Source organism: Diadema antillarum, unplaced genomic scaffold (genome assembly GCF_040938485.1).
Source record: "Diadema antillarum isolate AM-2024a unplaced genomic scaffold, OU_Dant_1.0 scf00000107, whole genome shotgun sequence".
NCBI lineage: Eukaryota > Metazoa > Echinodermata > Echinoidea > Diadematoida > Diadematidae > Diadema > Diadema antillarum.
This window is the reverse complement of record NW_027270996.1, coordinates 3,264,078-3,336,166: the sequence shown is the minus strand read 5'-3', so window position 1 is coordinate 3,336,166 and position 72,089 is coordinate 3,264,078. Positions and strand designations below refer to the sequence as shown.

The following is a 72,089-nucleotide window of genomic DNA, read 5'->3' as shown; positions in this document are numbered from 1 at the left end:
AGAGGTTAGCGTCTCGTACGCAATCCCACGTCCCACCAACGCACGTGCTGGAGAGTATAACAATACATCAACGGGGATGAAGTCCATCCAGCTCACAAATCACGAGTTAACTAGTGATACTGGTAATAAAATGAGTCATGAGTCATCCAGCCAAGCATACCATCCTCCTTATTTTAACACATGACAATATACCAGTCTGCTGAAGACAGGTTTTCTATGTTGTTACTCAAGTGATATTTTATTGTAAACTATAGCTGTTTGAAATATTGGATTCGCTGTGGGACATATTTTGTTTCATTGCGAATGATTATCGTTCGGTTTTTTTATGGGGCTTTTCGTCTTTTTTCATAGTGTGTTTGGTTTCAAAGCGATAGGCCTTACTTCGTACAGAATTGACGAGACCTCCGATTCGGAACAGTATACGGACGCACCCAACAATTATGACCAGCAAAGCAAAGCACAGCAAAGCAAAGCAAAGCAAAGCAAAGCAAAGCTTCCAATGTCCAGCCGGTGCATGAGTGAGACCTGTATTTTGTCTATCGTTTTATAAATCCAACGAAATGGAAGACATGAACAAAAAATTTCCATGCGATTGTCGTGTTGCAGGACGATATATCGAAGTTTTCATATTGATGAAATGAAGACTGTTTGTTTGTGTTCACGCGCCTTCAGAATATTTACAACCCATCTGACAGGCTCGTGTAGTTAGGACTTGCTGTTATGTTCTTCAGAACAATATCATTATGGACGTTTATGGGCCCTTATATCATTTGTTAGAAAATAAAAACAAAAAGGGCTAGTAATTATAATAATATGATAAGTTTTTTTTTTCTTTTTTTTTCTGAAAATAAGTATGTACCCACCACCTACTGCAGTCCATGATGGTTTCTGCTCCCTTGGCGTACTGAACTCCTTGATGAACGCAGAAGCAACTTTCCCGCGGGACACAGGAGGCATTTTGAGAATTCCAGAATGTTTCTAGAGAGAGAGAGAGAGAGAGAGAGAGAGAGAGAGAGAGGGAGAGAGGAAGAGGGTAAAAAGAGCGGGGGGGGGGGGGGGGTAACCACAAAATTTTCACGTATTACCATGATTGTGTGAGTTTGTTTTCCAAAATAAGACGTAAGAAAAGAAACCAACACTGTATCTAGAAAGACAGTTGTCAGACCATGTAGTGACTAAACGGAATTCCATGCCTTAACTATATGGATATCGAGCATTCAAGATTGCTGTACACATGCTGTCACCAATGCGGGTGCATTTTCAGGAAACGAAATCCTTCAAATAGTACAACATCTTACATCTCACATCAAGTGAAAGTGCGACCTTTAATTAAAAAAAAAATGTCTTCTTTTTTGCATGCCTGAAATTCATGAAACTTCCCTATTCTAGTTTTTCTTGTCCATTTTATTAAGGTCAAGTTAACATGGGGTGGATTTTTTCATCAAGTTTTTCCTGCAGCGAATACCATGTTGGCAGTGACATCCATCGATGACCTCTTCCGTTTGACACGATTCACCAAGGAAACTCTGCTCACACGTCTTGGGACAGAGAGTACCGTTCTCATAGTACACTTTGTTACTCGGACAGGAAACATCTAAGAAATAGAGTAGACAGAGAGCATGTTTTACTCAAGGTCCAATCATATATTCAGTGTATGTGTGATAACTAAAACATGTTGGACGGCAAGAGATAGGATCACGTTTGAGATATGATGAGAGATACGTACATAAATCCCCCATAACTCGACAAGGGATGACTGCTTTTTTCTCCAAACTTTGGAGTTGCAGACTAGCCCCTATATTCATAGTGGAGAGAAAAAGAACGATTAGATTTGGGACTCGTGAGGTCAAACGTCAAGGGTCATAGGGGTCAATAAGGATGTACATAAGCTTGATATCCCATTAACTCAAGAACGGATGATCAGATTTTCACAAAACTTAGAAGGTGTCTGCCATATGGATGTAAGGACAATGGTCTCAAAGCTCGTCAGAAAGTATGATAGAGGAGGTCTGAAAGTCGTGTTTTACTCTACTTTGTTTTGTTATTAAGGTCAGCCAACCATGATTAGAAATGTCTCTCCAACATTATTTTGCTGTAAAAAAAATGATCAGTTTATTTCATAATTTTTGTGAGATAAAATAGGACGGAAAACATATATAGAGTCAACTAATAGACGAATCCCCTTAATCTGAATGATGATTCATCACACAGTGTACAGGTAGTATCAAAATGTATTTTCACTTTTCATTTCTCTTTCGCTTGGCGGCGCACGTTTTTAGAGCACATTATTCTATTGATTCGATGCAATGATAGCATCTATTGCTTTATAAAATCTATGGTATGTTATACAATGGAATACAAACACTACGTAACCGTGGTTACGAACTCACCACACCCATAACGTGCCCTCCAGCTGATGATAGTAGGTGGATTCAGCAAAGCGCACATTCGGAAGTTTTCTGCCATGGCGAGGCATATGTTCTCTTCTACGTAGTTTGCCAACCCTTCACTCCTAGAAAGAGCGACTTCATACATACACAGTTTCATGAAGCTGGAAGTGTTCAGGCCGCAGCCGGGGAAACCGGCATCATGGAAACGGTCCCGGCACTCTTGGCTCTCCGGGATGGCGGGCAACACTTCGCTCACTGCCGGGCAGTTCTCGGTCATGAGTCGTAAACTGTTGCCTCTTGTAATAAAGGAAACGTCATTTCCGCCGGTAAACTGTGTGTCAGTGGCACAAAGTCCTTGGACCTAGAGACAATAAAAGCAGACGTTTGTATAAGATACAATCTTTGCATGGGGTTTATCTAATTTGTTCATTAACCAACTGATATATGAGTTTCCATTAAAAACATGGAAGCAGACATATGTCAAAATAATCATAGTAGTCAACGTACATCCGCCGCAGTTACTTTCCTTTGTGTTACGAAATTTAGTTTCCTGTTGATTATCAATTCTTTTCAGGTAGCACTGGCTAGTAGCTGGTAAGGGAAAACGGAGAAAAACTCTGACGCCGAATGTATACTGTGGATGCTTACCTGGTCAACAAACTGCTCCGGTACGTGCAGGTATATTCTTTCTCCGGATGCATACTCAATCTTCAGGTCTAAGAATTATTGGAAGAAAGTAAGTTTGGTAATGGGCGAATGAGACAACTCACGCGAAATCACCCCACCCTCACTATCATGTACATGTACGTTTGTAAGTTGCACATACTCCGTATTAATTTTACGCATATTGTGGCGTGTACATTACACAAACCTGCTGTCGGGTGTGCTATAACTAGTGTTAAAGGCATGAGTTTCTTGTGGTTTTTTTTAAGAGGATTACTTATCTATTTTTTTCCTTTGCATTAGCCATTTTGATAAAAGCAAATTTTGATATTGTGGATGTAGCTTCTCATATTCTTTCTTGTTAATTATCGGGTAATTTGTCAAACTCTTTTAAAGTGTATGGTGCATCATCTACATGATCTAAGTACAAGCAACTAAAATGTAAGATTCTTACATCGTTTGTGCATTATACGCTTGGAATAAAGTAAAGGAAATTAAAAGAATTGAGGTCCTGTGATATGTATGCTAACTTTAACACTTTCTGCTCACATAGCCTTTGCAAAATTAAAATGAGATCTGATTTTTTTTCCTCCAAAATCTCACTCCTTAATTAATAAAGAGCGCATGTCATCTTTACATTGTCCCCCTTCCCTGCTTCGTGTTTTATTTTCAGTTTAGTTGAAGATAAACCCATAGTTACCGTGGATGTCTCGTAAAATGTAATAAGACCCTCTCTCGACAACGCTGAACTGGGTGTTCCTCAAAGGGAGTGTCGCGCTTTGGTTGCCATGAAAAACTCCGTTGGGGGTCAAAGTGACGTGGACACTGATCTCAGAAGACTCTATCAAACTTAAAACAAAGGACATAATAGTTACGTAATAATCAGAGTCATTAGAGGCTTAGAAAAAGTCATGAAATGAAAATCTATGAGTACTGTCAGTTTGTTTAGCTACCAAAATTACAAATGTTTTTTTCTGTTAAGTTCTTTCGTTTAACATTTTAATGTTTTCATGAGGGCAGATTACGACTTCATATGAAAAACAATTAATCTCTGTTGCCACCATCTCTGAGATGCACATTGGAGCAGACGCACTCCCTAATCATTGAGCTTACTTACTTGTACGTGACAGCTATGTCATCATTATTTTCCCCAGAAACAGTGTTGATGATGAACTGCACTGCCTCCGCGCTGGAGCTAGTGAGCTCGATCGTTGCTAGGTAATAAGAACACTGACCAGGGAAATAATCGTAGTAATCAGCTCCCAGACGCTTGTAGTGATGACCCTTGACAATGGAACAGATGTTGTCTGGTAACTGGATTCCTGTTGGTTACAGTTTAGAGATGGCAATATCATTCAGGGCAAGACAAAAAGTGGAAGCACTGTGGTAAACTGCATAAATTTCTCGAATCCCGTTCTGTACTTTACAATTTGAGCAAACGTTTTACCCCAAAACTGGGTGGCTGAGCTAGCAACAAGTAGCATAGGCCTCTGGAGGCGAAGTGCTAACCAGGAACCCTGGTCAAACTAGATAATTGTTTCAATGACTGTTGCAATGGCAGAGAAGTTCATTTTATGTTGGATGCAGGCGTGAGTAATATCTCGGATTAAGTCTCAGCGCAAAGATCATATTCAGGAAATTCTTGCGTCGGTTGTTTTTTTAGTGGAACTGATTGACAATAATTGTGCTTTACTCAAATTCATGAAGTTCTTCCGTCGAGATGTTTTCATTGCAACTGATTGACAAATTGCCCTACATCGAAGTAATTTGTCAATCAGTTGCAATGAAAACATCTCGACGGAAGAACTTCATGAATTTGAATAACAAAGCAGAACCCGCTGCATGCTATAAGGACTAGAACCAACACTTGCTGTCGGGCGAAAGCTCGGTGGTCTAGTGGAGATGACGCCTGTCCGGTGATCAGGAGGTCGTAGGTTCGAATCCTGCTCGAGTATGTACGCCCATGGTTTTTTATCATGGCTACTACTAAGACACCGATCAATTCAGTGCTTATTTACGTCGATGTAGGGCAATTTGTCAATCAGTTGCAAAAAATTGTGCTTTACATCGACGTAATTTGTCAATCAGTTGCAACAAAGCTCGTAATAGCTGAGCTGTAGCAGTGATATATAGACTGTCGATTCGCAAACATATTGCCTTTTGTCATCGGCCCTCTTTTGAATTAGGCAAAGATTCAAGTTTTTATATATATATATATATATATATATATATTTCAGAGATGAAACTGTGAGCCATAGTTACTGTCATTTGCGTGTTGGGGGCGGGGAATGGTGAGCACGGTGAGAGTGAAGGATGCCAGGAAGATGGGTCAGTTCACAAAGTGGACAAAGAGATCACCGATTAGCAGGGGTAGGTGACATGAAGTCATCAAAGCGGACTTACTCTCACAGGTGGGCATGTTAAGAGTGAAATCACTCTGTGAGGAGCAGATGACGGTAGTGGAACCGACCGTCAGGTAGCCTTCCTCGCAGGTGAAGACACACTGTTCGTTATAACCCACGGTGTGGCCCGCAGTGCAGCTTACTGAGCGCAGGCCTTCGGAGAGGGTCGGGACGGTACACCGGATGGCTGGAAGACAAAATGGTATTCTCTCAGCCTGAGTGATTTTCTTCTTTTTGCGAATTTATATCCAAGATGTGGTCTTTGGTGAGCAATTGTTTCAAAATCTTCATGAAAAGAAATGTATGTCACATGAATTAATTGCATCATCACAATGATGCAAGGTACCGTGGGCGATGGTTTGTGAAAACAGGTTGGCTATGATGAACAAGACTACTCTAGTATTGCGTATTGGTGTGTATTTCTGGGTGTTTTAACTTCTTCAAAACGGTTTTATTAAAGTTTGGTGCTAGTATAAGGAGAAAGCGAAGCAGTGCTTTTCAGACAGAACTACTGACAAAAAAACTAGAACTATCACTCATTGTGATTAATATACCCCCACCCACAACTGAGGAAATTAGCTCAACCCAGGATTTTTTTTAACTTTTTAATGAAAAAAAAAATACCAAGGCAATGCACTGTTCAACAGTAAATAAATGTATAGCTCACTGTTAGTCAAATGTCCCACATCTCAAGTCAAGTGCTCAAAAACTGAGCGAGCAAGATGAATAAACTGACGATTTCTATGGTTTTTATCAAAAATTGTATAACCATGGCGCAACACAATGTTGGATATCAAGAAAAAAATGAAGTTTTGCACAACTATAAATCTTGGCCATCACATGTGCCAAATTTCAAGCCAAATGCTAACAGGATGAGGGGCTATAGTTGAATTCACAATATTGGTATACTGTTACCATGGCAACACATTTTCAACACTGACAAAAGAGTTTTTGCACAGCTAGGTAATGTAGAGGTAACATGTGCCAAATATGAAGCCAAAACGCTCTAAACATAGAGAGTTAGGATCTAATCGAAATGTTTGTATGATTTTCATTCAAAATGCACTGTTACCACGGCAACACATTGTTGGAAAATGATGAAATACAAAGTTTGCATATCTCAGTACTACAATGGTTGCATGTGCCAAATTTCAAGCCAAATGCTCAAAGACTGAGGGAGTTACCTGAATCCACAATATTTTTATATTGATTTTCATTCAAACTATGCTGTTACCATGGCAACACAATGATCAACAATGACGAAAGGTTAATTTTGCACATCTACATACCATAGTGGTCAGGTGTGCCAAATTTCAAGCTAAATGCTCAAAGACTGAGGGAGTTGGCGGAATCCACATGCTTTTTGGTGAAAAAATGTTGTTACCATGGCAACGCATTGTTCAACAATAATGATAGATTAAGTTTGAACATCTATATGCTATAGTGGTCACCTGTGCCAAATTTCAAGCCAAATGCTCAAAGACTGAGGGAGTTAACTGAATCCAAAATATTTTTGCATGATTTTCATTCAAAATATACTGTTACCATGGCAACACATTGATCAACAATGACCAAAGACTATGTATGCTCATCTACGTACTATAGTGGTCACATGTGCCAAATTTCAAGTTCAATGCTCGAAGACTGAGGTAGTTACCTGAATTCACAATATTTTTGTATGCATTTTAGTGAAAAGCTGCTGTTACCATGGCAACCCATTGTTCACCACTGACGAAAGATTAAGTTTGCAAATCTATTATGCTATAGTGGTTGCATGTGCCAAATTTCAAGCCAAATGCTCAAAGAGTGAGGGATTTAACTGAATCCACGATATTTTTGTATGATTTTCATTCAAAATATGCCGTTACCATGGCAACGCATCGATCACCAGTGACGAAAGATTACCTTTGCACATCTACGTACCACAGTGGTAATGTGTGCCAAATTTCTAGCTAAACGCTTGAAGACTAAAGAAAGTAAGCTGAATCCACAATATTTTTGTATGTTTTTTGGTTAAAAAAGTTGTTACCATGGCAACGCATTGTTCATCGCTGACGAAAGATTAAGTTTGCACATCTATATACTATAGTGGTCATGTGTGCAAAATTTCACGTCAAATGCTCTAAGACTGAGGGAGTTAACTTCATCCACAATATTTTTGTATTACTTTCCTTCAAACTATGCTGTTACCATGGCAACACATCGATAAACAATGACGAAGTAGGAAGTATGCACATCTACATACAATAGTGGTCACATGTGCCAATTTTTAAGCCAAATACTTGAAAACTGAAGGAGTTAGGCTAATCCACACATTTTTGTAGGATTGGTAAAAAAAAATTCTGTTGCCATGGCAACAGATTCATCACCACACACATCAAATGTGTTTTGCACAAATATACATTACATTGATCGCATATCCCAAATTCAAACTGAATTGCTATAAAACTAAGAGATTAGAGCAATCCACAACATTTTGTAAGATTTATATGAAAATCTTCCGTTGCCATGGCAACGCATTACGAAATAATCACGAAAAAGGTCTCTTGCACATCTGCCTGTGATAGCGGTCACAAATGCCAAATTTGAAGTTGATTGCTCAAAAAATGAGAAAGTTGTTCAATCCACAAGTTTCTATTAAAATATGCCGTTGCCATGGCAACGCATTATGCGATACTAACAAAAAAGGTGTCTTGCACATCTACCTTTGATAGCAGTCACACAAGCCAAATTTGGGGTCAATTGCTCAAAAAATGAGAGAGGAGTTCGATCCACAACATTTTGCTAGATTTTTTTTTAAATTTGCCGTTGCCATGGCAACTCACTATGCAACACTAACGAAAAAGGTGTCTTGCACATCTCCCTTTGATAGCAGTCACACATGCTAAATTTGGGGATAATTGCTCAAAAAATGAGAGAGTAGTTCGATCCACAAGTTTTTACGAAAATATGCTGTTTCCATGGCAACGCATTATGCGATACTAACGAAAAAGGTGTCTTGCACATCTACCTTTGATAGCGGTCACACATGCCAAATTTGGGGTCAATTGCTCAAAAAATGAGAGAGGAGTTCGACCCACAAGATTTTGCAACGGACCGACCGCCCGACCGCCCGCCCGCCCGACCGACCGACCGACCGACCGACCGACCGACCGACCGACCGGCCACCCGACCTCAGGATGATTCCTATATACCCCCCCCCCCCTACACACTATGTGTGGGTGGGGGTATAAAAAACCCACCGATTTGAACTATAATCAGACTATCAAGAAACAACTTTAGCGGAAGTTCTTCATGATACTTTGGTCAGTAATTCGTTACAAAAGAAATAGATGTATGGCAACTGGACTCATTGATAATTCATCTTTGTGCATGCCTTGCTCCCTCTCTTATCTTTCCTTTGATATATGACACTCTTTTTTCTTGTTGCAGACATGGAAGTGAACTAAATCGAGTTAGTTTCTCCAGCAGAGAACAACGTACTGGAGCAAGGTGGCATGGGAGGCTCAAGGTGATTGGGCAGAATGCATGATGACGTCACAGCACCGACAGGTGTGAATCCTTCTTCGCAGTTGAAGTTGCATTGACCGTTGAACCTAAGCACTTGTTCTGGACGACAATCAGAAGACTGCAAACCTTCGGGGAACGCCTGAATAGTGCATGTTATTCCTTTCAAAGACAACAGGAGAAGGTTAAGAGAATATTATCCCGTGAGCATGTAAAACTAAACATCATTATATTTATGTGGGTTTTTTTTCGATCCCCGAAGCAAAGCATCAAGAGTTTTTGTTTTCTTCTCTCCTCTTTCCATGATGATGATTTCCAATGCAAAATCCCACACACCCTTTCCCACCTCATCAAAAACTGTAAATATACACGATCCTTGTTTTTACTGAGCACGACGAAAGTGTGTCAACAAAGTCGTCTACAGAATGTAAAAAGTCCAAGTAATTGTTCAACTTTCCATGGAAAACTGTCCCAGTATCATGGTTCACGTTGCCATCAAATACCAAGTGAGTTCAGGTGAAATCAAGTTGACTTTGTAAGAGTTGTATTTGCCTATCGATGGTTATGGGTAATCGTTCGTCGCACTTTGTTGTCATCCGGTAAAGGCAGAGAGACAGAGATAAAAATAAAGAAGATAAAAAGAGAAGGGAGTAAGAGACAATGGCTTACAGTGTATCCTCATGCACGTTTATGTCAGTTATGTCATGGTTGTTCTGTCCTGAAAGGGGAAATCCAGTCCAAATATAAGTTAGTCTGATAAAAAAGTAAAATTTTGATAAGTTCAACGGTAAAAATTTGACTGACATCGGATGAAAAATAAGGATGTTATGACATTTTGAAGTTTTGCTAATTTCAGCAAAAAAGTTCTTGTACAGTGGATATGAATATGCAAATGAGTGAGCTAACCATGTAATAACCTCACAATTTTCCATTGATCGTGTAAAAAAAAAATGATGAAAATTCATTATTTCTGTCATTGAGGTCTGAAACCTGATGTTATTCCTGGTTGAATAACTTCAAAGAGGTGATCAGTAAGATATACCAGGATTTGAGCCTCCGGCAAAATTGCGTTTGAATGAAAAACTGAAAATCTCAAAACAAACTACAGTATATGGTAAGTTGTGAGGGGATGACATGCTCACTGTGCCATTTGCATATTCATACTTACCGTTCAAGAACTGTTTCTTGAAAAATTAGTGAAACTTCAAAATTTCATAACTTCCTGGTTTTTCACACGATTTCGATCAAAATTTTTTCAGTTAAACTCGTAATATTTTACTCTTTCTTAAAAGACTAACTTATGTTAGGACCGGATTTCCCCTTTAACTTGTATGTCTGGACATTTAACAGACAACTCACGTTCACAGTCAGGCGGGGCGGGCTCGAATTCCCCGCTGGAACTGCATACAGACGTTACCCTGGTGACGGGCGCAAATCCTCGTTTGCAGAAGAACTCGCACGTGTCATTGTATCGATACGTCCTGCGAACCAAATCCAGGCAGGTGGAACCTCGTCCCAGCCGGAATCTGGGCAACTGACATGTTGCTTCTATTTAAATTAGTACGAGGGATACATTGACCGATTTTCATCACTTGGAGCATCAACAGATATGTAAATCAGTTTACAAATATATATACACAATGATACTAATTGATGTTATTTTTCAAAAACTGTAGGCCTACACTAAAAAACGACAATAAAAAAAAAACAAAGTGTAAGAGTAAATACCACTTTCAGTTCATGTACCACTTAATCAATACAGATCATTAATGAAAACATTCACATCAAATGTCTTACCAAACTACTCGCTCAATTACAACAGCAAGTCTAGACATTTATACGCATTCGTGACATTTCTTTAGTCAACATTGGAAGTGCACAACTAGAATGACAACACTTCTTTTATTGTGTGTTGTTGTTTTCACAATGTGTACAGAGACAAAATTATCATGAGTCAATTAGAGATCGACACGCACAAAAAATATGACGACAACACTTCTTAATTTTCCACTATTATAGCCGACACTTTTACACACACAATACCGCAAGAAGTGCGAACGCACCCAAAGTGACACGCAGATACTTTTTCACAAACACGGAGACTTTCTATTTGGTAAGTTAATGCTGTTATAGTTACTCCAATAAACATGATATTGAAAAGGATACCTTTCATCTCACCCTTTGTTTCGCAGGTTGATCGTGTCCGGCCAACGGCGTAGCCAGGATTTCATCTTAGGGGGGGCGGTTAGTCTGCGAGGGAGCGAAGCGACCGAGCCCGAGCGAGCGGAGCGAGCGAGCGGAGCGAGCGAGGGGGGGAGGGTGTGGGAGGGGGGTGTCCCCCCTCCCACGGTGAGAACTTTTTGCATTTTGATGTTGTAAATGGTGCAATTTGATGCATGTTTTTGCGCGTTATATCGACGTGAAACAGTCCCACTTGTTTAAGGTAGCAGTTTATTTTGATGTAGATTATTATTGAACAATTTGCCTATAAAATGCTATAAGTTAAATACACTTCTTGTATTAACTCTTTTCACTGAATATCATGAACGCGACTGAACCCGAGAGAGCGGAGCGAGTGAAGGGGGAGGGGAGGGTGTGGGAGGGGGGTGGGGTGTCCCCCTCCCACGGTGAGAACTTTTTGCATTTTGATGTTGCAAATGGTGCAATTTGATGCATGTTTTTGCGTGTTTTAACGAGTTGAAACAGTCCCACTTGTTTAAGGTTGCAGTATATTTTGATGTAGATTATCATTGAACAATTTGCCTATAATATGGTATAATTTAAATACACTTCTTGTGTTACTTCTTTTCACTGAATATCATGAACGCGACTGAACCCGAGCGAGCGGAGCGAGCGAGGGGGAGGGGAGGGTGTGGGAGGGGGTGTCCCCCTCCCACGGTAAGAACTTTTTGCATTTTGATGTTGCAAATGGTGTAATTAGATGCATGTTTTTGCGCGTTTTATCGACGTGAAACAGTCCCACTTGTTTAAGGTAGCAGTAATTTTTAGTGTAGATTATTATTGAACACTTTGCCTATAAAATGGTATACGTTAAATACACTTCTTGTATTAATTCTTTTCACTGAATAATGAACGCGACTGAACCCGAGAGAGCGGAGCGAGTGAAGGGGGAGGGGAGGGTGTGGGAGGGGGGTGTCCCCCTCCCACGGTGAGAACTTTTTGCATTTTGATGTTGCAAATGGTGCAATTTGATGCATGTTTTTGCGTGTTTTAACGAGTTGAAACAGTCCCACTTGTTTAAGGTTGCAGTATATTTTGATGTAGATTATCATTGAACAATTTTCCTATAATATGGTATAATTCAAATACACTTCTTGTATTACTTCTTTTCACTGAATATCATGAACGCGACTGAACCCGAGCGAGCGGAGCGAGCGAGGGGGAGGGGAGGGTGTGGGAGGGGGTGTCCCCCTCCCACGGTAAGAACTTTTTGCATTTTGATGTTGCAAATGGTGCAATTAGATGCATGTTTTTGCGCCTTTTATCGACGTGAAACAGTCCCACTTGTTTAAGGTAGCAGTATATTTTAGTGTAGATTATTATTGAACAATTTGCCTATAAAATGGTATACGTTAAATACACTTCTTGTATTAATTCTTTTCACTGAATATCATGAACGCGACTGAACCCGAGAGAGCGGAGCGAGTGAAGGGGGAGGGGAGGGTGTGGGAGGGTGTCCCCCTCCCACGGTGAGAACTGTTTGCATTTTGATGTTGCAAATGGTGCAATTTGATGCATGTTTTTGCGCGTTATATCGACGTGAAACAGTCCCACTTGTTTAAGGTAACAGTTTATTTTGATGTAGATTATTATTGAACAATTTGCCTATAAAATGCTATAAGTTAAATACACTTCTTGTATTAACTCTTTTCACTGAATATCATGAACGCGACTGAACCCGAGAGAGCGGAGCGAGTGAAGGGGGAGGGGAGGGTGTGGGAGGGGGTGTCCCCCTCCCACGGTGAGAACTTTTTGCATTTGGATGTTGCAAATGGTGCAATTTGATGCATGTTTTTGCGTGTTTTAACGTGATGAAACAGTCCCACTTGTTTAAAGTTGCAGTATAATTTAGTGTATATTATTATTGAACAATTTGCCTATAGAATGGTATCATTTAAATAATCTTCTTGTATTAATTCTTACACTGAACATCATGAACACCGTCTGTTCAGCAGTCAAACAGAAAAAGCATGCACACGAGGGTGTAGATAGGGGCATATCCCCTCCCACACGAAGGTGATTTTGCGTTTTCAGACCTGAAATTCAGCGATCTGTTGCAAATTTTTGGTGCAATACTTTTTCATCGAAGTGATAAAATCACGGAATTTAGCTCTTATTCCGAATGTGCACCATCTGTGTGTATGCATAAAGTCTAGTGATGTATATAGAGGAAGGGGGATTCCTCCTCCCGCTCACGGAGCTTTTGCGTTTTTAGAATTGAAATAAAGCGATCTGGGTATAGCCACAGTCTATACTTCTATGCATGGTGGAAGGGGGGGGGGAGGGGCGGGGGAGCAGGGAGAAGGCGTGGGCGAGTGTTATCCCCACCCTTCCCTTCCGATCGAGCTTTTGCCTTTTTAAGGTTGAAATTGAGATATCTCATCTACGCATTTTTGATGGAATCAACATTTGGGAAATACACACACACACACACACGCACAAACTGATGGGGGGGGGGGGGGCTGAGGGAGGAAAGGGTCGATTAAAAGGGGAAATTCCCCTTATATACATGAGGGAACCTTGAGTTTTCGGAATATAAGTGATAAGTCTTGTGCACTCAGAATTATTCATAATTTTTTGTAAATCTAAAAAGTGTACTAGGCTAGGGAAAGAGGCACAGAGGGGGAGGGTTTGGGAGGGGGTATCCCCCTCCCAAGCACGAGAGATTTTGCATATTTTGAATTGAAATTCAACGATCTGGTGCACACTTTGAGTGAAATATTCAAAAAATATCTTATTTGATGAAAGGTTGCAAAGGAGACCCGCTTCATGTGCATGCATATACAGTATACACGCATTTTTTTTTCCGCCTTCCAAATCCCCGGTCCAAATCTTAGGGGGGGCGATCGCCCCCATCGCCCCCCCCCCCCCCCCCCTGGCTACGCCAGTGCCGTTATACTTCACTCACTGGGCTGAGGAAGTATGATCACATCACCCGCGTCCTGGCTGATCTGCATTGGCTTCCCATCAAGAACAGAATTAATTTCAAGATCCTATACTGCTCATTTTTAGGGCCATTCATCGTCAGGCCCCAGGATATAACTGCTTTTCCTAATCGAGCGGCGGCAGCCTCGCCCTAGCCTTCGTTCATCCGGCCTTACTCCCATCAGATGCCCAATACACATCGCAAGGGATACGGAGACTAAGCATTTTCCTCTATCGCTCCCCGCCTATGGAACTCCCTCTCATCTTTTCTCCCTCAAATCGACAAACTGGAGCACTTCAAAGCCTCACTCAAAACTCAAATTTTTCACCAGTAGGCATTCCATTGCTAACTCTCTTGGAGGAGTCTGCGACTTTGAATGTTTCTACAGCAGATATATGACGCCATACAAATACTGAGGGATCATCACTAACATCATCATTATCACTTCAAAATTTAATGTTCAGAACCAACCTAACAATTTACGTCACAAAAAGTTTTCAAACTTCGCTTTTATACATAGTATGTAGAGTGTTGTAAATTGTATATCCTTTAGGATTAAAACGAGGACTTGAGTTGTCAGATTACAATTTTCAAAGTGTGAATATCAAGTCACTCATGTTCACAACTTGCTCGCTTCATCATAAGAAAAAGTAAAAAAAAAACAGAAAAAGAGTATCACGCGTTTTGTGTGGACTCATCGTGTGTACAACAAGCTCCCGGTTTTCGTAAAGTTTGAGAAAAAAAATCTCGCAACGCCATAGGACAACTATAAGCTTGTGAAACATTCAGCAAAGCAAGTCCGATAGTAACATTGTGAAGTCGATGAACCAAAGAGCCCTCTATAATATTTATTGAACAATTTTTTGTAAAAGAAGGAAAATCTCGAACCCAATGTCGTGACCACCGAACCATTTATAAATGAGAAGAAGAAAAAGAAGAAAAAATGTTAAGAAGATGCAAAGAAGACAAGAAATCAGAAAATGAAGGAGAAAAGGAAACATGAACAAGGAAATAGATGAGAAAAAAGATCATAAAGAAGGATAACAATGTGATGATGGAGAACAAGAAAAGAAAAACAAGAGGAGAAGCAAAAGAAGGTTCTGTTTATATCATTATTCATTATTGCGAGTTACTTCGAGTTTCTTCAACTCTCTTCATTACTGAACACACTAGAGAATTTTTGCTCACTACTGACTGTAAAATTCACACAAAGTAACGAAGTTGTATATGTGCATGAAATCACACACAGAAAGATACGGACGTGGACACACTGACATACATACACTCCACTCACAAAACGTTTTTTTTTCGATACAAACATCCTTTTTTCTCCTTCTTTATCATCGTTTCTCTTCGTCATCTTCTTTCCTTTTCTTCTCTGTTTCATCTTAGCTATCTTGTGTAATTTCACATGTTATTGTCATTGTTGTTATCATTACTATTATCCTTATAATGGTCAATAACAAAACGGGGGGGGGGGTCATATGAATGATGGTGTTCCAGTCAGAGCAACGCGATACGATGCATACTTTCGTTACAATATAAGCCTTTAAAGGAATTAATAGTTTAGCGTGGACACAAGAAGTGACGTAATGAGAAAAGCTGTACACAAAAGATCTTCATAGTGCGGATTACCATCAGCTGGAAGTTTTCATAGCTTGTTTCCCCCCTTAATTTGCTCAAGATAATATGATGATTTGTTTTAGGCACCTTTGTGTTGATATCAAACTTTAGAGTGAAAACTTCGAGTTGCAAAGTAATTTACCAAGAGCCGATTCTCGCAATTACGTGGCGCTTTTGCGTGTTAAAGATTGGCGTCATATTCTTTTTGACATATTTTGATATTCATTAAGTCTCGGAGTAGTGCTGAGAATCCAAGTAATGCATTTGAATCCCCCCAAAACAACAACAGCAACAACAAAAACAAAAACAACAACAACAGCAACAACACACACACACACACACACATACAATTCGACAGTGCTTCTTACTGCATTCCGACCATCTGCACGAATTATCAGTCTAGAAGGCCATTTTGTCTGTTTTTATGACCACAGACTAAAGATCAATTTCTGCAAGCTTGCAAATTGTATTGGTGGAAGAGATGGTTATGAAAGCGGTAACTCATTCAGCTTGAAATGAATGCTAGGCTTAATTTCAAGACAGATGGTTGTTATAAACTACGAAACGACAATCAGCTTCAGATTGTATGTTGTACGTACGTCCTAGTTTGAAAATGAAATGCTTAAAATGCTTAGATTATGCTTCAAGAAATGGTATTATATAGTTTAAACACAGGAAATAATGTATTTTAAAATTTCACCAATTTCGTTTTTACTCAACAATAACTAACACGCAACTCATAATAACGCAAATTTTACGAATCATATTTCATCAAACTGTTACAGATTAGACTTGCAAATGAAAATCTAAATAAGGATAACATGATGAGTCTTACCCGTTTTCTCCAGCGGCAAAGACTAAAACGTTAGCTTAAAACTACGAAGCCACCCTTGCCATAGCCATGGCGCCACAGTCAGTGGAACCGATACGGAACTCCTGTTTTAACCCGAACGGCGGGCTACAAGAGCGACGTCTGGATCTTCGCAACTGCCTTATTGGCACTGCTCGAAGAATCCAAATAACGAAGATCAGCTAACATGACGCCAATTGGTAAGTTGTGAAATGTACTTACAAAACAAATGAAATAGTCTAGATCATCATAGAAACATCTGTCCTTATACATAAATTTGAGCAAGATCCAGACATATCACGTGTGCCGTGATGTCTGGCTGGAATCAGTCAGACGTCACTATGATGTCGCGATTTCGTTGCTTTTCATACAGGTACAAAAAGGCAACGCCCCTTGGTATTTTTATGTAAGACAATGACTTTCCAAGAATGCATTACATAAGCATTCTGTAAGTGAGAAATAGACGAAAATAATGTTTTTTAACCATTAAACTTAGTTATCTCCTTCTTGTACAAGTTAAATGTATGATAGTTAGGTTTCATTAACTTATGCATATCTTGCACCAGTAAATAGATTCTTTTTAGGTGATCCGAGTATCCTCTCGGATCACCTATTGTATCTGTACGGATTCTTTCTTCTTCTTCTTCTTCTTCTTCTTCTTTCTTTATTTCTCCCCAAAAGTTGTGCAGAGGTTAGCTCAGAAAGTGCTATGTCTATCAAGTTCAAACTTATACCATGTATGTATCGTGTCCCAAAGACGGCAATCGAACTAAAATCAAAGTGATCAGTCGACCGTGACGTCACTATGACGTCATTATATGAAAACACATTCTCAATCATATCTCATTAATGGAATGAAGTTTTTCAATGAAATTTACGTCACATATATTTCAAGTTATGCGCATTTTACTCATATTCTCAAAATTCACATTTTCTCTTGATACGTGCGCGTACGCGCGCGTTGAAATATTTGTATGCTCAAATCGAGCTCAAATTTTTTTTGCACACGTTTCAGACCATTTGGAGCATTTTTTGAAAAATTGAAAAAATCGGACGGACGCGTACGCGCGCGCGCATATACGCACGCACAGCTCATATGCAATAGAAATTTTCAGTTTTTTCACACGGATCGCATGTCCAAAATGTCAAGGAATATTTCTATCAAGTTTCAAGTCGATCCGACTCAATATGACGTCATACGGACCCGTCAAATTCAAAATTCCGCGCGTGCGTCAATGGGGATACACAGTGCAACTATGCCAAAAAACCGCCAATTTTAAATCGGATTTTACTCGTCAGGATGGACGGTGATCCCCCATTTTCTTGTAATATTCTAAAAGCTGATGAGTTGTACATGTCATTTCATGGGTTGGCGATACTGAAAAAATGATTAAAAGATATCACATTTCTTAATAAAGTAAACAAAGTAAATTTTCAAAATGACGTCATCAAATTTCAAATTCACTCGAGCGTATCTCACTTAAATTTCGCCAATTTTCACCCAGATTTCAGTATGTTGTAGCTTATGAAATGTTCTTTCATTAATGTAAAAACAACATTTTGATTGGATAACGTCATCACCTCGTAAAAATGGATTGAAAGTATCCTTGTAAAATTTGACCAGTATACGTGTTATCTCTATGGGAGAGCAGTTTTTCTGGCAGTGAAAATTGACATGACTATCTTTTTCGAGCACTAGCTCACTTATGCTTCGGTGAATTTTTGCCAGATTTTAGTATGTTGTAGCTGAGACTTTGAGCTATCGTAAGTGTGCCCTCCATATTTTCATACGACGTCGGCATCACGTCGAAAAACTTGGTTGAAAAATTGCATGTGGCTTCGATGCAGCGTCATTTTGCTTAATACACAGGGCCTATGGAGCATGAAATAGGTCATTGCATAGCGCATCCGACTCGTAATCCTAAGGTCCCTGGTTCGATGCTCACCCCTGCCAGTTTTTTTTTTTTTTTTTTTAAACACTTTTTTTCTTCTTTTTCTTTAGTTAGTCTGAATCTCCTTTCCTAACTTTATCTTTTTCTGATTTTTTCATGCTTCTCCTTCAAATTTCTATAAAAATAACATAATTTTTTCTTTATTTTTCTTTCTTTCTACTACTTTCTGTGCAATAGATGAACAATAACAATGGCTATTAATCCCATATTTTGCACATGTTTTGTTCATGTCACGTATATTATTTCATAAAATAAAAATTACTTGATCGGACACCATCTTGGGTATGTAAATTAGGGTCAAAGGTCATAAATGTTCCATCCTGTATCTTGGTGAATACATGTCCTATCTCTCCCATATTTTGCACACGCAAAGACCATGTTACAAGAATCATTTCACAAAATAACGACTTTTTGCTCAGATGCCATCATGTCTGTGCAAAGTGGGGTCAAAGGTCATATATTCTTCTTTCTGTATCTTCATTATGACGTGTTATCTCTATGGGAGTGCAGTTTTTCTGGAAATGAAATTTGACATGACTATCTTTTTCGAGCACTAGCTCACTTATGCTTCGGTGAATTGCTCCCAGATCTTAATATGTTGTAGCTGAGACTTTGGGCTATCGTATTTTACCCTTCGTTTTTTCATACGATGTCGGGATCACGTTAAAAAACTTGGTTGAAATTAAAGCTTATCTTCAATGTATTGAGATATGTCTTTCTTTCTGCAACTTTCTTTGCAATAACTCAAGAAAAACAGCGTCTATCACCCTCAAAGTTTGCACATGTTTAGTTCATGTCACGTACATTATTTCATAAAATAACAACTTCTTAGTCAGACACCATCTTGGGTATGTAAATTAGGGTCAAAGGTCATAAATGTTTCATTCTGTATCTTAGTGAATACATGTCCTATCTCTTCCATATTTTGCACACGCAAAGACCATGTTACAAGAATCATTTTACGAAATAACCACTTTTTGCTTAGATGCTATCCTGGCTGTGCAAAGTGGGGTCCATGGTCAAATATACTTCATTCTGTATCTTCGTTACAGTGTATACGGAATTTGGTACCAAAGATGGCAGGTCTGACTCGCTTTTGTAAATGAGATTCCAAATATCACACGGCGAATGTCCCTAAACACACATGAAACCTGTATGGTCATGCCTAAATTATGTATTTGTTGCTGAATCTTCGTTATCTAGTGTATACAGAATTTGGTACCAAGGATGACAGATATGACTCCCTTTTTTAAATGAGAATCCAAACATCACACGGCCAATGTCTCTAAACACAGATGAAACCTGTATGGTCATGCCTATTGCTATCAGACCTCGAATCATTGATTAAAAAAAAATCGGATCACCTTAATTTGTCAGTAATGACAAATTACAATCTCTAGTTAGGTGATCCGAGAATCCTCTCGGATCACCTTCTGTATCTGTACGGATTCTTTGGGTGTTCTTCTTCTTCTTTTTCTTCTTCTTCTTTATTTCTCCTCAAAAGTTGTGTATCGATTAGCTCAGAAAGTGCATTGCCTATGAATGTCAAACTTATACCATATATGTATCATGTCCCAAAGACGACAATCGAACTAAAATCAAAGTGATCAGTCGACCGTGACGTCACTATGACGTCATTATATGAAAACACATTCTCATTCAAATATCATTAATGGAATTAAATTTTTTAATGAAATTTACGTCACATATATTTCAAGTCAAGCGCATTCTACTCATATTCTCAAAATTCATATTTACGCTTAAGACGTGCGCGTACGCGCGCGTTGAAATATTTGTATGCTTTAATCGAGCTCAAATTTTTTTTGCACACGTTTCAGACCATTTCGAGCATTTTTTGAAAAATTGAAAAAATTGGACGGACGCGTACGCGCGCGCACATATACGCATGCACAGCTCATATGCAATCGAAATTTCCCGTTTTTTCACTTGGGTCGGATGTCTGAAATGTCAAGGAATATTTCTACCAAGTTTCAAGTCAATCCAACCCAATATGACGTCATACGGGCCCGTCAAAGTTGAAATTCCGCGCGCGCGTCAATGGCGATATACAGTGCAACAATGCAAAAAAACCGCCAATTTTAAATCCGATTTTACTCGTCAGGATGGACGGTGACCCCCCATTTTCTTTACATATTCTAAAAGCTGATGAGTTGTACATGTCATTTCATGGGTCGGCGATACTGAAAAAATGATTAAAAGATATCAAATTTCTTAATAAAATAAAAAAGTAAATTTTCAAAATGACGTCATCAAATTTCAAGTTCACTCGTGTTTATCTCACTTATCCTTTGCCGATTTTCACCCAGATTTCAGTATGTTGTAGCTTATCAAATGTTCTTTCATTAATGTAATTACAACATTTTGATTGGATGATGGCATCACCTCATAAAAATGGATTGAAAGTTATCTTGTCAAATTTGACCAGTTTACGTGTTATCTCTATGGGAGTGCAGTTTTTCTGGAAATGAAAATTGACATAACTATCTTTATCGAGCACTAGCTCACTTATGCTTCGGTGAATTTCTCCCAGATTTTGATATGTTGTAGCTGAGACTTTGGGCTATCGGTGATGTGCCCTTTATTTTTTCAAACGGTGTCGGGATCACGTCCAAAAACTTGGTTGAAATTAAAGCTTATCTTCGATGTATTTTCATATTCCTTTCTTTTTGCAACTTTCTTTGCAATAACTCAAGAAAAACAAACTGTATCAGCCCAATATTTTGCACATGTTTATTTCATGTCACGTACATTATTTCATATAATAACAATTACTTGATCGGACACCATCTTGGGTATGTAAATAAGGGTCAAAGGTCATACATATTTTATCCTGTATCTTGGTAAATATATGTCTTATCTTTCCCATATTTTGCACACGCAAAGACCATGTTACAAGAATCATTTCACAAAATAACTACTTTTTGCTCAGATGCCATCTTGTCTGTGCAAAGTGGGGTCAAAGGTCATATGTACTTCTTTCTGTATCTTCGTTTTAACGTGCTATCTCCATGGGAGGGAATTTTTCTAGATGTCAAAATTGATACAATTGTCTTTATCGAGCACTAGCTCACTTACCCTTCGGTGAATTTTTCCCAGATTTTAATATGTTGTAGCTGAGACTTTGCGCTATCGATGTTGTTCCCCTTGTTTTTTCATACGATGCCTGGATCACGTTAAAAAAACTTGTTTGAAATTGAAGCTTATCTTCGATGTATTGAGATATTTCTTTCTTTGTGCAACTTTCTTTGCAATAACTTAAAAAAAAAAAACAGCCCCTATCACCCCCATATTGTGCACATGTTTAGTTCATGTCACGTACATTATTTCATAAGATAACAACTACTTGATCGGACACCATCTTGGGTATGTAAATTAGGGTTAAAGGTCATAAATGTTTCATCTTGGTGAATACGTCCTATCTTTCCCATATTTTCCACACACAAAGACCATGTTTCAAGAATCATTTCACAAAATAACCACTTTTTTCTCAGATTCCATCTTGTCTGTGCAGAGTGGGGTCAAAGGTCACATGTACTTCTTTCTGTATGTTCGTTATGACGTGTTGTCTCTATGGGAGGGAATTTTTCTAGATGTGAAAATTGACACGATTGTCTTTATCGAGCACTAGCTCACTTACCCTTCGGTGAATTTTTCCCAGATTGTAACATGTTGTAGCTGAGACTTTGCGCTATCGATGTTGTTCCCCTTGTTTTTTCATACGATGTGTGGATCACGTTAAAAAAAACTTGGTTGAAATTAAAGCTTATCTTCGATGTATTGCGATATTTCTTTCTTTGTGCAACTTTCTTTGCAATAACTTAAGAAAAACAGCTCCTATCACCCCCATATTTTTCAGATGTTAAGTTCATGTCACGTACATTATTTCATAAAATAATACTTGATCGGACACCATCTTGTTATGTAAATTTGGGTCAGAGGTCATAAATGTTTTATTTTGTATCTTGGTGAATACCTGTCCTATCTTTCCCATATTTTGCACACGTATAGACGATGTTGCAAGAATCATTTAACAAGATAACCACTTTTTCCTCAGATGTCATCTTGGGAGTGTAAATGTGGGTCAAAGGTCATATGTACTTCTTTCTTTATCTTCGTTATAGTGTATATGGAAATTGGTACCAAAGATGGCAGATATGACTCCCTTTTCTAAATGATAATCCAAACAACACATAGCTAAAGTCTCTAAACACAGATGAAACCTGGATGGTCATGCCTATCGCGATCAGGACCCGAATGAATTTTTACATTCATGTCTAAGGGACTTTCAATCAGTGAACCCTTTAAAGGGATCATATAGTTTTGGTTGAGACCTAATTTCAAGTTTCTAACATTTTTTGGTGAGATAATGAAAAACCTCTTATAAAATATGAAAGAGCATGCAATTCTATGAGGAATTCAACGTTTATTTGATGAAAATTGGTTTTGAAATGGCTGAGATATCCAAAAAAGAGCGATTCTAATAAAGTGTGGGACCCACACTTTATTACCACCGCTTTGTTTTCCTTTGGTTTTGGATGTTTCAGTCATTCCAAACTCAATTTTCATCAAATAAACTTTGAATTCCTCTTAAAATGGTATGCTCTGTACTATATCATGTGTTCTCTTGGTATCTCGCAAAAAGTTTAAAGCCCAATTCTCATCTCCACCAATACTGTACTACATGTATCCCTTTAACATCAGTAACAACTTAATTCGTAGATTTTTTTCCCCCAGTATATTTCATTCTGAGCAAGTTCACTTTTGTAATTCGGTCTTATTCAAAATAACGTTTAGCTGTGGATGGTTCATGGAACACACACACACACACAGACACACACACACACACAAACTGTTTGAAAAACATAATATTATGCTTTATCCACAAGTATAAAATCCTTCATACTGGTGTTTTGTGTTTTTTTCATTGTTCTTCGTCTCATGTGTTGACATTGGTAAAGTAAGAGCTGACGTGTGCAGCATATCAATGTCAGAATGCATTCTATTCACTGCACACAGAACCTCAATTATGATAAGAGACTGCTTCTTACTCCTACTCATTTGGTGTGAACAAACAAAGCAAAGAGGCTGTACATGTATAGCAATGTGTTCCATTTGCCTGTCTTTTGAGTATATTTTGTAATAAAGGTTCACCTCTTTGTGTAGCCATCATGTGATAATCATTAGGTATTGTACATGTACTTGCTGTCACAAAAATGAGGCAAAAGCAGTCATTTGTTTCAGGTCACTGGTTACACAGAATTTATTCCTCTTTCTTTAGATACATACAAATTTGAAGACCTCTGGTCTTAGGGTGCACACTAACAGCAGGGGCGGATCCAGGAATTCCATAAAAGGGGGGCCTGTTTCGAAAATTAAATGGGGAATGTTCAATTTTTTTTTTTTTTTTATCAACAAGAAATAACCTTCCCTTGAGACTTGATATAACACAGACAACTAAACATCTGTAATGAAAAGTAAAAACAAAGCATATCTGCAAAGTATGACACAAAAATTGCACGTCATGTTGCTTATGTGGTTCTGCGATGGCAGCCTCTAAGCGTTATACTACATTTAGAGTATTGTATAAACCATATAAAGTCATATTCAACAGAAATATGGGCACTTAACTCATCTGGTTGCTGTGAATACCCCCATGGTACAAAGTTTTCTTCTACGGAGGTAACGTCATGACCATACAACAGAAATTACGTGAAAGACTATAACAAATTATCACACACAAAAAAATCTGTACAAACTGCATACTGCCAAGGCATATACATAATAGCAATACATTCTGAATACCTATGACATTTATATAGTACACACATTAACTAACTTGTCGTTGTGTTGAAATCTACTTCAAAGCCTTGACATTGTCAAGAGTAATAGCCGACGCCTTGTAACGCTAATAATGAAATTATGTTTTCTTAAATAACGATACCACATAATGTGCCGGAAATCTGAAGGGTTGCCCCAATCTCGTTGGTTGGACCGCTGGATCCAACTTCGCAGCGGGCGGAGTCGCTATTTCAAACTAACGGGGTATGTGCTCCTACACACTCCCCCGTACGCCTCCCCCCCTTCTGGACCTGCCACTGAACAGGTGTCTGACACAATCTATGGTATTTGCACAAGCACACATGTCATTTTTTTTAAACAATATAAGTCACTGTTAAAACAATACCCCTGCATTTTTTTTTTCATCAAAGCACAAAGAATTACAGCTCAAGGCCTCACTTGTCACACTGAACCAAGTGTCTTAACTATCTCTGAGGTTCAATGAGGGCAGTCAATATCTACCATACTCTTGGTATCCTTCATACATTTTACATGATATTGTTAAGTTAATGTAACTCCTTTAATATTTTATATAAAACATGATATACACATGTGTGTATCTCTTATGGCTATTCAAACCTTTCTTTGCTTGATTCAGTTCACAGTATACACAGCACCTCTATTATAAATATATCAAACTACAGATGAGTACAACTCTTATGAGCAAACTAACCCTTTCCTGTTATTCAACTCACTCTGATAAAACCAGCAAACTACCATGTATTATGCTCTTTTATGTATGCCTTTATAATCATCAAATATTTCTTAGAACTGTGCATACACTTAGTGCCCATTCTCAGATTTTCCATATATCCAAAAAGGTATGTCATGTTCAGGCAAAACAAGACAAAAAAAAACAAAAAAAAAAAACAACAACAAAAAAACAAACAATACAGACTCCATACACATGATAATCTTACTGCATGTTGCATGTAAACCTAGCAAATATTTGTCTGCATATACATGTGATAGTATGTGTAATTTAGCAATATGAGAATTTTCACTAAAATCCTCCATATAGACAAACCATTTTACTTTCTACACATCTACTAATGTCACAAACAGTTCATCATTCATTACCCTTTAGAAACATAATTCTTCGTTCTGCAATACTTCTCAGATCACAACATGGCTGTTGGTAGTAACATCTACATCACCAGTCCTTGTACCAGAATTCAGTTTAGCAGTCCAAGTTGTGATTAATAAGCTACATACCAAATATCCAGGTCAAGACTATTGTTTTCAGGGAAACATCATGTTTTTGTTGTTAACCATTTCAAGTTTGACAATGGAATATCATTGAGTGAGTGTTATGTGTTTACGACATTCTAGTACAATGTATTGATGATGATTACGAGCTTAAAAGCATGGCATAGTTTTGATTGAGGTAGTGATTCAGGTTGTAACTTTTTTGCAAGATAATTAAAATAAAAACTGATGTAAAACACTAAAGAGCATGGAATTATAGGATGAATTAAAAATCTATTAGATGAAAATCGGTTTTCATGGCTGAGATATCCAAAAATAAAGAGGTCTTAATAAAAGGTGTGACCCATCTTCCATTAGATCCATTGTTTTGCCTTGTTTATGAATTATCTGAGTAATTTCACAACTGGTTCAGTCAAATAAACTTTTAGTTCCTATTAAATTGTATTATCTTCAACATTTCATTTCTGTGGTTTCTAACTATCTCACAAAAACATGAAATCTTTATCTTAATCCAAAGTATACCATCCTTTTATAGTAACCTACACTGTACCACAACTATATTCAGCATAATATAGTTATTGACCTTCTACATAGCACTTCACATTTCAAAAACATAGATGTAGCAGAGTTATGTTTTCCACTGTAAAGAACAATACAGCTGCATCAATGATGAAGCATATTATCATATAGAAACACAACATGAATCTATAATGATTATTATACTGACAGGGCTGCACAGTAACCTATTTTTCCACTGAGCCGACCTTTCTATCGGAACAGTATTACCACAAATTTAAGAACATGCATGTGAAAACATCACCATGCACCAGGGCAATAGTGCACTCCCTATAGTATCAATATCAATTCATGAAAACATTATCTAGCCGAAATGTCTGTGATCTTCTAATTTGAGAATATCTATACAAGAAAACATGGCCTATTGATTACATGAAAATATTAGCTTATTTCTAAGGTATTAGACGGATAGGCAAATTTCACCTGTAATAAAAATTGCCACAATTGCTTATTTGCAAGTTGTTGACGCAAAGTTGACATAAATTCTAGGGATGCAAATATTTTCCTGTAGTACATGAATTCTAAATCATACTATCAGTAATGTTAATGTTCACTAAACATCTCAAATTTGACTGTGACAAACATGACCATCTTTTCCAATATAGCCATCAGTATTTTTGAAAATCATGTTAATCCAGCCACATTTCACAGAAAAAAAATCTGAAACTCTGTACTCAGTTTAACTAATCTATAGTTGTTCAAATGTAAAAGTCTGAAAATCATCCGGAGGTCCCCTTTAATACCCTGCTCCAAAACCTCAGACTCCTATGAAAAAAAAAACAAAAACACGTAAAGATTTTCATACACACCCAATCTGACCTTAATAGCTTAAAGGGATGGTACAGTATTGGTGGAGATGAGAATTGGGCTTTTAACCTTTTGCGAGATACCAAAAACACATTTATGAAATAGCACAGGGTATACCATTTTTAAAGAGGAATTAAAAGTTTATTTGATGAAAATCGGGTTTGGAATGACTGAAACATCCAAAAACAAAGTAAAACAAACGATTGAAATAAAAGGTGGGTTGCACACTTTATCAGAATCGCTCTGTTTTTTATATCACAGCCATATCAAAAAACCAATTTTTATCAAATAAACATTGAATTCCTCGTGGAATTACATGCTCTTTCATATTTCATTAAAGGTTTCTCGTTATCCCACCAAAAAATGTCAGAAACCTGAAATTAGGTCTCAACCAAAACTATACAATCCCTTTAAATGTTTCAGTTTGATAGGAAAAAAAAAATGTGTGTTACCATGGCAATGCTCTTACCTGATAGTAACACAAGGATGTCTTGTCTATTCGTATAGATCGTACATACGTGTACTAAATTTGACCTTAACTGCTTGAATGCTGTGGAGGTAATACGATTCACAAGGTTTTGACAAAACTATACTGTATGTTTATCATGGCAACACTTCGTCTCCTGGACACAAAAACCAGGTCTCATATCTATACTTTAATGCAATATCAGCTGAAGCGCAGACAAGGGCGAAGGCGGTGGAGCAAAGAGTGGTAAAATCGGCTCCCCAGTTATGGCCGCATAGTCTGCGTACAAGGCACACTCTAGCAGATGCTTTCCCAGCTACATTCAGGGCATGGTGACGGAAGGCGAGTGAGAGTGTCTTGCATGCTATGCACTTTGATGTAGGGTTATCTACACAGTAGAGATAAATGTGATCCACAGATGGTCTGATTCATTTGGGCCTTCAATTAGTAGACTCCTAGTCCCTGTATCACATCGAGAGAATACTGCAAAGCTGGCATGTCCTGTCTATTGAGCAAGGCCTGGCAGAAAAAAAAAAAAAACATGAAAGACTTACTGTTACCAATGCTGAAAATTCCTCCTTCATTATCGTTCAAATATTAGCATAAATATGATATTTGGTGTGTACTGCGAGAAAAGTAAACATATATCACTGTGATAACTGTTAATGATATGAACTTTTAACTTCAAAAGGCTTTCTTGTGTATATTTCAGACACATTGGCCCAAATTCACGAAGGTGGTGCAATTAACATCATGCTTTAAACCATGGACAATTTGTATGGAGCGCCAAGTGCCACATGGTCTACCGTTATGCGAAAAAAGAGGAATGTTCTTATGCATATTAATTTCACGAATTTTAGTTTTTATTTACAGTGTATGAATTGAATGCCACTGGCAATTAGCGAAAATTTCATTCCCAAAAAAATGCCATCAGCCCCAATTCGTGAAAATTTTGCACCGCGAATATGTCATGTTTTACAGTATTTTGTTACAAATTAGGCTATGTGACACTTGATGCTCCATATAAATTGTTTATGGTTTAAAGCATGGTTTCAGCCAAGTTTGGTGAAAATTAGACATGGTATTTTCAGAAAGATGAAAATGTAAAAACTTTATGCATGACGCACAATGGACAATGAACGACAAATGTCAGATGAAGAGTGATCGCAATAGCTCACTTGAGCCTTTGTTTGCCTCGAGTGTGATGAAAAGCAGAGGACTTGGGAACAGAAAAAAACTTACCTCAATACTTGGATGAAAGGATGGAGATGTCACGCACAAACACAGGCCAGTTCAACCTTCAACAGGCAAAAGAAAAGCCATTGGATATTGATCATATGGATATAATCCATGACTGATGTGTTATTTCGCCAGTTCTTTGCTTGCACAATGTCTGCCAAACACTAATAAATGATAGCAATCAATCAATACGAACTGTTGAGGAAACAGAGGTTTGAGCACGAGTTAAACTGATTTGTGTGAAAGGATTCAAAACTTGTGGTATATACCACATACATGACTGAGTCGAATCTTGTGTTAAAAACATGATGAGTCACAGTCGTCACTCTGTGTTTTATTCTGAAGTATTCATGTTATTATGAAGTATTCATTGATATGAATTACAACACATGAATGTACATTAGAATCTTGCATACACATACAACTCTTACTTTGTTCAGGGTCATTTAAACATTTTCATTACCTGCTTTCCCTTGATTTTCTTCTTCTGATCAGAGGCAGACCAGAAATTACAAATAGGGGGCACGAGCCTTGTGCCCCCCTGTCTGGCTTTGCTACTGCTCTTGACACTTATCACATGATCAAAAAACTTCTCCTTAGCATTCAACTTTCTGCATTAATATACAGTACATTTCCTCAAATCATCAATTTGCAAAATCTAGTTCCTATAGTAAACACAATAATCTTCTAGGCTATGTTATATTGCTGTTCTATGTCTGTCTCATGTCTGTTCTTTGTTTCACTTCAATTCTATATCTATTCTCTTTCATTTTAATTCTGTTCTACATTGTATTGACTGTATACTGCAATGATCACATTTCTGAGCTTTAAAGAAACTGCCATTAGCAATTACTTTGAAACAAAACTGGTAAATCTCATCTCGTATCTACATCAACTGCCACTTAATATCTTATTAATAGCACTGTAGCCAAAATACACTTACAGCCGGGATTAGTTTCTCACTAATTAATTTCTGAATGATACAATACTCATCTTTTCGTTTCGCAATGTCATGCATCACAATATTTCTTTCAACAAACTGTCAAAGATCATTACTTTTGTCATATGTTTTTGTCTATTCCGATGTCTTAATATTACAGACGTCTTGTCACTTTTTGTCTTGGAATGTCAGTTTTTTCTGTAGTAATCTTACTTTTATTGAAATCTTGTTTCATATTCATAAGCATGATCTTTTCAGTGGATCCCTCCATGCTTTGTATGTTTTGCTCATTGCATTTTTTTTTTTACTTCAATCACTTCGGTATTAACTATAATGTATCACTACTACTAAGCATCTTTTTTTATTGTCGTATACTCTCTCCTACATTTGTAATGACACAATTCTGTTTACCTAATTCTGTATTATAAAAGGAAATATGACAAATGAAAATAAATGTTAATTGATTTGAGAATATAGCACATTACTTTGCATAAACTAATAATGGCACTCATCAAAACTGTATTCTAATAGCTTCATGATAACTGTAATAAAGGGGAATAACTTCAGCATGAAGTGTATCGATACCTGCGCTATATACATGATCAATCAATGTATCACCTTCTGTTGTAGCATCAAGTACATGTTGCTGATATCCATAAGAACACATCAATTTATGCACACATGAATCACTTGAATGTTGTCTGAGATTTTCATTGAAGTCACCAATAACTATGCATTTTGTACTTCTTTGCTGCAATTCTATAAGTAACCTCTTAAGTTTCGTACAAAATTGTTTCTTGTCATATCTAGGAGGTCTATATATCACTGAAATGAGACATGAAGGACAAGTTACTGCAAATGTAATATATTCTAGATTATTGACATGTAAATCCAGCCTACTAATAGATTTGATTTTACTATACACTGCAACTCCACCATGTGCTTGATTTTTCAGTACAGAAAATAAGGGACTTTCATCAGAATAAGACTTTGACCGAGGCTGATTGTACATTTTGAACTGATCTAAATTCACATCAAAAATGTCATCATTAAGCCAAGTTTCAGTTAAACAAATAATATCAGATTTTTTTAATAGGAAATTTGATTGGATATCTTTGAAATGTGCTTTAAGACCTTGAATGTTATGTAACATGATATTCATAGTTGCAATGGAGACATCATTGTCAATGTGCATTTCATCAACAAATGTTGGCATGTTCTCTAAACTTTCTTTAACAGCTGGATTGCAATACACAACTTTTGGATCAAAATCTTCAATTGTTAGTCCACATAATGATGTAACACGGCTCAGAGCCACATATGCTTGCCCAGGCAAAAATATATTTTTCAGAGAAACAACAGCTTTTTCCACTGTCATGCCTTGTACTTTATGTATTGTGCATGCATATGCTAATTTCAAGGGAAATTGTTTCCTAGTATATTTTTTTCCAATTGATTCCTGTTGCATTTCTATTGACCGAGTTCCTACTTTTTCATTGTCAAATTTTACCACCACACTTGTAGGTCTTGCATTTTCATTTACTCTTACTATGTCAGTTACAGTGCCAATGCAGCCATTTGATAAGCCTTTCGTCACATTCACATTTTTGATAAGCATTACTCTAGAATTTTCAGCAATCCAAAGATATGCTGGCAAGGAAGCTTTAGTACATCTGCGTGGTTTGTCACACGTTTTGTTTTTACCCTTATTATCGAGTTCAGAATCTTCTGCATCAATACATATGATATTTGTGCATTTCTTGTGAAGCATTATTTTATTCCAGTCATTTACTTGTTTGTTTGAAGAATATATATGCAATGCATCCTCACATTCTTCTCCAGTTTGGCATGATTGAAGAACTGCTGCATCATCACCAGATAATTCATCTGTCTTTCCTTTTATCCTTAATTTGTTCAAAAGAACAGCAAACTTTATATCATCCTTTTGTCTCATTATTTCATCTAAGTTAATTATAGAGAAGTTGTCTGTCCATAAAGAACTTTGCAGTGTATCTTTATACAAAGGAGTACCTTTTACTGGGGGTAACTGATAGAAATCTCCAACTGCAATAACTGAAACCTTTCCAAATGGAGCATCATCACGTGTCTGCTTTATTTGCCTTAAACGTCCATGTATATACCACAACAGCTTCTGATCAACCATTGATATTTCATCAATTATTAGTATCTGTAGTTGACCCAGCTGATTACGTAAATGACTTATCTTTTCTTCTCCCAGGGGTTGGTAAGGTAGTGTAGCAGAAATGGGTATGGACAGAGAATTATGAATAGTACTACCACCAATGTTGTGAGCTGCAATTCCGGTTGGAGCTACTTTCATAATTGAAATATCATCTGGATTATGCATCATTCTGCTAAGAATTCTTGTCCCTTCATTAAATATGCATTTCACTAGATGACTTTTTCCTGTTCCAGCACCACCTGTCACAAATATCTGAAATGTTGTAAGTTCTTTTCCGTTAACTCTGTCAAGACACCATTGACGTATCTTGTAGAACACCTTTTGCTGCTTGCTATTTAAAGTTCTTAATAAGACATTACTGTCTTCTCTTGAAATACTACATGATCGAAATTCTATGCCATATGACTCTTTTTCCTGAGATTTGGACTCAAGATCTGGGATTCTAAATTCATTGTCAGCATCTTCAACTTCTTCATGGATTTTAGCGGTTTCATGTCTTTCAATTTCTGTTTCTGGACAGAGTAATCCCCATGCATCCTCTTGTGGACCAAATTTCTCAAGATATTCTTGTGCTTGATCAATCATATCAGCATTTTTTTCAAACTGCCTGAGATTTTCATTGACAATACTTTTGACACTTTCCAGGTTCTTATTATACATTCGTACAGATCCGGTTTGGTAAAATTCCTGATATGTCAAAAATTGATTAGGTTTTAACTGTTTATCAGTGCGGAATGGCAAATACAGTTGCAATATACTCTGATAATATTTTTCTGGGGTTACAGTCGGTGAAAAACGAGGAAATCTCACTACAGCATCATTGGTTCTTGATCGTTTTTGTACATAGCCCAGCTGATCTCTCAATTTGAACACATTCTGTTTCTGTTTCTTACCCTTCATATCAGATTCACTGAGTAGTCTATACTTTGAACAAAATGTGGCTAAACACATATTTTCAAATTCAAAACCATCGGGTCGGGCTTTATATTTATCAATTCTGTTTGGCATCCATGGACTCCTATCATCATCGTCTCGTCTGCTTTGAATAACACTCAATGGTAAACTCATCCTCACAGGGTTTGGTCCAACAGGTATAAACTCTACTTTTCTTGAGCACTCTTTCAATCTCAGGCTACAAACACGATACACACTTTCTTGTGCTGAAACTTCACGGTTTTGCATATACACATGTCCTATTTCTTTCATACTTTTCCGAGCATCTTCATTGCCCTCTTTCATTTCACTTTCTGCATTTTTCAAGAGCAAACCCATCTCTCTTTCTGCTTTTGACATGTATGACACAACATAAACAATGCAGGCATACTCATTTGTTATATACTGCAAATCCATATTGGCATTCCAAGCTCTGAGTAAGAATGGATTGTATTGATTCACCCATATATCTTTTGGATCTCTTCTCATGACAATATCTTCTTTTGTAGCTACAGCATTATAGGCATCTTCAAATTCCTTTTGACACATCCCAAGAACTTCAAAGAGCTGTCTAGCATTATCATATGTCCGTTCCATACATGATGAATTCTTTACTGTAGACAGAATATCTTGAGCTTCATCTGTAACTTCCAAATTATCATCAGGCTTCACAACAAATGTTTTCTCACAAGGTGGTCTTGGAAAATTAAATCTACAGGTAGTTCCCTTTTTCTTGCATGATTTTGAATGTTTCTTTGAATGAAGCTGAACATTCTTCACTATTTCATATAGTTCCTCATCTTCATCCTCACATGGAATGTTGCATGAAATGTACTTATCAACAAAATCTATGACATTTACATCTTTGTCGATACCCAAGTTAGGTGCGTTTTCAACCCAAAATAAACAGTGTGTGTGTGGAGATCCTCTCTGTTGAAATTCAATTCTGTAGAAGTAGTCAATTATCTTGCCAATAGGTTCTGCCGGAGAAAGAATCACTTTGTTCAAAAATGCATGAAAGCGTTTGTCAAACATACGAGCTACTGTCACTGGATTTGACCTTAATAAATTACACTTATCTGTCCAATCCAGATCATTTGCTTTTCTTCTATCACCTTGTTGATTTAGCAATGTAGTAATAACTTCAGGCCATCTCATTTCAGCTGATGAAAATGATGCAAACCATGTGGGCTTTCCAAGTTGTCTAACCATTGCTAATACATCTTTCTGCGTAGATTGCCAGTATGGAGGTGTTCCCCGTATTTGTTTCAGAAATTTGTATCCTCTATTCGAATCCAGTATCTCACGAAGTTTTCTTGTATCTTTTAGATCTGAACATTGTATCGATATGGGATTATCTATTTCCTCTGAGCTTTTTCTGAGAGCTATAGAAACATTAGAAAGTATTTGTTGCAGTTCATAAATACATTGAGCATAAAAGATATATTCTGTATTTTTTGCAAATCTGTTGTCTACATGCATCAGGCGATTATGTAAATAACGACCAAGTGTTACTTCAGTGTACCTGGTATCATGAAATGTTGGCTGGCCTGTTGGAAATAGAGCAGGAAAACATTTTGCCTCATTACCCTTATCCATCAACAACGATACAGGACTATTCTTTTCACAAGGTGCACAACATATAATATCTTCGAAAAACTGATCAAGCACTTCTTGCCTCATATCAACCTTCTGTAAACAGGTGTCCAACTGAATACCTTGTAATTGTCCATCTTGATCATCCTCTATATCATCATCATCATCATTAGTTTCACTTGAATCCAATGGTTTTACACAAGCTGCTTGACTATTTTCCTCTGATAAATCAGAGCTCCATTCATTATCTATAGCAATATCAGAATACCACTTATTATTTTTCTTCAAATATTTCAATGCAGCTAGCACATTCTTCTTCTTGACAAATTGATATTCATAATATCCTTTATATGACAGTTTCCTCTTCAGTTTCACACGAATAAATTGATCATCAGTCTCTGGTCGAGGTAATATCTTTACAGTTTCATCTGTGCGTGAAGGTACACAAACTGTTGGGCCATGTACTCCATATTGTCCTCCTTTAGGCAGGTTCAAAATTTTCATAAATGGAATGTTTAGAGCAATCAAATGCGTTTCCAACTGATTCAGATTTCCAAGTTCCGCAGGAATAGCATGTAATTCTAAATTATTTTTGCTAGCTTCACCAGGCATATTACCAGCTAATAATTTCCTGTGACAAGTGTAACAAATCCATAAACATTTTCTTGGTGACTTTACTATTTGACAGTCAATATCACAGTCATCACTGCATGTATGCAAGTACTCCTCTTTTACGCATTTCGTATCATTATATTTTGCTTTTGTGCACTTCAATACTTGATTTTTGAATAATAATTTCAAACATACACAACATACATATTCAGGGCCATGTGAAACAATTTCCTTAAACTTTTTCAAAACATGATCACAATTTCTCATATCAACTTTCTCTTGCTTTTTTCGTTTCACATTTCTCATTGCAACTTGCTGTCTGTACACAGAATTTGTCTTGTACTTAATGCTAGCAACTTTTCTCATAATTTTCTTATATCTTTCCCTGAATATAGTATTGTTTTGATAATTAGCTCTCTTTATTTTGTTTAGCCTCTCTCTCAATAAAGCATTCGTTTGATATCTACCTTTCCTCAGTTTCATAAGCCTTTCTCTGAATAAAGCATTACTGTGATATCTAGCTTTCCTCAGTTTCTTAAGCCTCTCTCTGAATGAAGCATCGTTTTGATATCTTTCTTTCCTCAGTTTCTTAAGCCTCTCTCTGAATAAAGAATCGTTTTGATATCTAGCTTTCCTCAGTTTCTTAAGCCTCTCTCTGAATAAAGCATCGTTTTGATATCTAGCTTTCCCCAGTTTCTTGAGCCTTTCCCTGAATAAAGCATTGTTTTCATATCTAGCATTCCTCAGTTTCTTGAGCTTTTCTCTAAATAAAGCATTGTTTTGATATCTAGCTTTCCTCAGTTTCTTAAGCCTTTCTCTAAATAAAGCATTATTTTGATATCTAGCTTTCCTCAGTTTCTTAAGCCTCTCTTTATATAGAACATTGGTTTTATAGTAAAATCTTCTCATTTTCTTCAGCCTTTCTCTGAATGAAGCATTGTTTTGATATTTGACTTTCATCTTTGTGCTCATTGCTTTCTTGACATTTTCTCTGTAAGTGGGATCAAAGGAGTACTTGTCTTTTTGTCTCGTCCTCATTTCTTTTCTCTTTTCTAACCTGTAATTCACATCTGTTTGATATTTTACTTTCTTTGCTGCTGCATTTCTAACTTTGCGGAATAGAAAAGGCTGATCATCTGATGAATATTCAATTTTTAACTGCCTTTGCTCATTTTTTCTCTTTTCTCTCTGTGCTCTCATTTGATCTCTATTTTTTCGTCTGGTAACAGTAGCATTCTTTTTTTTTCTTTTTCTCCTTTTTGTAGTTTGCATAGTAGTTTTAACATCTTCAGATTCTTTAGTGTGTCTTCTCATTTTAACTCCAGGTTCCATGTCATCCTCTAATACTTCATTGTTTAATACATTGATTTGACAATCATTGACTTGTTTTGTAAATTTCTTAGTTGTTGTGAGTTTTCTCTTTCTTGTCACAAGTCTTTCCATATCAGTTACATTTTGTGATCTTGACAGCTTTGGACATGAATTCGATGTTTGGATCCTTGGACACACAGATTCTATAATATCATAATGATTGCCATTTGTGTGTTGTAAGTAAATGCCTCTTTGTGATGTAACAATTCCAAACTGCAGTTTGCTTGCACCAAATAATTCCCATTTTGAACAGTTATCTTCATATATATAAATATCAGTATCTAGCAGATTTGATAAGGCCATTATTTCCAATTCTGTAGCCCATGTGCCATTGTTGAATACTCTTTCCTTTGCAATGTATTCTACAATATCTGTGTATCCTGACCTTAAAAGGCTTACATAATCTCCCTTGTTTTGTAAAATATGCTTAACTATTGCTTTTCGAACATCACGGTGTGAATCTTCCTTGCCACATGTGACATATGATATAGCTCTGTAAAAGCAATTTCCATCACCAGTAATTCTATAGATAGTCAATGGTTGTGACAGAATAGTAATATCATTGTTTTCTACCACATCTCTTTGCATATCAGTACTGCTACATTTGTCATTAGCTTTTATACCTAATTTGCAACAAAACTTCTCTCTATCAGATTTATTCACAGGACTGTACATGAGAATAATCTTTTCTATTTCTCCCACTTGTTTCACCTCGGATGCATCAATGTCGGCATTTAATGTCTGTTCACATGTGTTTTGTAATAGAATTTGTGTCTCTTGCAGGTTTGCTACCATTATTTGTTTTGATGTCATTTTCCTCATTCTAACACTGCATTTCTTTACTGTTAGGGTTTTAGTAATCTTAGATGATAAATCATGACTTTCCTTCTTGTTTTCCACACTTGTATCTGAATTCACATGAAATACAGGTAATTTCTCATCCAAAGTACTAGACATAACAGTAGTTACACTTTCCACTACGTCAAAATGATTGCCTCCAGTGAACAGAATATATATGCCTCTCTCAGTTGTTACTTTGTTGTAGTATCCAGGTTTCCTTGCAGACAGTATTTGCCAATTTTCTGTTCGATCATCATACACATATATATCACGATCTAGCATATGTGCCATTGAACTAATATCAGTGTGACCAGCCCATGTTCCTAAATCCATCAATTTCTCTTGAAGTACAAACTCCCTGACACTCTGATATTTCATTGTGTCTATTATATTTTTAAATAAATCACCCTTTTCCAGTAAATGTGCCACATTGGATTTCCTGAGCATGAAATGGTTTCTTTCGCTGCCAGTAACTACATGAGCAATACTTCTGTAAAAGCAGTTGCCATCACCCATAACTCTCTTGATATTTACAGGTTTCCCAATATACAAACTTTCATTTCTATCCTCCATTGATTCATTGGCAGTACCACTGTAACTGAAATTCAATTTATTGCACAAAGACCGCTTGTCTACGTACGTAATCGGCACAAATTTGAAATTTCGATCTCTTCTTTCTGTTGTCTTCTCAACTGAAACAAATTCAACTTCATTCTCATTTCCATAGTCATCACTGTTTACATTTACTCTGTTTTTCTTTGTGTCATGTTGAGTCTTACAGCTATCACTGCTAATTCCTTTAACATGATCACAATGTTTTGAAATGTTGCTATTTTGATCATTTGTATTCCTACATGCAGTATTTAGTGAGTTTGATCTCTTGGAGCCACTAGTTGTCAATGCATTTTTCTTAGAATTGGATTCTAATGCCAGACCAGTTAGTTCAAACTGAGTAGTACGTAAATCACATGCCATTGATTTTGCCAAATTCAAACAGTGTACCTGTATACCTTGCCATGATGAAATGCTAAGCAAGACACTGCATCCATCTTGTACCAAGTATCCATCATGACTTCTGGAATGAGAATCAAATACATAATAACCGTTGTCATGTGTAATGATTGCAAATGTACTCTCAGCAAAATTCATAAGACATGCATCATATCTGCATAGTTCTTGTTCTAAGGCTTGGCTCAATGACAAAGCACCAAAATTTGACAAATTGTTTTGATTTCCATCCAACACTCCATATTTTGATTCAGCATAGGTTATTTGAAATTTTTCATCCAGAATATGAAGTTCCTTGGGTAATTCATCTATCATTACAAGCTCTTCATTCAGTGGAGAATCCTTCTTTATGTAATAATACAACTCATTCCCAAGTGTCAGAATCTGATCAAGATCACAAGATCTCATTTCGATTCCATTCTTTGTTTGGGTGTAGAGAACTGCCACAAGGGAATTACATGCACATTGTTTGCCAGCACTGTAACCAAATCGTTGATCACCTTGATTAAAATTTCCTTGTGCGATTGTTTTGGTCATAGGATATGACTGCCTTCTACCACATTCAGAACTTGAGAGTGAAACAGGCTTACAGACATGTTCTTCAGTCTCTAAATCACTTGCAGCTGGTTCATCATCTAATACATGTACTATTGATTCCTGTACATCATATGAATTGTGGTGGTCAGTACTTTTCGCAGAATCATCATTCATTACTATGCAGTCAGATGGATTAGTAGTTTTTTCACTTTCAGGCAAGAATATTGATTCATTACAAACTTCAGCACACTGTGTAGCTGAAACAGGTCTCTGACATGGAGAGTGAACACTTACATCTGTACAACAATTCACAGGGAACAATTCCTTCACTGATAATTGTCTGTCACTTTCAACATCTTTTCTTCCACTGTAACATGGGTTTAGTTCATGCACATTGTGCATTCTGTCACATTTCACTTTGGAGATATCATTCGAGCTTGTGTTGTCTGTACTTGTGGAATTACTGTCCTCATGGTCAGATGTTTCATTCTTACACAACTTTTCATTCTTTGCTACATGTTCTCCTTCAGGAATGTCAGCTTTGACCTTTCCATTATTACGCACCTGTGAGTCAGCATTTTTTTCCGGTAGCACACTTTGTCTGTTGATCTTCGTGAAACGACCTTTCTTTCTTGGTTGCCGTGCATTTCCACCTCCATAGAGCCTGTTCACATTCCAAACTTCTTTTTCAATGTCTGTGGAAGGGACAGAGGCACATGTAGTCTGATCACATTTCAGTACACAACATTCATTACTCATATTCGGAGTGCTTTTAGCCACATCAGCCCAACTTCTCTGTGTTTTTGCATAGATTTGCTCAGTGTATTTTGCCATCACACGAGGTGACTGAACACACTTTGAATATACATTCAATACAGATTCAGTATATACCTGCAGACTATCATTTCGTTCTGTGTCCAAGTTTGCATTCACTTTTTGCTTCACGAGTTTACCAGGTTCTTTTTGCTTCGTTTCTGCTTTTGATTTCTTGCCCTTGCTGGTCTTGGCTCTTTTCTGTTTTTCAAGATAGTAGGCTTTCATTGCTTTGCCAATGTAGGTCACACCAGGTTGGAGAGGCACACCATTTACTGATCTCACTGAGCTCTTGTTAAAGGTCTTGGTCTTGGGATTGTCAGTCATTGTTTGGGATGTAGTCACTTTTGTCTTCCTTGATTTCACAGTTATCCAACCATCATCAACTGCAGTTTCTAATGGCTGAAATTGGCTCTTGGTCAGATTTGTCATGAAAGTCGAATCTGATTCATCTCTCTCACAATCTGCTCTTTTCTGCACACTCACATTTGTCATTTCTAGAATTCCATTGTCCTTTCTTTTCACATACCGGTACCTCTTTTTCAGTCTCTTGCTTGGTTTCCTTCTCTGGTTGCTCTTGCATGATGAATGTGAAACATCAGCACCAGAATCTTCATCACCAATGTCTTTGAGAAGCTCGTATCTGTTGAAATGACAGGGAATGCCAATTTTGTCAAAGATGCGATGGGCAATATTATTGCTTCCACATGCTGAACATATCCAAATCAACCTTGCATCACACAGTCTAGCCTCAGAAATAGTTCCTGTACACATCACATGAAACTGCTTGCCACAATCCTCACATGGTACTCTGCTTTCATTTTCATTGATCACATTACAACATGCATCACATTCACTGACCTCTACATTTCTCAAGTCGCAACTATGGAGGATATCTAGGATATCACCAATAACATTCTTGAATTCACTTGCTTCCATTGTCAAACTACAGGGCTTTGAAAGTAGGTACCTATTACCAAATAAATGTACTGTTCAATCAATATATTCCTTGAATCACTATACTTATATGAATCAGGTCTACCCCTGGTACTCTGTATTGCAATTGACAACAAAATTGTAGAATTGTATTGCCTTGAAAGCTAATATATGATACGTGAACTGTATTACACTGTACAATGTACTTGCAATGAGGCTGTGACACCAGTCCTTATAATGTTTCTACCAACAGGTGGCGCTTCTTATCTACCGAGAAAAATTATTTGTACAAGGTGTGTTGTTTAATTAGTTACTACCAATAGGTGTCGCTTTTTGTCTGCCAAGAAAAATTATTTTGTGCAATGTGTGTATTCTTAATTGTTTCTACCAACAGGTGGCGCTCTTTGTCTATTACCTGCTAGTAATGGCTACTGCGGCAATTTCAGGAATGCGATTATAGCACTCTCACCTTTGCTTATCTTTGTGTACACCTGTCTTGCCACCAGAAGACTTGTATTGTCTACCGCAATAACGTTTACCAGATATAATGCTTTTGTCTTAAGATGGCGCTCTTCAATTCTCTTTTACCGTAAATTCCCCACTCAAGACACCGTTTCTCAAGTGATGCAAGACTATATTTCTATTTTTAAATTTTCAGCAAACTTCTCGCCTCCTGTAAGAGAATTCTCTTTCAATTATGATTCTCTTCAATTCTGATTGCTTTATAGTTTTCACCTCCTTTACGGAATGCACTCTTTATTCAACACTCCTTAAAACTCTTTTGTTAGATTTCGACTCTTTTTCTCCTCAATTCTGACTCTTCCTCTCTTATTACTCTTTCTCTCTTTGATTCTAACTCTTTCTGTCTTTGATTCCGACTCTTTCTGCCTCTGATTCTGAGACTCTCTCTCTCTCTCTGATTCTCTTTGAAATTATTTCAAGTTCTTTCAAGATAGAGTAGGATCAAAGATTCAGGTTTGCTGAAGATTCAAATTCAGTTACAGCAGATAGAGTTTTATCTTTGTAATCACAGTCTTCTATTTGTGCAACTTTAAATATCCCAGGTTGGTTCCCTTTTTTTTTACAAATTTGACTATTTCTAAAGCATGTAATAGCAATTTTATAAGATTGTATTTACTCTAATCAAGCCCGTTTTTTCTCTATCACAATTTATATCCCAAGACAAATTCTCAAATGACAATGTTTTTTAGTACTCGTACTTTCAGATCTCTGTTTATCCCTAATATCACTCTTTCCTCTTTTTAGTGTAATATCACTCTTTGTATTTAATCTCCAATACTACTCTTAACACTTATTCTGCAATTCCACCCCTTCTACTTATTCAGTTAAATCACTGGTTGCACTTTTTGTGTACTATCACTCTTTGCATTTATTTATCATTATGACTCTCTGCACTTCTGTTCCAGTTTATATACAGGGGTTTCACTCGTTTCTTGTTTTCTTGATTGTATGTATACTTTCCAATTTTCTTGTTATATACAGGGGTTTCACCTGTTCTCCGGTTTTCTTGTTATACACAGGGGTTTCACCTGTTCTCTGGTTTTCTTGTTTTTTCAGGGGTTTCACCTGTTCTCCTGTTTTCTCGTTTATATACTTTCCAATTTTCTTGTTATATACAGGGGTTTCACCTGTTCTCTGGTTTTCTTGTTATATATACTTTCCAATTTTCTTGTTATATACAGGGGTTTCACCTGTTCTCCGGTTTTCTTGTTAGGGGATACAGGGGTCTCACCTGTTCTCCGGTTTTCTTGTTATATACAGGGGTTTCACCTGTTCTCCGGTTTTCTTGTTATATACAGGGGTCTCACCTGTTCTCCGGTTTTCTTGTTATATACAGGGGTCTCACCTGTTCTCCGGTTTTCTTGTTATATACAGGGGTCTCACCTGTTCTCCGGTTTTCTTGTTATATACAGGGGTCTCACCTGTTCTCCGGTTTTCTTGTTATATACAGGGGTTTCACCTGTTCTCCGGTTTTCTCGTTTTTTTCAGGGGTTTCACCTGTTCACCTGTTTTCTCGTTTGTCAGGGGTTTCACCTGTTCACCTGTTTTCTCGTTTGTCAGGGGTTTCACCTGTTCACCTGTTTTCTCGTTTGTCAGGGATTTCACCTGTTCACCGGTTTTGTTTTACAGGGGTTTCACCTGTATCCTGTTTCGCTTTACAGGGGTTTCACCTGTATCCTGTTTTCTTATCCAGGGGTTTCACAGACCTGTAAAGAAAGAAAACAAAAAGAACATTAGCTTTGTTGAAATTATATTGTGGTTTCTGATCCTGCCTCCCAAAGTCAGGGGAAAATTATGCTGCCCTACGATCTAAAACTCTGAAATTTTCAAGTTTGACTGCACTCTTACTAAGAGGTCACTATGGGTAACGAAATTATGGTGGCAAAATCAAACTGATGATATCTGCTCTTCATTTTTTTTTTTTTTATAATATAACCGGGAGGGGTAGCCATTATATTAGAGCGGAAAAACTAATATCATTTTCTTCATTCACTCAAAGTTAGCTTTCGAAGTTACTTCCTTTTGTGACCTGAGGGAAGCATAATTTTCCAAGACTTTCTTACGCAATAACACTTGCTGTCTTCCAATATAATGTTTTGTCTTCTAGATCTTCTTTGACAATATATTCCTCATCAATATACATGTAGTATTACCAAAAGATGCATAAAGTTTTGACATATATCTGATGCAAAAATAAAAAAATAGATAAATTTGACTTCTGACTGGCAGGACACTAAATGTGGACTTCATCACTCTCATCAATTGTGAACAAAATTGACATAGCAATAAACAAATAATTGGGAACACATGACCTCAACATGACTTTTTTTATGGCAAAGAGAAGCTTTCATTATTTTTGTTGGAAATGCCAGCAAAAATTATTTGTTATATAAAATTGCAAAATCTAACCCCGTAAACACATTTTTGTTTTTCATCCCCCTCACAGTTGTTTAACATATAAACATTCAAATAATATATGAATAGACTGGAATGGTGACATGCTACCTTGATGGAATTTATGAATACTAAGGACAGGCCTTAAACAAAGTGCCAATTTCATGACAAATTCAAAGTACTTTTTTATGCAAAATGATAAAGTAAAAATAAGGTCCTTTTGTCACAATCTTAACAATTCAATCAAAGTTTTTGGTACCAATGGCAAAGGTATTGGTATCAACGACAAAGGTAATTGGTATCAATTTAATGGCAGAGGTTACTGGTATCAATTCAATGGCAAAGGTAATTCGTATCAATGGCAAAGGTAATTGGTCTCAATGGAAAAGGTATTGGTATAATGGCAAAGGCAAGTATATTCCATCTTACAATGCATCTATTGTGAGTGCTACAGTAGTCTTCACGGATCTGAACAATCCAAAGTGACACACAGCAAACTAGGAAGCAGTGTGCGGATACATTTGGATTGTACTACTCATATCAGCAGGAATGTGAACAAACTCTTGGCATATTTCTGAATTGTGCTTACACACACCTTTTTACTAATTAATATGACATAATTTTTAATTAGCCAAATGGTTTTAGAGCTACACAAGTCTCCCACTTCACCCTTTGTCCCACTTAACCCCAGTCTTCCCTATTCCTTTACAGCAATACTAACCCTATAAACAAGGGATTTTGTAATCTCAAGTCAGTACACATTGCCAGTAATTTGAATCAACCATACAACAGTAGTGTAGTTTGGCAGTAGGCTATAAAAAATTGATGAAAACAAGCACAACTGGTGTAGGGCCTACACACAACACAGTGTACATCACTTAACCCTAACTAGGCCGGGCTATTTAGGTAGTTGATAGAGCCGGGGGGGGGGGCCTCCCAGGCCCCCCCTCCAGATCTCGGCCGTCGACCGCGCGATCGCGACGAAAATTAGCACACACATCGCCTATGATGTAATCCAAAATGCCATGAAGTTAATTTTTCAAAAAATCATCATTTATGCTAAATTATGCTAATTTATGCATGATGATGCATAAAATCAGACTATTTGGTATAAATCACACAAAAAAAGCTCAAAACAGGCACATTTTTTGTGTAAATATTCTTTTTAGTGTCCTTAGCAAATGTAGTTAAAAAAAATTGTGATATCAGAAAAAATTCCTAAGAATTTTATTGTTTTTTTGAATTTCTTATGTATTTCATTGTTTTTTCGACTTTATGTTTTTCATTGTTTTTTTGATGAAATTTGTCCGCGACATCGCTCCGAACAAGAAAATATGTTATTCAGTGATTTTAATCAATAAAACACCAAAATAATCATGCTTTTATGAAATTTGCCAGTAAGCACAGTTTGCATTGAAATTGTACACGAATTAACGTTTTTGAGCAATTTTTGGTCTGACATGCATGTACATATTTATGCGTAACTTCGGAACCGCGCGCCCGGGCGTCGCAAATTTGGTGTCAAAAGATGCGGGAGACTCGAAAGAAAAAAGTCATGAAACGTAGCGGCGATAGCTTTTTGCGATTGCGATACATTGCGCGGAACGTCGAGGGGGGGGCCTCGGAGGCCCCCCCCCGGCCTAGTTAGGGTTAAGTGATGTCAATGTGTGCTATATTCCATTTGTCATCACCCCACTGCAAAACTTGCACTTGTGTCCTTAGAGTACATTAAAACCCTCGTAAACAACTTGAAGAAGGAAACATTTCCTTTATAAACAAGACAATTGCCAAAATGTCTCTTGTCCGTTTGCACAGAATAGAAAAAATTCTAACTCTCAAAGTTTGGTAACCCATGTCTGTGACCTTTAACCTTGTAATGACCTTCAACTCTCCAAGAGATATCTACCAAATAAGATTCGTTCCAAACAGACATGTCCGTCAAGAGCTGTGAGAAATTACCAAAATGCACCCTAAAAAACATGACTTTGGCCCCTAAAAGATCATTGACCCCTGCCTGTGACCTTCGACCTTGTGGTGACCTTCATCTCCCAAGGAAACATTTACCACCTAAGTTTGGTTGCAAACAGACATGTCCATCAAAAGTCATGAGCCATTATCGAAACACGCCATCAAACACTTGACTTCAGCCCTTAAAGTTCATTGACCCCTGCCTGTGACCTTTGACCTTAAGGTGACCTTGCTGTTTAGTAAAATGTGTAACTTTCCATAACCACTCTACCCTCTAAATTTCATTAAAATTGAACCCCTCAGTACAGATATTCCAGTTTCTGTAGCGTTACAGACAGACGACAGACAAGCCGACAATGGACGGTCGGACGCTGCACACAATCCCTTAGTCCCGCCCCTCACCTCCAATGGGCTCAACAAAAACCTACAATAGGCAATCACGTACAACTCAAATGAAGTCGTTCAGTGCCCTGTTCCATCTCTCATGAACCCAAGGTAAAACTGCACGATTAGTCTATTGAAGATACTGGTATCCTCACAATAGACTACACAAGCCTGATTCTTGTCCAAAAAAAAAACTGCAATAACTTATTCTCCTAAAGTGAATAATTGTACATCCTGCATAACCTTTAGTCACTACCAACAATACGCAAGTATTTACTTTAGTGGGATATACTATAGTGCAATGCCAGTTATCATAAACACCAATGGCAGACATATTCCTTCACAGGAATACTACATATTGCGCAGTGTTACGTCACATATTGCCTGTATTTTAAAGCTACCATGTAGACCTTACTGCAGTTTGGCACTAGGATGATGACTGATGAAATAACATCCAACTGCTGCACACAGATCACAATCTGCACCCCTGTGTGGTTTATTCAGTCTTTTAACACCCCAGTGCAAAACTGCACATGTGTCCTTGGTACATTAGCCTGCTAAAGATGAGTCCCAAGTATACTCAATCTGGCGTCTAAGGAAAAAGCATTTTATATCAATATCAGTTCATTTTCTTAAAAGAAATACTGCTATCTCCACAGTAGACTGCTCAATTCCAACTCCTGCCAAAAAATAACATTTGTACCTAAAGTGTTAAGGGTAATCGGCAATGCACAATAATTTAGCCCGCTAAAGTGAATTACCCAAACACTATACCACTTTGCTCTGTCCACGAAAAAAAACCCCCGAATCCTCCACAGATCCAAATGATGATGAGGAATTCTGAAACAAAAAACAAAAATGCTATTATTCAATAAAATATATATCTTTTCTATTAATATAACATGCAAACATAAGTAACATTTGAATATCATAACAATCATGAATAATTAACATTCCAGTATTCTTGGTTTTGACATAGACTGTCTCTAATGTATCGCATGTTGAATGGCCCAAACTTCTACACTGTTTGCTATTGAAACACATGAAGTAATAGTATTGCAACTCATGCCTTTCTGACTTGACAATATACCACCTAAATTTGGATCCAAACAGACATGCCCGTCAGAAGTTATGAGAAATTATCAAAATGCACCCTAAACAACTTTTTGGCTCCTAAGAGTTCATTGACCCCTGCCTGTGACTTCTGACCTTGTGGTTACCTTCATCTCCCAAGGAAACATTTACTACCTAAGATTGGTTGCAAACAGACATATCCATCAAAAGTTATGAGCCATCATCGAAACACGCCATAAAAAAACTTGACTTCCGCCCTTAAAGTTCACTGACCCCTGCCTGTGACCTTTGATCTTAAGGTGACCATGCTGTTTGGTAAAATGTGTAACTTTGCATAACCACAGTACCCTCCAAATTTGATTAAAATTGAAGCCCTCAGTACAGATATTCCAGTTTTTGTAGCGTTACAGACAGACGACAGACGAGCGGATAAAGGAGGGACAGACACTGCACACAATCCCTTAGTCCCGCCCCTCACCTCCAATGGGCTCGACAAAAACCTACAATAGGCAATCACGTACAACTCAAATGAAGTCATTCAGTGCTCTGTTCCATCTCTCATGAACCCAAGGTAAAACTGCACTATTAGTCTATTGAAGATACTGGTATCCTCACAATAGACCACACAAGCCCGATTCGTGTCCAAAAAAAAAAAAAACTGCAATAACTTACCCTCCTAAAGTGAATAATTGTATAACCTTTAGTCACTACCAACAATACGCAGGTATGGTGGGATATACTAAGTACTATAGTGCAATGCCAGTTATCATAAACACCAATGGCAGACATATTCCCTCACAGGAATACTACATATTGTACAGTGTTACATCACATTATATTGCCTGTATTTTAAAGCTACCATGTAGACCTTACTGCAGTTTGGCACTAGGATGATGACTGATGAAATAACATCCAACTGCTGCACACAGATCGAAATCTGTACCCCTAATATGATGTCACTGTGTGCTTTATTCAGTCTTTTAACACGTGTACCCCAGTCCAAAACTGCACTTGTGTCCTTCATACATTAGCCTCTTGAAGATGAGTCCCAAGTATACACAATCTGGGGTCTAAGGAAAAAGCATTTCACATCAAAATCAGATCATCATCTAAAAAAAAAATACTGCTATCTCCACAGCAGACTACCAAATCCCAACTCTTTCCAAAAAACAACATTTGTACCTGAAGTGTTAAAGATAATTGGCATTGCACAGTAATTTAGCCCGCTAAAGTGAATTACCCAAACACTATACCAGGAAAATGACCTCTTTGCTCCGTCCACAAAAAGAAAAACCAAATCCTCCACAGATCCAAATGATGATTAGGAATTCTGAAACAAAAAACAAAAATGTTATTATGCAATAAAATATATACCTTTTCTAATACTGTATAACATGCAAACATAAGTAATCTTTGAATATCATAACAATCATAAATAATTAACATTCCAGCATATTTGGTTTTGACAGACTGTCTCTAATGTATCGCATGATGAATGGCCCAAACTTCTACAATGTTTGCTACTGAAACACATGAAGTAACAGTATTGCAACTCATGCCTTTCTGACTTGACAATATTCGCATGAAACAATGAAAAATTACCTGAAAATTTGTGCAGTTTTGATAGGATACCTAACAAAAATACTAGTCCAAAACTCTTTGAATAATGTCAAACATTTTGAAGGATATTAGGACAGAAACAGAAAAGAATAAAACCTTGTTTCATGATTATTAATAATATTTAAATACTGTAAAACATGATATATTCGCGGCACGAATTTTTCGCGAATTTGAACCGACAGCCTTTTTCGTGGCATGAAATTTTCGCGAAGTGCCACTGGCGTTCAATGCATGTAGTGTAAACAAGGACTTTCGCGTGCATTTTAATTTCGCGATTCTTGGCGCTCGCGAAATTAAAGTGCACGCAAAAATTTGTTTTACAGTAAGAAAATTCGGGCAAATGATATCTATTTTCGGGCAAGTGTTTTGCAAGTATCAAAATTACCTAGCCTAATCAGGCAATTGCCCCCCCCCCCAAAAAAAAAAAAAAACAAGAAATTGTGTACCACCCTGAAACTGCCCTAATTATCCATTATCATTAAAGGGGAAGTTCAAGACTGGAACGGAGTTTGCAAATTTCCTAAAGAATCTTAGGTACGGTAATTATCCAAATTCCAATAAAGATACATTTCTGACAATTAAGAACTCGTACCTAAGTACAATGTAGTCTCTTCCCCTGTATGCCCCCTAAAAAAAAGGAAAAATGAAAGGGAGAAATGTTGTTTTTCGTATTTTATTACCACTTTTCAATCATTCTGATTATCTGCGCCACGTCATCCTCTAACCCTAAGGAGTCCATGAAAGAGTCTATGACTGAGCTCATCATATTAGGTTGATCACGTCACGCTTACTCTGTTCTAGGTTTCTGCTTACGTGCCTACCTCTGTCAAGCAGAGCTACCAAGTCTCACGCATGCTGCGCAAGACTCTAGAATTTAGGGGCCATCTCACAATCTCATGCATGACACCCATTTTTCTCACGCAACTTGGACCTATAATAATGAGCATAGCTCAAAAGATTTAAGTGATAGTTGCAATTGAGGGTATATTTCCCTTTTGTCTGTCAAAATAAGAAAAAAAATAATCACTGAAGTGTGCACCTGACCGCACCATTAAGAGCAAAAAATTGAAAAAGCTCCCTACCGTGGGAGGCCACAGGAAGGAAAAACCCTCCCACACCCTCACTCGCGCGCACATTCGCACGCCGAGATACCAAGTCATGAAAATCTCACTCATAAAAATTGTTTGAACTTGGCATCCCTTGTCAAGTGGCAGTGTACAAGATAAATTTCCCTCCACCATAATGGTGTGTGTGCAGTGCATCTATGTACAGAGCATCTATTCACAGGGATGCCAAGTTCAATTTTTAGCTCTTAATACTATAGACCTAGTCTTAATGGCACGATCAGGTGCATAATAAAGTGACTATCTTTTCTTTTACTTATTTTGAAAGACAAAAGGAAAATATAGGCCTAGACCTTATGTCTACCTTCAATTGTCAATTGTAACTATCACTTTAATCCTTTGAACCATGCTCCTTATTATGGGCCCTAATTCCAGACTTTGCCCCATACGTGAGAAAAATGGGTGCCATGCGTGAGATCGTGAGACGACCCCTAAATGCTCGAGTCTCACTCACAATGCGTGAGACTTGGTAGCTCTGTATTCATATCATGCACAGAAATCACTGCTATTACACCACATAAATACGCCCTCTATCGATCTGTTAGCTAAGAAATGGCGTCCGTATTTCGCCCATGAACCTACTGACGTTCTACTTCTACCCCTAAATCACTATCTCTTTGGAATTGAATGGAACTTAGGCTTCCTACAAATCTCACCTTGCCCATAGATTCAGGTAACATGGTCTAACATTAAATTCTACGTAACTACGTTAGAAACCTTGCTTGCGACCAACAGCCTCATACCCACTACAACGTACATTCAGGGAGGTATCTCCCTTGATTTTACTTAGCTGCGGGGGCCTGCATGTGGTGCATACGGTGGGGCCAGGCCAGATACCAAGAATCGAGTAAGGGGGACAGTCTGTGTTTAGACATGCCTGTGCACCTACCTGGTATGGTACTCGAGCTGAAAACTCAGTGTCAAACAAAGGTCGTGTCTTAGGCTAGGAAGAAATTAGACGTAGAGTAGTCGTAGAAAGTTTACAGTTATCATCACACCATAGCTTTACGTACGTCGTGATTGCATACAAAGTACAGTACTCAGCACATCGTACCACTGTAAACACGCGTACTGTACACGTACACGGTATAGATAGGGATCGGAGAACATGTGTGTACGTGTATAGAGCGCACGCAGTTTGGTAGGCCTAGGTACATACGCGGAAGCACAGAACATCAGTCTTACAAAGAGTTCTGTGGGCTGAAGACGTTGTCACGCACAAACGCTCAAACTATGGCAAGCCGAGTGTATTTCCTAACCATTAACTACAGTTCAAATTTACGATCAGCTCGATATTCCGAAAGTTCGTTATTCCGAGGGCTCTTTATTTTTCTTTCTTTCTTCCACTTTCTGTGCAATAAATCAACAACAACAATGGCTATCAACCACACATTCTCCACATGTTTAGTTCATGTCACGAACATAATTCCATGAAATAACAACTACTTGATCAGACACCATCTTGGGTAGGTAAATTATGGTCAAAGGTCAAAAATGTCTAATCGTGTATCTTGATAAATGCACGTCCTATCTTTCCCACATTTTGCACACGTAAGGAACATGTTGCCAGAATCATTTCATAAAATAACTTTTTGCTCAGATGCCATCTTGGCTGTGTAAAGTGGAATCAAAGGTCAAATGTACTTCATTCGGTAATCTCAGTGTATAAGTTATTATGGTATCACCGTCATATTTTCCACACACACATGGACCTCGATAGATGTATCATCTCATAAAATAACGACGATTTGGTCTGACGCCATTTTGGCTGTGCAAATGAGGTATTATCTCTATGGGAGTACATTTTTTCTGGAAATTTTAGTACATGTCAAGCACATATATTTCTCATAAAGTAAGTGATTCATCAGACAATGTCTTTTCTCGGTAAATTAGGGTCAGTAGTCACAATATTTATTTCCGAATAAATCGGATCACCTAATTTGTCAGTGTTGACAAATTCTAAGTCTAGTGTTAAACTTCCCGTTGTCACAAAAAAGTTCTTTCTCCTCAAATGTTGTGTAGAGGTTAGCTCAGAAAGTCCTTATCCTATCAATGTCAAAATTATACCATATATGTATCATGTCCCAAAGACGACAGATCTAATAAAATCATAGTGATCAGTCGAAAGTGACGTCACTATGACGTCATTATATGAAAACACATTCTCATTCATATCTCATTAATGGAATGGAATTTTTCTATGAAATTTACCTCACATATAGTTCGAATCAAGTTGATTCTACTCATGTTCTCAAAATTCATCTGTACTCTTCAAACGTGCGCGTACGCGCGCGTTCAAATATTTGTATGCTCCAATCGAGCTCAAAATTTTTTTGGACACGTTTCAGACCATTTGGAGCATTTTTTGAAAAATAGAAAAAATCGGACGGACGCGTACGCGTGCGCGCATATACGCACGCACAGCTAATATGCAATAGAAATTTCCCGTTTTTTCACAATTATCGGCTGCCTAAAATGTCAAGGAATATTTCGACAAAGTTTCAAATCAATCCAACTCAATATGACGTCATGCGGGCCCGTCAAAGTTGAAATTCCGCGCGCGCGTCAAGTGCGATATACAGTGCAACTAGGCCAAAAAAACGCCAATTTTAAACCCGATTTTACTCGTCAGGATGGACGGTGACCCCCTATTTTCTTTAAATATTTCGAAAGCTGATGAGATGTACATGTCATTTCATGGGGTGGCAATGCTGAAAAAATGATTAAAAGATATCAAATTTCTTAACGAAATAAAAAGAGTAAATTTTCAAAATGACGTCATCAAATTTCAAGGTCACTCGAGCGTATCTCACTTATCCTTTGCCGATTTTGGTCCAGATTTCAGTATGTTGTAGCTTATTAAATAGTCTTTCATTAACGTAATAACACAGTTTAGCTTGGATGACGTTATCACCTCTTAAAAATGGATTGAACGTAACCTTGTCAAATTTGGCCAGTTTACGTGTTATCTCTATGGGAGTGCAGTTTTTCTGGAAATGAAAATTGACATGACTATCTTTATCAATCACTAGCTCACTTATGCTTCGGTGAATTTCTCCTGGATTTTAATATGTTGTAGCTTAGACTTTGGGCTATTGGTGATGTTCCCTTTGTTTTTTCATACGATGTCGGGATCACGTCAAAAAACTTGGTTGAAATTAAAGCTTATCTTCGATGTATTAAAATATTTCTTTCTTTCTGCAACTTTCTTTGCAAAAACTCAGGAAAAAGATACCCTATCACCACCATATTTTGCACATATTTAGTTCATGTCACGTACATTATTTCATAAAATAACAACTACTTGATCGGACAACATCTTGGGTATGTAAATTAGGGTCAAAGGTCACAAATGTTTCATCCTGTATCTTGGTGAATACATGTCTTATCTTTCCCATATTTTGCACACGCAAAGATCATGTTACAAGAATCATTTCACAAAATAATCACTTTTTGCTCAGATGCCATCTAGGTTGTGCAAAGTGGGGTCAAAGGTCATATGTACTTGTTGTTGTATCTTCGTTATAGTGTATACAGATTTGGTACCAAAGATAGCAGATATGACTCCCTTTTCTAAATGAGAATCCAAACATCACACGGCCAATGTCTCTGACCACAGATGAAACCTGCATGGTCATGCCTATTGCGATCAGGACTTGAATCATTGATTAAAAAAAAGATCGGATCACCTTAATTTGTCAGTGATGACAAATTACAATCTCTAGTTAGGTGATCCGAGTATCCTTCGGATCACCTTCTGTATCTGTACGGATTCTTTCTTCTTCTTTCTTTCTTTATTTCTCCGCAAAAGTTGTGCAGAGGTTAGCTCAGAAAGTCCGCTGCCTATCAATTTCAAAATTATACCATGTATGCATCATGTCCCAAAGACGACAAATCTAATGTATCATTGTGATCAGTGGACCGTGACGTCACTATGACGTCATTATATGAAAACACATTCTCAATCATATCTCATTAATGGAATGAAATTTTTCAATGAAATTTACGTCACATATATTTCAAATTATGCGCATTCTACTCATGTTCTCAAAATTCATATTTTCTCTTAAAACGTGCGCGTACGCGCGCGTTGAAATATTTGTATGCTCCAATCGAGCTCAAAATTTTTTTGCACACGTTTCAGACCATTTGGAGCATTTTTTGAAAAATTGAAAAAATCGGACGGACGCGTACGCGCGCGCGCATATACGCACGCACAGCTCATGTGCAATTGAAATTTCCAGTTTTTTCACTTTGATCGGATGTCTGAAATGTTAAGGAATATTTATACCAAGTTTCAAATCAATCCGACTCAATATGACGTCATACGGGCCCGTCAAAGTTGAAATTCCGCGCGCGCGTCAATGGCGATATACAGTGCAACTATGCCAAAAAACTGCCAATTTTAAATCCGATTTTACTCGTCAGGATGGACGGTGACCCCCCATTTTCTGTACATATTTTGAAAGCTGATGAGTTGTACATGTCATTTCATGGGGTGGCAATGCTGACAAAATGATTAAAAGATATCAAATTTCTTAATAAAGTAAAAAAAGTAAATTTTCAAAATGACGTCATCAAATTTCAAGTTCATTCGAGCATATCTCACTAGTCCTTAGTCAATTTTCACCCAGATTTCAGTATGATGTAGCTTATTTAATGTTCTTTCAAACATAGAATTACAATATTTTGATTGGATAACGGTATCACCTCGTAAAAATGGATTAAAAGTAATCTTGTCAAATTTGACCAGTTTACGTGTTATCTCTATGGGAGTGCAGTTTTTCTGGAAATGAAAATTGACATGACTATCTTTATCGAGCACTAGCTCACTTAAGCTTCGGTAAATTTCTCCCAGATTTTAATATGTTGTAGCTGAGACTTTACGCTACCGTAAGTGTGCCCTTCGTTTTTTCATACGATGTCAAAATCACGTCAAAAAATTGGGTTGAAATTCAGGCTTATCTTCGATGTATTGAGATATTTCTTTCTTTCTGCAACTTTCTTTGCAATAACTCAAGAAAAACGGCCTCTATCACTTCTATATTTTGCACATGTTTAGTTCATGTCACGTGAATTATTTCATAAAATAACAGCTACTTGATCGGACACCATCTTGGGTATGTAAATTAGGGTCAAAGGTCATAGGTGTTTCACCCTGTATCTTAGTGAATACATGTCTTATCTTTCCCATATTTTGCACACGCAAAGACCATGTTACAAGGATCATTTCACAAAATAACCACTTTTTACTCAGATGCCATCTTGTCTGTGCAAATTGAGGTCAAAGGTCATATGTACTTCTTTTTGTATCTTCGTTATGACGTGTTATCTCTATGGGAGGGAATTTTCTTTAATGTGAAAATTGACATGATTGTCTTTATCGAGCACTAGCTCACTTACCCTTCGGTGAATTTCTCCCAGATTTTAATATATTGTAGCTGAGACTTTGCGCTATCGTTTCATTTCCTTCGTTTTTTCATACGATGTCGGAATTACGATAAAAAATTGGTTGAAATTAAAGCTTATCTTCTATGTATTGAGATATTTCTTTCTTTCTGCAACTTTCTTTGCAATAACTCAAGAAAAACATGCCCTATCACCCCCATATTTTGCACATGTTTAGTTCATGTCTCGTACATTATTTCATAAAATAACAACTACTAGATCGGACAACATCTTGGGTATGTAAATTAGGGTCAAAGGTCATAAATGTTTCATCTTGTATCTTAGTGAATACCTGTCCTATCTTTCCCATATTTTCCACACGTATAGACGATGTCGCGAGAATCATTTCACAAAATAACCACTATTTCATCAGATGCAATCTTGGGAGTGCAAAGGTGGGTCAAAGGTCATATGTATTCATTGCTGTATCTTCGTTATTCAGTGTATACAGAATTTGGTACCAAAGATGGCAGATATGACTCCCTTTTCTAAATGAGAATGCAAACATCACACGGCCAATGTCTCTAAACACAGATGAAACTTGTATGGTCATGCCTATTGCGATCAGGACTCGAATCATTGATAAAAAAAAATCGGATCACCTTAATTTGTCAGTGATGACAAATTACAATCTCTAGTGTTAAACTTCCCGTTGTCACAAAAAAGTTCTTTCTCCTCAAATGTTGTGTAGAGGTTAGCTCAGAAAGTCCTCATCCTATCAATGTCAAAATTATACCATATATGTATCATGTCCCAAAGACGACAGATCTAATAAAATCATAGTGATCAGTCGAAAGTGACGTCACTATGACGTCATTATATGAAAACACATTCTCATTCATATCTCATTAATGGAATGGAATTTTTCTATGAAATTTACCTCACATATAGTTCGAATCAAGTTGATTCTACTCATGTTCTCAAAATTCATCTGTACTCTTCGAACGTGCGCGTACGCGCGCGTTCAAATATTTGTACGCTCCAATCGAGCTCAAAATTTTTTTGGACACGTTTCAGGCCATTTGGAGCATTTTTTGAAAAATTGAAAAAATCGGACGGATGCGTACGCGTGCGCGCATATACGCACGCACAGCTAATATGCAATAGAAATTTCCCGTTTTTTCACTCAGATCGGATATCTGAAATGTCAAGGAATATTTCTACCAAGTTTCAAATCGATCTAATTCACTATGACGTCATACGGGCCCGTCAAAGTTGGAATTCCGCGCGCGCGTCAATGGCGATATACAGTGCAACAATGCCAAAATACCGCCAATTTTAAATCCGATTTTACTCGTCAGGATGGACGGTGACCCCCCACTTTCTTTACATATTCTGAAAGCTAATGACTTGTACATGTCATTTCATGGGTTTGCGATGCTGGAGAAATGACTAAAACATATCAGATTTCTAAATAAAATAAAAAAAGTAAATTTTCAAAATAACGTCATCAAATTTCAAGTTCACTCGAGCGTATCTAACTTATCCTTTGCCAATTTTCACTCAGATTTCAGTATGTTGTAGCTTATTAAATTCTCTTTCACTCATGTTATAACATAATTTTGATTGAATGACGGCATCACCTCGGAAAAATGGATTTAAAGTAATCTTGTCAAATTTGACCAGTTTACGTGTTATCTCTATGGGAGTGCAGTTTTTCTGGAAATGAAAATTGACATGACTATGTTTATCGAGTACTACCTCACTTATGCTTCGGTGAATTTCTCCCAGATTTTAATATGTTGTAGCTGAGACTTTGGGTTATCGTAATTGTGCCCTTCGTTTTTTCATACGGAGTCGGGATCACGTCCAAAAACTTGGCTGAAATTAAAGCTTATCTTCGATGTATTTTCATATTCGTTTCTTTTTGCAACTTTCTTTGCAATAACTCAAGAAAAACAAGCCTTATCAGCCCAATATTTTGCGCATATTTAGTTCATGTCACGTACATTATTTCATAAAATAACAACGACTTGATCGGACACCATCTTGGGTATGTAAATTAGGGTCAAAGGTCATAAATGTTTTATCCTGTATCTTGGTAAATGAATGTCTTATCTTTCCCATATTTTGCACACGTAAAGAATATGTTACAAGGATCATTTCACAAAATAACTACTTTTTGCTCAGATGCCATCTTGTCTGTGCAAAGTGGGGTCAAAGGTCAAATATATTTCTTTCTTTATCTTCGTTATGACGTGTTATCTCTATGGGAGGGAATTTTTTCTAGATGTGAAAATTGACATGATTGTCTTTATCGAGCACTAGCTCACTTATGCTTAGGTGAATTTCTCCCAGATTTTAATATGTTGTAGCTGAGACTTTGCGCTATCATATGCATGCCTTTTAATTTTCATACGGTGTCGGGATCACGTGAAAAATGTGGTTGAAATTAAAGTTTATCTTCGATGTATTGAGATATTTCTTTCTTTCTACAACTTTCTTTGCAATAACTCAAGAAAAACATACCCTATCACCCTGATATTTTGCACATGTTTAGTTCATGTCACGTACATTATTTCATAAAATAACAACTACAGTACTTGATCGGACACCATCTTGGGTATGTAAAGTAGGGTCAAAGGTCATAAATGTTTCATCCTGTATCTTGGTGAATACATGTCCTATCTTTCCCATAGTTTGCACACGCAAAGACCATGTTACAAGAATCATTTTATAGAATAATCACTTTTTGCTCAGACGCCATCTTGGGTGTGCAAAGTGAGGTCAAAGGTCAAATATACTTCATTCTGTATTTCCGTTAGTGTATACGGAATTCGGTACCAAAGATGGCAGGTCTGACTCCCTTTTCTAAGTGAGAATCCAAACATCACACGGCCAATGTCTCTAAACACAGATGAAACCTGTATAGTCATGCCTATTGTGATCAGGACTCGAATCATTGATTAAAAAAAAATCGGATCACCTTAATTTGTCAGTAATGACAAATTACAATCTCTAGTTAGGTGATCCGAGTATCCTCTCGGATCACCTTCTGTATCTGTACTGATTCTTTGTTAGGTGATCCGAGTATCCTTCGGATCACCTATTGTATCTGTACTGATTCTTTATTTCTGGACAAAAGTTGTGCAGAGATTAACTCAGAAAGTCCTCTGCCTATCAATTTCAAAATTATACCATATATGTATCATGTCACAAAGACGACAGATTTTGTAAAATCATTGTGATCAATGGACCGTGACGTCACTATGACGTCATTATATGAAAACACATTTTCATTAATATCTCATTAATGGAAAGGAAGTTTTCCATGAAATTTACGTCACATATAGTTCAAATCAAGCGTATTCTACACATTTTCTCACATTTCAGTTTACACTCAAACCGTGCGCGTACGCGCGCGTTAAAATATTGACATGCTCCAATCGAGCTCAAATTTTTTTTGCACACGTTTCAGGTCATTTGGAGCATTTTTTGAAAAATTGAAAAAATTGGACGGACGCGTACGCGCGCGCACATATACGCACGCACAGCTCATATGCAATAGAAATTTCCCGTTTTTTCACACTTATCGGCTGTCTGAAATGTCAAGGAATATTTCTACCAAGTTTCAAGTCAATCCGACTCAATATGACGTCATACGGGCCCGTCAAAGTTGAAATTCCGCGCGCGCGTCAATGGCGATATACAGTGCAACTATGCCAAAAAACCGCCAATTTTAAATCCGATTTTACTCGTCAGGATGGACGGTGACCCCCCATTTTCTGTACATATTTTGAAAGCTGATGAGTTGTACATGTCATTTCATGGGGTGGCAATGCTGACAAAATGATTAAAAGATATCAAATTTCTTAATAAAGTAAAAAAAGTAAATTTTCAAAATGACGTCATCAAATTTCAAGTTCATTCGAGCGTATCTCACTAGTCCTTTGTCAATTTTCACCCAGATTTCAGTATGATGTAGCTTATTTAATGTTCTTTCAAACATAAAATAACAAAATTTTGATTGGATAACGGTATCACCTCGTAAAAATGGATTGAAAGTAATCTTGTCAAATTTGACCAGTTTACGTGTTATCTCTATGGGAGTGCAGTTTTTCTGGAAATGAAAATTGACATTACTATCTTTATCGAGCATTAGCTCACTTAAGCTTCGGTAAATTTCTCCCAGATTTTAATATGTTGTAGCTGAGACGTTACGCTACCGTAAGTGTGCCCTTTGTTTTTTCATACGATGTCAGAATCACGTCAAAAAATTGGGTTGAAATTCAGGCTTATCTTCGATGTATTGAGATATTTCTTTCTTTCTGCAACTTTCTTTGCAATAACTCAAGAAAAACAGCCTCTATCACTTCCATATTTTGCACATGTTTAGTTCATGTCACGTGAATTATTTCATGAAATAACAACTACTTGATCGGACACCATCTTGGGTATGTAAATTAGGGTCAAAGGTCATAAGTGTTTCACCCTGTATCTTAGTGAATACATGTCCTATCTTTCCCATATTTTGCACACGCAAAGACCATGTTACAAGGATCATTACACAAAATAACCACTTTTTACTCAGATGCCATCTTGTCTGTGCAAATTGAGGTCAAAGGTCATATGTACTTCTTTTTCTATCTTCGTTATGACGTGTTATCTCTATGGGAGGGAATTTTTTTAAATGTGAAAATTGACATGATTGTCTTTATCGAGCACTAGCTCACTTACCCTTCGGTGAAGTTCTCCCAGATTTTAATATGTTGTAGCTGAGACTTTGCGCTATCGTTATGTGCCATTCGTTTTTTTCATACGATGTCGGAATTACGATAAAAAAAACTTGGTTGAAATTAAAGCTTATCTTCTATGTATTGAGATATTTCTTTCTTTCTGCAACTTTCTTTGCAATAACTCAAGAAAAACACGCCCTATCACCCCCATATTTTGCACATGTTTATTTCATGGCTCGTACATTATTTCGTAAAATAACAGCTACTAGATCGGACAACATCTTGGGTATGTAAATTAGGGTCAAAGGTCATAAATGTTTCATCTTGTATCTTAGTGAATACCTGTCCTATCTTTCCCATATTTTTCACACGTATAGACGATGTCGCGAGAATCATTTCACAAAATAACCACTATTTCATCAGATGCAATCTTAGGAGTGCAAAGGTGGGTCAACGGTCATATGTACTTGTTGCTGTTTCTTCGTTATAGTGTATACAGAATTTGGTACCTAACATGGCAGATATGACTCCCTTTGCTAAATGAGAATGCAAACATCACACGGCCAATGTCTCTAAACACAGATGAAACTTGTATGGTCATGCCTATTGCGATCAGGACTCGAATCATTGATAAAAAAAAATCGGATCACCTTAATTTGTCAGTGATGACAAATTACAATCTCTAGTTTTCCTTCTTCTTCTTCTTTATTTCTGGACAAAATTTGTGTATCGGTTAGCTCAGAAAGTCCTCTTCCTATCAATGTCAAAATTATACCATATATGTGTCATGTCCCAAAGACGACGGGTCAAGTAAAATCGTAGTGATCAGTCGACCGTGACGTCACTATGACGTCATTATATGAAAACACATTTTCAATCATATCTCATTAATGGAAAGGAATTTTTCAATGAAATTTACGTCACGTAAATTTCAATTCAAGGGAATTCTACTCATGTTTTCAAAATTCATCGCATTGTTAAAACGTGCGCGTACGCGCGCGTTGAAATATTTGTATGCTCCAATCGAACTCCAAATTATTTTGCATACGTTTCAGACCATTTGGAGCATTTTTTGAAAAATTAAAAAAATTGGACGGACGCGTACGCGCGCGCACATATACGCACGCACAGCTCATATGCAATAGAAATTTCCCGTTTTTTTACACTTATCGGATGCCTGAAATGTCAACGAATATTTCTACCAAGTTTCAAGTCAATCCGACTCAATATGACGTCATACGGGCCCGTCAAAGTTGAAATTCCGCGCGCGCGTCAATGGCGAAATACAGTGCAACAATGCCAAAAAACCGCCAATTTTAAATCCGATATTACTCGTCAGGATGGACGGTGACCCTCCATTTTCTTTTTATATTCTGAAAGCTGATGAGTTGTACATATCATTTCATGGGTTGGCGATGCTGAAAAAATGATGAAAAGATATCAAATTTCTTAATAAAGTAAAAAAAGTAAACTTTCAAAATGACGTCATCAAGTTTCAAGTTCACTCGAGCGTATCGCACTAATCCTTTGCCAATTTTCACCCAGATTTCAGTATGATGTAGCTTAATAAATACTCTTTCATTAATGTAATAACAACATTTTGACTGGATGACGGCATCACCTCGTAAAAATGGATTAAATGTAATTTTGTCAAATTTGACCAGTTTACGTGTAATCTCTATGGGAGTGCAGTTTTTCTGGAAATGAAAATTGACATGACTATCTTTATCGAGCACTAGCTCCCTTATGCTTCGGTGAATTTCTCCCAGATTTTAATATGTTGTAGCTGAGACTTTGGGCTATCGGTAATGTGCCCTCCATTTTTTCATTTGATGTCGGGATCACGTCCAAAAACTTGGTTGAAATTAAAGCTTATCTTCGATGTATTGAGATATTCCTTTCTTTTTCCAACTTTCTTTGCAATAACTCAAGAAAAACACGCTCTATCAGCATAATAGTTTGCACATGTTTAGTCCACGTCACGTACATTATTTCATAAGATAACAACTACTTGATCAGACACCATCTTGGGTATGTAAATTGGGGTCAAAGGTCATAAATGTTTTATCTTGTATCTTGGTGAATACATGTCCTATCTTTCCCATATTTTGCACACGCAAAGACCATGTTACAAGAATCATTTAACAAAATAACCACTTTTTGCTCAGATGCCATCTTGTCTGTGCAAAGTGGGGTCAAAGGTCATATGTACTTTTTTTCTCTATCTTCGTTATGACGTCTTATCTCTATGGGAGGGAATTTTTCCAGATGTGAAAATTGACATGGTTGTCTTTATCGAAAACTAGCTCACTTACCCTTCGGTGAATTTCTCCCAAATTTTAATATGTTGTAGCTGAGACTTTGGGCTATCATAATGTGCAATTAGTTTCTTCATACAATGTCGGCATCATGTCAAAAAACTTGGTTGAAATTAAAGCTTATCTTCGATGTTTTATGATATTTTTTCTGAAACTTTCTTTGCAATAACTCAAGAAAAACAGCCTTTATCACCCCCATATTTTGCACATGTTTAGTTCATGTCACGTACATTATTTCATAAAATAACAACTATTTGATCGGCCACCATCTTGGGTAGGTAAATTAGGGTCAAAGGTCACAAATTGTTCATCCTGTATCTTCACCATGTCCTGTCTTTCCCATATTTTGCACACGCAAAGGGCATGTTACAATAATCACTTCACTAAATAACCACTTTTTGCTCAGATGCCATCCTGGGTGTGCAAAGTGGGGTCAAAGGTTAATACTTCATTCTGTATCTTCGTTAGTGGATACGGAATTCGGTACCAAAGATGGCAAGTCTGACTTCCTTTTCTAAATGAGAATCCAAACATCACACGGTTAATTTTTCCAGATGTGAAAATTGACATGGTTGTCTTTATCGAAAACTAGCTCACTTACCCTTCAGTGAATTTCTCCCAGATTTTAATATGTTGTAGCTGAGACTTTGGGCTATCGTAATGTGCAATTTGTTTCTTCATACAATGTCGGCATCATGTCAAAAAACTTGGTTGAAATTAAAGCTTATCTTCGATGTTTTATGGTATTTTTTTCTGAAACTTTCTTTGCAATAACTCAAGAAAAACAGCTTTTATCACCCCCATATTTTGCACATGTTTAGTTCATGTCACGTACATTATTTCATAAAATAACAACTACTTGATCAGACACCATCTTGGGTATGTAAATTGGGGTCAAAGGTCATAAATGTTTTATCTTGTATCTTGGTGAATACATGTCCTATCTTTCCCATATTTTGCACACGCAAAGACCATGTTACAAGAATCATTTAACAAAATAACCACTTTTTGCTCAGATGCCATCTTGTCTGTGCAAAGTGGGGTCAAAGGTCATATGTACTTTTTTTCTCTATCTTCGTTATGACGTCTTATCTCTATGGGAGGGAATTTTTCCAGATGTGAAAATTGACATGGTTGTCTTTATCGAAAACTAGCTCACTTACCCTTCGGTGAATTTCTCCCAAATTTTAATATGTTGTAGCTGAGACTTTGGGCTATCATAATGTGCAATTAGTTTCTTCATACAATGTCGGCATCATGTCAAAAAACTTGGTTGAAATTAAAGCTTATCTTCGATGTTTTATGATATTTTTTCTGAAACTTTCTTTGCAATAACTCAAGAAAAACAGCCTTTATCACCCCCATATTTTGCACATGTTTAGTTCATGTCACGTACATTATTTCATAAAATAACAACTATTTGATCGGCCACCATCTTGGGTAGGTAAATTAGGGTCAAAGGTCACAAATTGTTCATCCTGTATCTTCACCATGTCCTGTCTTTCCCATATTTTGCACACGCAAAGGGCATGTTACAATAATCACTTCACTAAATAACCACTTTTTGCTCAGATGCCATCCTGGGTGTGCAAAGTGGGGTCAAAGGTTAATACTTCATTCTGTATCTTCGTTAGTGGATACGGAATTCGGTACCAAAGATGGCAAGTCTGACTTCCTTTTCTAAATGAGAATCCAAACATCACACGGTTAATTTTTCCAGATGTGAAAATTGACATGGTTGTCTTTATCGAAAACTAGCTCACTTACCCTTCAGTGAATTTCTCCCAGATTTTAATATGTTGTAGCTGAGACTTTGGGCTATCGTAATGTGCAATTTGTTTCTTCATACAATGTCGGCATCATGTCAAAAAACTTGGTTGAAATTAAAGCTTATCTTCGATGTTTTATGGTATTTTTTTCTGAAACTTTCTTTGCAATAACTCAAGAAAAACAGCTTTTATCACCCCCATATTTTGCACATGTTTAGTTCATGTCACGTACATTATTTCATAAAATAACAACTACTTGATCGGACACCATCTTGGGTAGGTAAATTAGGGTCAAAGGTCACAAATTGTTTATCCTGTATCTTTGTGAATACATGTCCTATCTTTCCCATATTTTGCAAACGCAAAGACCATGTTACAAGAATCATTTCACAAAATAACCACCTTTTTGCTCAGATGCCATCTTGGGTGTGCAAAGTGGGGTCAAAGGTCAAATACACTTCATTCTGTATCTTCGTTAGTGTATATGGAATTCAGTGCTAAAGATGGAATATCTGACACCCTTTTCTAAATGAGAATCCAAACATCAAAAGCCCAATGTCCCCTCAACTGAACCCTTTAACATTAGTAACAACTTCATTCGTAGATTTTTTTTTTACCCAGTATATTTCATTCAGAAGCAAGTCTACTTTTGTAATTTGGTCTTAATTAAAATCATGTTTAGCTGTGGATGGTACATGGAACACACACACACGCACACACACACACAAACTGTTTGAAAAACATAAACAGCTTTATCCACAAGTATAAAACCCTTCATACTGGTGGATTTTTTTCATTGTTCATCGTCTCATCATCAAGTGTTGACATTGGTAAAGTGAGTTGATGTGTGCAGCATATCAATGTCAGAATGCATTCTATTCACTGCACACAGAACCTCAATTATGATCAGAGACTGCTTCTTACTCCTACTCATTTGGTGTCACCAAAGAAAGCAAAATGTCTGTACATGTATAGCAATGTGTTCCATTTGTGTGTCATTTTGAGTATACAGTAAACCTCGCATGAGTCGAAGCTCTCGGGACTGACAAAAATGCGTCGACTTAAGTGAAATTCGACTCTCGCGAGAGTCGATTTTTTTTCGACTCATAGTTATGTACATGTATTATAGTACATTTGCATGCGTGTGTGTGTGTGTGCGTGCGTGTGTGTGTTTGCATTCAAATTTGTCTGTTCTTGAAGATAACGTTCTTATTTTGTTCTAAATTGAACATGAATTTGTATCAATACTCTGAGAATGTCTGCGCTAATGTGGCAATGTGCATGTGCTATGTCTATGATGCAACACAGGTAGCCATCTCTGTCAACCAACCCTTAGACAAACACTCTCCCAGGCCCATCCCACCTCCATTGAACAAAACTATACAGCCAGCCACGCACAAACAAACTCCGCCCACTTGGCCTGTCACTAAAATATTAAAGCAGCGATTGGTTGACCAAGGAGTTCTGGCTTGACATGGATAAAGTATGGATGTGCTGTGTGTATGGATAAAGTATGGATCGATGTGCTGTGTGTATACATGTATACATGTGTATGTATTCGATATGCGTGCGGAGCGGTACGGTGAGTGTGCATGCATACCTGCAGCAGGTCATGCAGGGACGAGGTTCTGCGACATGCCGATTTTTTTGTTCTCCTCTAAATGTAATGAGAATGCCAGGCAAAACTTCTTCGGCTTAAGTGATGTAAACTACGTGTATTTTGTACAAAAGGGACTGAATGTTTTACTTCGACACAGCCGAAATTCGACTCTCGTACTTCGGCTTATCCAAATATTTCTTAGAGAAAATACATAGGGAAAAATCGGGACTTTTTATTTTGCTTCGAGTTAAATGATTTTCGACTCACTCGACGTCGACTTATCCGAGGTTTACTGTATTTTGTATAAACAAAAGTTCACCACTTTGTGTAGCCAACATTTGATAATCATTAGATATCGTACATGTACTTGCTGTCACAAAAATGAGGCAAAAGCAGTCATTTGCTTTAGGTCACTGGTTACATAGAATTTATTCCTCTTTGTTTAGACACATACAAATTTGAAGACCTCTGGTCTAAGGGTGCACACTAACAGCAGGGGCAAATCCAGGAATTCCATAATTTCGAAAACAAAATGGGGAATGTTAACTTTTTTTTGGTTTTATCAACAAGTAATAACCTTCCCTTGAGAATGGCGAGAACATGCTTGCCAAAACGTCGAGATTGGGTAGGCCCTTTTCAGGGCCACACACTTACCCTGGAAAGAATACCTAGCGGACTGCGAAACCTTCTACCACCCAACGTTCTACCACCATGGAAGCCTTCAAAGATTTCATCAAATAATAAAGAGGGATCTTTCATCAAATAATAAAGAGGGATCACATGCCTGATGCACTTGTTGGAAGGTAGGCATCGTGACGTGTTATATGTGACAAGATGCTTCTATCGTTATGTAATTGGATTGCGCACCACACTGTCATCACATACATTGTACAGCATATTCCAATTTCCTGAGCTATGACTCCACTTGATTTTACTAATAACAGTCGTTGACAACTGAATATTACGTTCAATTATGAATATGCACTTTTTATTGTTGTGTACATTATGTATTTTAATACACGCAGGTGCTAATTATGGGGTGCTTTCAACACAATTATTGATTAATCAGTGAGTTGACTATACAACTCTCAATGAGAAGATAACAGCATCACCTGTATCTGCTCAAACAAAGGTTTTAAGCTTGAGGGGACATAATAGTGAAGGTGCGGCAATTACAAATAGGTGTACAAGGTACGAGCCATTGCGACAGTCCGAGTAGAATCCCAGGTCGCTTTGGTGAAATACATTGGCCACGTCACTCTCCAAAGAGGTCTCGATCGTAATCGTGAACTGCGGTTAATGATGGGAAAAAGGGACTATGTAGCAAGTATTATGGGATAAGCCTACGTGTACCTTTTTACTTAACCGTGGTCAAAGAACTGGTCAGCAAAAATTACCTCTTTTGTTTCTTTTTGCCATCGGGGGAGCATCCAGTGTACACATCTTACTACCTGCCAAAAAACAATATCAATGCATGTACATAATTGAGTATGCAGGTTGTAAAAAGCAAATAAAACTGATTGTAAAGTACACTTCAGGTTGATCTGACTGAACTGTGTGTTGGTTCAACGGCTTCAAGCAAAAACCATGCATTATATAGCATAAACTTGATATAACACAGCAAATAAACATCTGTAATGAAAGGTACAAACAAAGCATATCTGCAAAGTATGACACAAAAATTGCATGTCTTGTTGCTTATGTGGTTCTGCGATGGCAGCCTCTAAGCGTTATACATATTGCATAAAGCATATAGTCATATTCCATAGAAATATGGGCACTTTACTTATCTGGTTGCTGTGAATACCTTCATGGTAAGTTTTTTTCTACAGAGGTAACATCATGACAATGCAAAAGAAATTAAGATTATAACAAATTATCACACACACACACACACACAAAAACTGTACTAGCCAAGGCATATACATGATAACAATACATTCTGAATACCTATGACATTCATATAGTACATACATTAATTAACTTGTCGTTGTGTTGAAATCTACATCAAAGCCTTGACATTGTCAAGAGTAATGAAGACGCCATGTAACTTAATGTTTTCTGAAATAACGATATTGTACCACATAACGCGCTGGCCATCTGAAGTGGCACGTCAATCTAGATTGTCGGACTAGTGGATCCAACTTTGCAGCGGGCGGATTAGTCGCTACTTCAAACTAACAAAGTATGTGCTCCTACACTCCCTGTACGCCCCGCCCCCCCCCCCCCCCCCCCCTCCTCCTTCTGGACCTGTCACTGAACAGGTGTCTGACACAATCTATGGCACTTGCACAAGCACACATGTCATTTTTTTTATGATATAAGTCACTGCTAAAAACAATAGCCCTGCATTTTTTTTTCATCAAAGCACAAAGAATTACAGCTCAAGGCCTCACTTGTCGCACTGAACCAACTGACTTAACTATCTCTGAGGTTCAATGAGGGCAGTCAATATCTACCATACTCTTGATATCCTCATACATTTTACATGAAATTGTAATAACAACTCCTTATTTTATATAAAACATGATATACACATGTGAGTATCTCTTATGGCTATTCAAACCTTTCTTTGCTTGATTCAGGTCACAGTATACACAGCACCTCTATTATACATACATATGTATATATCAAACTACAGATGAGTACAACTCTTAGAGCAAACTAAGTCTTTCCTGTTATTCAACTTACTCTGATAAAACAAGCAAAGTACCATGTATTTTGCTCTTTTATGTATGCCTTTATGATCATGAGATATTTCTTAGAACTGTGCATACACTTACTGTAAAAGTGGAAATTTTCGCGGTGTTGAGATTTTCGCGCATTTTGCGCAATCAGAAACTAGCGCGAAAATAAAAGCACGCTAATATTTTTGCTTGCCATATGTTCCCATAATTACTATCTTGATTCCGTGGAATTAGAAACATGTGAAACTCTTCTTACCGGGCCAGGCGCGAAAAATCAGTCGCGCAAAAATATCCACTTTTACAGTAGTGCGCATTCTCAGAACTTCCATATCCAAAAAGGTATGTCATGCTCAGGCAAAACAAAAAACAAGACAAAAAACCAAAAAAGAATACAGACTCCATACACATGATAATCTTACTGCATGTTGCATGTAAACCTAGCAAATATTTGCCTGTATATATACGAGTGATAGTATGTGTAATTTAGCAAAATGAGAATCTTCACTAAAATCCACCATATAGACAAACTATTTTATTTTCTACACATCCACTATTGTCACATTTTCATTCATTATCCCTTAGAAAAATAATTCTTTGTTCTGCAATACTTCTCAGATCACAACGTGGCTGTTGGCAGTAACATCTACATCACCAGTTTTTGTACCAGAATTCAATTTAGCAGTCCAAGATATGATCAATAAGCTACACACCAAATATCCAGGTCAAGAGTATTGTTTTCAGGGAAACATGTACTTGTTGTCAACCATTTCAAGTTTGTAAATGGAATATCATTGAGTGAGTGTTTTGTGTTTACGACATACAATGCATTGATGACGATTACGAGCTGAGAAAAGGTTCCCTGCTTTTTAAGACGCTGCCTAGGGAAGACAGCGTGCATCTTGCTATGGAAGGGGTGGTATTTTTCGTGGCAGCCCTCAGTGCTCCGTGTCTTGTAGCGACTTCTCTTCTATGGTGATGGGGTGGAATGCCTACTAGCACAGGGAGCTGGTGGGTAGGGGTTGATTTCAGGCAGCCTGTGATGGTGAAGAGAGCAGAGATGAGTTGGACGTCCACTTTCTTAGTATGGCATCTATGCCCTCAGGCAGAGACACAGTATTCAGCTGAAGCGTAGACAAGGGCGAGAGCGGTGGAGCGGAGTGTGGTAAAAATCGCCTCCTGAGTTAGGCCTAATAGTCTGCTTAGAAGGCACACTCTAGCAGATGCTTTCCCAGCTACATTCAGGGCATGCTGATGGAAAGTGAGTGAGAGTGTCTTCCATGCCATGCAGTTTGATGTAGGGTTGACAGTCATCTACACAGTAGAGATAGATGTGATCCACAAATGGTCCTGTCATTTTGGGCTTTCAATAGTAGACTCCTAGTCTCGGTATCACATCAAGAGAATACTGCAAAGTTGGCATGTTCTCTCTATTGAGCAAGGCCTGGTAAAAAAGACATGAAAGACTTACTGTTACCGATGCAAGAAATTCCTCTTTCAATATCATTGAAATATTAGCATAAATATGATATCTGCTGTGTGCTGGGAGAAAAATTAACTGTGATAACTGTTAATGATATAGACTTTTAACATCAAAAGGCTTTCTTGTGTATATTTCAGACATATTGGCCCGAATTCACGAAGATGGTGCAATTGAAATCATGCTTTAAACTATGGACAATTTGTATGGAGCCCCAAGTGTCACATGGTCTACCATAAAAAGAGGAATGTTCACGTGCATCTTACTTTCACAAATATAATTTTTTTTTAATATGAATTTAACGCCACTGGCAATTAGCGAAAATTTCATGCCACAAAAAAATGCTATCAGCCCCAATTTGTGGAAATATTGTGCTGCGAATATGTCATGTTTTACAGTATTTTTTACAAATTAGGCTATATGACACTTGATGCTCCAAATTGTCTATGGTTTTAAAGGGATAGTACAGTATTGGTGGAGATGAGAATTGGGCTATTAACTTTTTGCGAGATACCAAGAAAACACTTATAATATAGTACAGAACATACCTTTTTAAGAGGAATTCAAAGTTTATTTGATGAAAATCGGGTTTGGAATGACTGAAACATACAAAAACAATGTAAAACAAAGCGATCGTAATAAAGTGTGGGTCCCACACTTTATTAGAATCGCTCTTTTTTGGATATCTCAGCCATTTCAAAACCAATTTTCATCAAATAAATGTTGAATTCCTCATAGAATTACATGCTCTTTCATATTGCATAAGAGGTTTCTCATCATCTCATCAAAAAATGTTAGAAACCTGAAATTAGGTCTCAACCGAAACTATACGATCCCTTTAAGCATGGTTTCAGTCAAGTTCGGTGAAAATTAGTCATGGTATTTTCAAAAAGATGAAAATGTAAAAAGTTTATGCATAACGTACAATGGACAATGCACGACAAATGTCAGATGAAGCGTGATCGCAATAGCTCACTTGAGCCTTTGGCCCGAGTGTGATGAAAAGGAGAGGATACTAAACTTACCTCTGCAACACTTGGATGGAAGGATGGAGATGACAGGCACAAACACCGGCCACTTCAACCTTCAACAGGCAAAAGAAAGCCATTGGATATTGATCATATGGATATAATCCAAGATTGATGTGTTATTTCACCAGTTCTTTGCTTGCTCAATGTCTGTCAAACACTAATAAATGATAGCAATCAATCAATACGAACTATTGAGGAAACAGAAGTTTGAACATTAGTTAAAATGATTTGGGTGAAAGGATTAAAAACTATACATACATGACCGAGTCAAAAATTGTGTTAAAAACATGAGTCATAGTTGTCACTCTGTGTTTTATTATGAAATATTCATTGATATGAATTACAACACATGAATGTAAATTAGAATCTTGCATACATACAACTCTTACTTTGTTCGGGGTCATTTAAACATTCTAATTACCTGCTTTCCCTTGATTTTCTTTTTGTCATCAGAGGCAGACCAGAAATTCCATAATGGGGCAGGAGCCTTGTGCCCCCCTGCCTGGCTTTGCTACTGCTCTTGACACTTATCACACGATCAAAAAAACTTTTCCTTAGCATTCAACTTTCTGCATTAATATACACTACATTTCCTCAAATGATCAGTTTGCAAAATCTAGTCCCTATAGTAAACACAATAATCTTCTAGGCTATGTTATATTGCTGTTCTATGTCTGTCTCATGTCTGTACTTTGTTTTACTTCAATTCTATATCTGTTCTATTTCATTTCAATTCTGTTCTACATTGTATTGATTGTATGCTGCAATGATCACATTTCTGAGCTCTAATGAAACTGTCATTAGCAATTACTTTGAAACAAAATCGGTAAATCTCATCTCGTATCTACATCAACTGCAACTTAATATCTTATTGATAGCACTATTGCCAAAATACACTTACAGCCAAGATTAGTCTCTCACTAAGTATTTTCTGAATGATACAGTACTCATCTTTTCGTTTCACATTGTCATGGATCATAATATCTCTTTCAATGAACAAAGATCATTACTATCGTCATATGTTTTTGTCTATTCCGATGTCTTAATATTAGTCGTCTTGTACCTTTTTCTCTTGTAATGTCAGTTTTTTCTATAGTAATCTAGTCTTACTTTTGTTGAAGTTTTGTTTCATATTCATAAGCATGATCTTTTCAGTGGATCCCTCCATGCTTTGCATGTTTTCCTCATTGCATATTTTTTTTTCTTTTAACTTCAATCACTTCAGTATTAAACATAATGTATCACTACTACTGAGTCTTTTTTTTTATTGCTGTATACTCTCTCCTACATTTGTAATGATATATTCTGTTTACCTACGATAATTCTGCATCACAAAAGGAAATATGACAAATGAAAATAAATCTTTATTGATTTGAGAATATACCACATTACTTTGCATAAACTCATGATACCACTCATCAAAACTGTATTCTAATAGCTTCATGGTAACTGTAATAAAGGGGAATAACTTCAGCATGAAGTGTATCGATACCTGTGC

At 37.3% G+C, this 72,089-nt stretch overlaps 2 long non-coding RNA genes across 5 annotated transcripts; both read right to left on the bottom strand.

The window, feature by feature from the left end:
- Nucleotides 1-23,806: 23,806 nt before the first annotated feature.
- Nucleotides 23,807-42,193, bottom strand: LOC139719251 (uncharacterized). 3 transcript variants are annotated; one of them, XR_011710085.1, is made up of 5 exons: nucleotides 40,093-42,193; nucleotides 39,315-39,445; nucleotides 38,208-38,280; nucleotides 28,714-28,769; nucleotides 23,807-27,990 (listed from the first exon to the last, which is right to left on the bottom strand). It is a non-coding gene; the product is annotated as an uncharacterized lncRNA (long non-coding RNA). The 3 variants fall into 3 exon arrangements; XR_011710083.1 differs by having other exon boundaries at nucleotides 38,216-38,280; XR_011710084.1 differs by having other exon boundaries at nucleotides 38,216-38,280; nucleotides 40,099-42,193.
- A 3,798-nt stretch (nucleotides 42,194-45,991) lies between these two features.
- On the bottom strand, nucleotides 45,992-51,540 carry LOC139719252 (uncharacterized). 2 transcript variants are annotated; one of them, XR_011710087.1, is made up of 3 exons: nucleotides 50,475-51,540; nucleotides 48,082-48,171; nucleotides 45,992-46,607 (listed from the first exon to the last, which is right to left on the bottom strand). It is a non-coding gene; the product is annotated as an uncharacterized lncRNA (long non-coding RNA). The 2 variants fall into 2 exon arrangements; XR_011710086.1 differs by having other exon boundaries at nucleotides 48,095-48,171; nucleotides 50,475-51,535.
- Between the last annotated feature and the right edge of the window lie 20,549 nt (nucleotides 51,541-72,089).